The sequence below is a fragment of the Salmo salar genome, unplaced genomic scaffold, assembly GCF_905237065.1.
Source record: "Salmo salar unplaced genomic scaffold, Ssal_v3.1, whole genome shotgun sequence".
NCBI classification, from domain to species: Eukaryota; Metazoa; Chordata; class Actinopteri; order Salmoniformes; family Salmonidae; genus Salmo; species Salmo salar.
The window spans coordinates 80,126-152,214 of NW_025548136.1; the positions used below are offsets into that span (position 1 = coordinate 80,126).

Sequence of the window (72,089 nt, forward strand, 5' to 3'; positions counted from 1 at the left end):
TGGGAGAAGGGGAGAAGAGAGGGGGAGAAGAGGAGAAGAGAGGGGGAGAAGACGAGACGGGGAGAAGAGGAGAAGTAAGGGGGGAGAAGGTGGGAGAATAGGAGTGGGGGAGAAGATGAGAAGAGAGGGGGAGAAGAGAGACTGGGAGGGCAGAGGAGATGGGTAGACGGGTAGTGGAGAGGGGCAGAAGAGGATAAGCGAGGGGGAGAAGACGAGAGGAGGACTAGAGAAGAGGAGAGGAAGGAGGAGGAGAAGAGAGTCGGAAGGACAGGAGAGGGGAGGGGAGAGGGGAGAGTGGCAGAAGGGGAGAAGAGGAGAGGAGAGGGGAGGGGAGGACAGGAGAGGGGAGAAGTGTAGAGGGGGAGGAAAGGAGAGGGGGAGAAGAGGAGAGGGGGAGAAGGTGGGATGAGAGGAGAGGAGGGGGGGAGAAGAGGAGAATAGACGGGGAGAAGAGAGGAGGAGAAGAGTAGAGGAGAGGGGGAGGAGAGGGGGAGAAGAGGAGAGGGGGAGAAGATGGGTGGAGGGAGGAGAAGAGAGGGGAAGAAGAGAGACTGGGAGAAGAGGAGAGGCAGGGGGAGGAGAAGAGGAGAGCGGCAGAAGAGGATAAGAGAGGGGAGAAGAGGAGAAGAGAGGGGGAGAAGACGAGAGAGGGTGAGAAGAGGAGAGGAAGGGGGAGGAGAAGAGAAAAGAGTGAGAGAAGAGGAGAGGAGAAGAGAGGGAGAGAAGGGGGAAAGAAGAGGAGAGAGAGAGGAGAGGAGAGTCGGAAGGACAGGAGAGGGGAGGGGCGAGGGGCAGAAGGGGAGAAGAGGAGAGGAGAGGGGAGGGGAAGAAGAGGGGTGGGAGAAGAGAGGGGGAGAAGAGGAGAGCGGGGGAAGAGAAGAGGAGAGGGGGAGAAGGGGATAAGAGAGGGGGAAGAGAAGAGGAGAAGAGAGGGGGAAGAGAAGAGGAGAAGGGGAGAAGGGGAGAAGAGAGGGGGAGAAGAGGAGAAGAGAGGGGGGAAGAGAAGAGGAGAAGGGGAGAGGAGAGGGTGAGAAAAGGAGAAGAGAGGGGGAGAAGGGGAGAGGGGGAGGGGGAGACGAGAGGAGAGGAGAGGAGAAATGGAGAAGCGGAGGGTGAGAAGAGGAGAGGGGAAGGAGGAGAGGAGAGTCGGAAGGACAGGAGAGGGGAGGGGAGAGGGGCAGAAGGAGAGAAGAGGAGAGGGGGAGAAGAGAAGAGGAGAGGGGAAGAAGAGGGGTGGTAGAAGTGAGGGGAGGGGAGAGGGGGAGAAGAGGAGAGGTTGAGAAGGGGAGAAGAGAGGGGGAGGAGAGGAGAGGGGGAGAAGAGGAAAGGTTGAGAAGGGGAGAAGAGAGGGGGAGGAGAGGAGAGGGGGAGAAGAGGAGAGGTTGAGAAGGTGAGAAGAGAGGGGGAGAAAAGGAGAGGAGAGGGGGTGAAAAGGAGAGGGGAAGAAGAGAGGGGGATGGGTTGGGAAGAAGAGGAGAAGAGAGGGGGAGAAGATGAGAAGACAGGGGGATGAGAAGAGGAGAGGGGAGAAGAGAAGAGGAGAGGGGGAGAAGAGGAGAAGGGGAGGAGAGGGGGAGAAGGGGAGAAGAGAGGGGGAGAAGGGGAGAAGAGAGGGGGAAGAGAAGAGGAGAGGGGGAGAAGGGGAGAAGAGAAGAGGAGAGGGGGAGGGGAAGAAGAGTGTGGGGAGGAGAGGAGAGAAGTGGAAAGGAGGGGAGAATAGGAGGGGGAGAGGAGGAGAGGAGAGGTGGGAAGATAGGGGATGAAGAGGAGAGGAGAGGAGAGAGGGGAGAAGAGAGTGGAGAAGAGAAGAGGGGGAGAAGAGAAGAGAGGAGATGGGGAGGAGAGGGGAGGAAAGTGGAGGAGAGGGGAGAGGAAGGGAGTGGAGAGGAAAGGGGTGAGGAGAGGAGAAGAGAGGGAGAAGAAGATAAGAGAGAGGGGGAGGGGAGGGTAAGAAGAGGAGAAGAGAGGGGAAAGTCACTGAGCTCTTCATTAAGGCCATTTTACTGCCATTGTTTGTCTATGGAGATTGCATGGCTGAGTGCTTGATTTATCCATCTGTCAGGAAGGGGAGTGGCTGAAATAGAATCCACTAATTTGAAGGGGTGTCCACATACTTTTGTATATATAGTGTATGTACACATGGGTGTTGTTGCACCATACCAACGATAAGCCTGTCTTCCCCATCACATCATGAAAGGTCATGTTGATGTTCATTTAACCTCTGTCTCTCTCTTCCTCTGACTCCTCCCTTTCTCCTTTGTTTCTCTCTATCTCTCTGTCTCTTTCTCTCCCTTTCTCCTTTGTTTCTCTCTATCTCTCTGTCTCTTTCTCTCTCTTTTTCCTCTCTCTCTCTTTCTCTCTCTTTCTCCTCTGTCTCTCTCTTTCTCCTCAGATCTCCAGGCTCAAAGCGTCAGTCCACCAGGTAGGTAGAGTATAAATCTACAGTGATTATAGCAGTTCAATATTAGTCAACTTTATTATCCCACATGGAGAAATTCATGTGTCCATACAAACCATTCTAAACCCAATAACATATAGTGTTTTATGGAACTACTAATACTTGTCAACCACAAAGCACTACTGCTGTTAGAATAACAGAATCACTGTCATCATCTGTCCTCACCACTGTGTTTTCCTCTCTGCTGTTTACAGCTGAACTCTCAGTCAGACTGGTGGATGGGACCACTTCCTGTTCTGGGACAGTGGAAGTCTTCCACGAAGGAGAGTGGTTGGGTCTATGTTCTGTGTTGTGGAGCATGAGAGATGTTATGGTTGTGTGTAGAGCGCTGGACTGTGGGAATCCGTGGAGCTGAATCTAGAGGACCTCTGATTGAAGATGGAAGAAGAAGAGTCTATCTATATAGTAGTTGCTATGGAAATGAGTCTTCTATTAGACAGTGTGACATCATAGGAGAACCTGGTGACTGTATTGGTAGATATTATCATCATGTGACCTGTTCAGGTAAGAGACTGGTCATATTGAGAGATTTATTTATACATTATACAATATTACCATGTATCATGTTTTATGTGTTTTTATTTCATTTAAATAGAGGGAGAGATGTCAGATGTATTTAAACATTATATTTGTGTTTGTCATATTGGTTTATGGGAGATGTTCATGGGCAGATCATTGTAGTTCCGATGGTACTGAAGTGAAGCTGCCTGATGGATGTCCAGCTGTTTATTTTCTATAAAGTGAAGTGAACTTATTCCTGTCTCCTGCCTGCATTATTCCCAACCCTATCCTGAGTGACTAAGAACCCATTTCTGCCTCTTACAGTATCAAACATAGCAAACTACAATCTTTTATCCAACATATTTGTGTTTAGTCCTTGACAGTGTCATCAACAAAACTGATTGAATGTTCAACCAAGTCTTTTTCTCCAGAGTCTGTGCGGCTTGTGGATGGAGCTGGTCTCTGCTCTGGGAGAGTGGAGGTGAAGTCCAATCAGTCCTGGGCCTCAGTGTGTGAAGCTGACTTTGACCGGCAGGATGCAGAGGTAGTCTGTGGGGAGCTTGGCTGTGGGGCTCCTGCAGCTCTACAGGGGGGCTCTATGGAGAAGGTGGGGGTCAGACCTGGGATAAAGAGTTCCAGTGTAAAGGCAAAGAGTCCCTTCTCCTGGACTGTGACACCTCAGACAGAGAAAACAACACCTGTCTACCTGGTAATGCTGTTGGACTCACCTGCTCAGGTAAGAAACAGTTTGTCACTCAATCAGCATTGTTTCTCACCTGGAGTGAAGAATATGAGAGACAATATAGGTGTGTTTTAGTGAGAAAATAGTAAGATTACTGTCTCTCTCTTTTCTTTTCTCAGAGCCTGATGATGTGAGGCTGGTGGGAGGAGGCAGTCGCTGTGCTGGTGGAGTGGAGCGGTACGACCAGGGAGAGTGGAGGACTGTGGGAGCTAGAGACTGGGAGGATGTAGCTGCAGTAGTGTGTAGACAGCTGGGTTGTGGCTCCACTGTTTCAGTTCTACCTGGAAACACCACTGGATGGTTTGGAGTTTACTGTTCTGGCTCTGAGTCTGTACTGAGGGAGTGTTCCAGAATTTATAATCTCTATTCTGGATTCACAGTGATCTGCTCAGGTAATAACATGATAAAATAATTATATTCAACTGATTTCCTTCATTCATACAACTTCCTCTGCACCACTCATGATGACTGTTTAGCTTGTCAGTCTGCTTTACTAAATAGATCACTCAGTCAACTAGGAATCAAATGCAACTTAAATATCCCAGAATGCTTTGTATTTGAGTGTTATCTCAGTGAACGTCTCTACTCACTACCACTGTCACATGTCATGTTATTGTCATATCTAAATGAGGAAAGTAGTTGAGGAGCTACGTTTTCTTTTTCTCTCCTCTTGTTCCAGATGTCCTGCTTAAGCCTGATATCAACATATGTTGTCTCAGTGACTGTAGGCCCACTACTCATGTTGCCCTGTGAGGGAGGGTGGCCAGCACTGTTACATGCTGATGTTATTGTCATATCTATAGGAAACTAGTTGAAGAGGTTTTTCTTGTTCTCTTTTATTGTTACAGATCTCCTGGTCCAGCCTGATATCTCCCTGACTGACTCAATGGGAGGGGGTCTCCAGGGGCCACCAGGGGCCCGAGATGTTCAGGGGCTACAGCTTCACCATCACCTGCTCCACTCAGCCACAGTACCCAGGAGGCTCCTTCCTCCTCACGTTCACCGGCTCCAAAATATCCCAGACCCAGCCAGCTGTCAATCACTCTGCTGCCTTCCTCTTCCCTGCTGCAGATGACTCCCACCAAGGGAACTACAGCTGTGTTTATGACAATCATGTTTTCTCTCATGACTTCTCCTCTGAGAGTGAGCTCCTCTCCCTCACCATCACAGGTAACTGAACATGAACCAGACTTATAACTTTGTCATTGACAGATTTCCCACAGATCTATGTGATGATGATCAGTCCCCTCATCAAAGGTGTTTCTGTTTGCAGCCTCTCCTCTGCCAGCCTTCATCATCAGACACGTTGTAGTGGTGCTGATGCTACTGACAGGCATCACCACCTCCTACCTATACTACAAGGTAAAGACATTTACTCAGACGTTACAAGTCATTTAAACTAGAGGGAGAGGGTGAGGGGGAGAGGGAGGGAGGGAGAGAGAATGGAGATACTAGAGAGTAAATGTCTGACTGTTGGTGCTGTGTCTCCCTAGCCCACCAGGAGGCAGAAGAGAGTGAACAGGGTGAGCAGCATGGATCTTTATGTCAATGCCATGGAGATGGTCTCTCTGAGCTCCAGAGCTGAAGCTGGACCGGGAGAGGAGAGAGCAGCCCAGGGGACGGAGTAGGAGTAGAATGAAGCTGACCCTACATGCTGATCTTAGGTCAGTTTTGTGTTTTAAATGGATGGTCAGCAATGGACTGGTGTTTAAAATGTTGTGACAAACCTGAAGTGGTTCTAATTTTAATAACAAGTTCAGAATTAGTTTATCTTTCTAGGACCTTAGAAGAAATCTAAAAGGAGTGACTGCAACCACCATTATTCCTTTTAGTTTGGTTTTTCACCACCAGAGAAACATGGGGTTTTGGGTAACATGGGGTTCTGGGTAACATGGGGTTCTGGGTAACATGGGGTTCTGGGTAACATGGGGTTCTGGGTATTATGGGGTTCTGGGTAACATTGGGTTCTGGGTAACATGGGGTTCTGGGTAACATGGGGTTCTGGTATTATGGGGTTCTGGGTAACATGGGGTTCTGGGTAACATGGGGTTTTGGTAACATGGGGTTTGGATTATTTTAAGAGAGTTGCTTAATTACGTTTGTTTTGTGTTCCAGAATGTATTACTTATTTAGTGTCTCTTAGATTCTTTATCTTATTTAGTGTCTCTTAGATTCTTTATCTTATTTAGTGTCTCTTAGATTCTTTATCTTATTTAGTGTCTCTTAGATTCTTTATCTTATTTAGTGTCTCTTAGATTCTTTATCTTATTTAGTGTCTCTTAGATTCTTTATCTTATTTAGTGTCTCTTAGATTCTTTATCTTATTTAGTGTCTCTTAGATTCTTTATCTTATTTAGTGTCTCTTAGATTCTTTATCTTATTTAGTCTCTTAGATTCTTTATTTTATTTAGTGTCTCTTAGATTCTTTATCTTATTTAGTGTCTCTTAGATTCTTTATCTTATTTAGTGTCTCTTAGATTCTTTATCTTATTTAGTGTCTCTTAGATTCTTTATCTTATTTAGTGTCTCTTAGATTCTTTATCTTATTTAGTGTCTCTTAGATTCTTTATCTTATTTAGTGTCTCTTAGATTCTTTATCTTATTTAGTGTCTCTTAGATTCTTTATCTTATTTAGTGTCTCTTAGATTCTTTATCTTATTTAGTGTCTCTTAGATTCTTTATCTTATTTAGTGTCTCTTAGATTCTTTATCTTATTTAGTGTCTCTTAGATTCTTTATCTTATTTAGTGTCTCTTAGATTCTTTATCTTATTTAGTGTCTCTTAGATTCTTTATCTTATTTAGTGTCTCTTAGATTCTTTATCTTATTTAGTGTCTCTTAGATTCTTTATCTTATTTAGTGTCTCTTAGATTCTTTATCTTGAAGTGTTTCCATTATTAGTCCATGTATTATTATAATCATCTGTTCATTCTTTGTATTTTGAAACATTTTTTTATTAAGGGGTTTGTTGTTGTTGTTTACCCCTGTTATTGATTATGATATATCATTGTTATGATGTTAGTAGTATAGAGATAATGATGTTATTTTCTGATGAAGGTGTTCCTAATGATTTGTCCACTCCGTGTATAGTTGATGTGAGTTCAGATGATGTAGCTGTTATGTTATTTACTCTTTCCAGATAAAGACCTGTTGTTCTCTAAACTGTCATGTAATCACTGAATGCTTTTAATAAACTCACAGGCTGTCAGTCTTGTGTGATTTCCCCTCCAGTTTTTTATTTCCCAGTGGTCAAGGAGTTATTGATCATTAATGATTCCATCAGTGACACCAGACATCAGCTCAGCCCAGAGGTCCAGCTCAGCACCTTGACCCTTAGTGACCTCTCGACAGACAGACAGACAGACAGACAGACAGACAGACAGACAGACAGACAGACAGACAGACGCAGAATTCTGTATCTTCATATCACAATAACAGCTTTCTACTGCATCTGGAGGTGTTCTGAATATCACTACACAGGACAACAACTCCCATTGTTAGAGACATAGACATGAGCATCTTGTCACTATATACAGATCTCTGGAGGTGTTCTGAATATCACTACACAGGACAACAACTCCCATTGTTAGAGACATAGACATGAGCATCTTGTCACTATATACAGATCTCTGGAGGTGTTCTGAATATCACTACACAGGACAACAACTCCCATTGTTAGAGACATAGACATGAGCATCTTGTCACTATATACAGATCTCTGGAGGGTGGATACACTTTTACACCTGCTGCTTTAGGTTAGATACACAGACTGCAAATCAGACATTATCATTATCTCAATCTGAACTATAAATCACATATTATCATTATCTCAATCTGAACTATAAATCAGACCTGATCATTATGTCCATAAAAAATAGAAAATGCACAACAATAAAATGTTGGAGACATTTTTAAATGGTAAAAAAATATTACATTATAAAAGAAGCGACAAAAAAGTTCAGATAAAAGTAGAAACTTTGTGTTAAAAGGATCTCTATAAATAAAAAATAAAGGCAAAATAACAAATGACAACAGTTTGATGCTGATCTAATTGGACACGTAGAAGAGAAGTTCATTACAGAGCAAGGAGAATGACTGGTCTCTGATAGAGAAGTTCAATTCACTACAGACATGGAGAATGACTGGTCTCTGATAGAGAAGTTCAATTCACTACAGACATGGAGAATGACTGGTCTCTGATAGAGGAGTTCAATTCACTACAGACATGGAGAATGACTGGTCTCTGATAGAGAAGTTCAATTCACTACAGACAAGGAGAATGACTGGTCTCTGCTAGAGAAGTTCAATTCACTACAGACATGGAGAATGACTGGTCTCTGATAGAGGAGTTCAATTCACTACAGACATGGAGAATGACTGGTCTCTGATAGAGAAGTTCAATTCACTACAGACATGGAGAATGACTGGTCTCTGATAGAGAAGTTCAATTCACTACAGACATGGAGAATGACTGGTCTCTGATAGAGAAGTTCAGAGACCACACTCTGCTGGTATTGAAGGATGGTATAGGTCTCACACTCTGCTGGTATTGATGGATGGTATAGGTCTCACTCTGCTGGTATTGATGGATGGTATAGGTCTCACTCTGCTGGTATTGATGGATGGTATAGGTCCCACACTCTGCTGGTATTGATGGATGGTATAGGTCTCACACTCTGCTGGTATTGATGGATGGCATAGGTCTCACACTCTGCTGGTATTGATGGATGGCATAGGTCTCACACTCTGCTGGTATTGATGGATGGTATAGGTCTCACTCTGCTGGTATTGATGGATGGTATAGGTCACACTCTGCTGGTATTGATGGATGGTATAGGTCACACTCTGCTGGTATTGATGACTGGTATAGGTCACACTCTGCTGGTATTGATGTATGGTATAGGTCTCACACTCTGCTGGTATTGATGGATGGTATAGGTCTCACTCTGCTGGTATTGATGGATGGTATAGGTCTCACTCTGCTGGTATTGATGGATGGTATAGGTCTCACTCTGCTGGTATTGATGGGTGGTAAAGGTCTCACACTCTGCTGGTATTGATGGCTGGTATAGGTCTCACACTCTGCTGGTATTGATGGATGGTATAGGTCTCACTCTGCTGGTATTGATGGATGGTAAAGGTCTCACACTCTGCTGGTATTGATGGCTGGTATAGGTCTCACACTCTGCTGGTATTGATGGATGGTATAGGTCTCACTCTGCTGGTATTGATGGATGGTAAAGGTCTCACACTCTGCTGGTATTGATGGATGGTATAGGTCTCACTCTGCTGGTATTGATGGATGGTATAGGTCTCACACTCTGCTGGTATTGATGGCTGGTATAGGTCTCACTCTGCTGGTATTGATGGCTGTGTAGGTACTGAAGTCAGAGTTCTGGACTCTCTTCTTCTTCTTCTTTGGTCTCCTCTGTCCCTGACGGATATCCAACGAGGCGTAAAACAGGTCTCCTTCCTCCTGAGAGAGAGAGAGAGAGAGAGAGAGAGAGAGAGAGAGAGAGAGAGAGAGAGAGAGAGAGAGAGAAAGAAGCACAGATGTTTTACAATTAATCTGATTAATATTACTGATATATAGTCGTACATTGTGGTTATTTCTTTAAATTAATCATATCATGATGCTTATTCCTTTAGTTTTTAATGAGTATACTCGCTAATGCTTTGAATAGTACTGGGTTACAAATAACATGGACTACAAAGCAAGATGGCCGCCAGTCAAAAAACTACAAATCTCAATCTGACTATACTTTCTCCTTTCTCTCACTTCCCCTGGTCGTGGTCTCAGTTGCAGCTGCAGAGGAAGAGTTATCACCATTAAAACACAAAAAAAAGAATACATCTGATATTGATTTGTCAATTTAACATGTTCTACATTAGTTTACAAGAGTATTGGAATGAAGGTTTGACTGATTGATTGACCACTGTCTCCTGGTCTGACTCTCAGCTCCACCTCTGCTGCAGAGATCCCATCCTGACTGGCGGAAACAGCACCTACAGGTAGCAGAGGAACAGTGTTAGGATGAACTGACTGGAGGAAACAGCACCTACAGATAGCAGAGGAACAGTGTTAGGATGAACTGACTGGAGGAAACAGCACCTACAGGTAGCAGAGGAACAGTGTTAGGATGAACTGACTGGAGGAAACAGCACCTACAGGTAACAGAGGAACAGTGTTAGGATGAACTGACTGGAGGAAACAGCACCTACAGGTAGCAGAGGAACAGTGTTAGGATGAACTGACTGGAGGAAACAGCACCTACGGGTAACAGAGGAACAGTGTTAGGATGAACTGACTGGAGGAAACAGCACCTACAGATAGCAGAGGAACAGTGTTAGGATGAACTGACTGGAGGAAACAGCACCTACGGGTAACAGAGGAACAGTGTTAGGATGAACTGACTGGAGGAAACAGCACCTACAGGTAGCAGAGGAACAGTGTTAGGATGAACTGACTGGAGGAAACAGCACCTACAGGTAACAGAGGAACAGTGTTAGGATGAACTGACTGGAGGAAACAGCACCTACAGGTAGCAGAGGAACAGTGTTAGGATGAACTGACTGGAGGAAACAGCACCTACAGGTAACAGAGGAACAGTGTTAGGATGAACTGACTGGAGGAAACAGCACCTACAGGTAGCAGAGGAACAGTGTTAGGATGAACTGACTGGAGGAAACAGCACCTACAGGTAGCAGAGGAACAGTGTTAGGATGAACTGACTGGAGGAAACAGCACCTACAGGTAGCAGAGGAACAGTGTTAGGATGAACTGACTGGAGGAAACAGCACCTACAGGTAGCAGAGGAACAGTGTTAGGATGAACTGACTGGAGGAAACAGCACCAACAGGTAGCAGAGGAACAGTGTTAGGATGAATCACAGAACATCATAAACTTCTCTACATGAAAATATAAACGTCATGTCTTTACCACAGTCATCACAATATCACAATAATTAGATAACAAATCTGGTCAACCATAAAACCACATCAAGAAATCATCTATCATCCAGCTATAAGGCCCAGTATAAAAGTTACTCACATAAGAATGCAATCAGAGAAACACACAGCCTGTCCATCTGGTGGTCTGATGGTCTGATGGTGACTGTCAGAGAGTAGCTGGGTCTTTGAGTAACAAGGTCTTTTCTGCGTATTTCTGTGTTCATGACTAGATGTACTTTACCATGAAAGGACATACGAGCAGCGATTGGTTCAATTGAATGGAAAGTTTTCAGCTCGTGGTCCTTTTCTCTGAAACCCATGTTGTGACAGGAAGAGGAGGGTCTAGCATCGAGGTAAACAGGTTTCACACCAACGTGACGTCAATGGAAAATATTCAGCTTTGAGGAGTTCACCTTAGATAGCAACACCTTAAGAGACCTATAGACACTCTATGAAGAAACAAACACACATGTTGATGACGGAGTTGACATTTAAACCTTAAAAAGAGGCTGAAAGTAAAACTCTTGACCTTTATACCTGTAGTCAGGAAGTAGAACTAAAGACCTTTATACCTGTAGTCAGGAAAAATAACTATAGACCTTGAAACCTGTAGTCAGGAAGTAGAACTATAGACCTTTATACCTGTAGTCAGGAAGTAGGTCTAATGTTAGACATAAAGTAGGCCTTTATTCAGGAAGTTGAACTAAAGACCTTTATACCTGCAGTCAGGCAGTAGAACTATAGACCTTTATACCTGTAGTCAGGCAGTAGGCCTAATGTTAGACCTAAAGTAGACCTTTATACCTGTAGTCAGGCAGTAGGCCTCATGTTAGACCTAAAGTAGGCTTATATATAGACCTTAGACCTCGTGTTTGACCTCATGTTTGACCTCGTGTTTGACCTCATGTTTGACCTCATGTTTGACCTCATGTTTGCTTGACTGAACATTGAACATTCAGTTTTAATACTGTTAAAGTTATAAATCAAATCCTGTTCCTGATCTATGAACTATTTGTCACGCCCTGGCCATAGAGAGGGTTTTGTTCTCTATTTTGGTTAGGCCAGGGTGTGACTGGGGTGGGAGTTCTATGTTCCTTTTTCTATGTTTTTGTATTTCTTTGTTTTGGGCCGAGTATGGTTCCTAATCAGAGGCAGCTGTCTATCGTTGTCTCTGATTAGGAATCATACTTAGGCAGCCTTTTCCCACCTGTGCTTTTTGAGGATCTTGTGTTTGTGTAGCTGCTTGTGAGCAGCCTAGAACGTCACACTTCCTTTTCTTCTGTATTGTTTTGGCGAGTGCCATATTTATTAAACATGTGGAACTCGAACCACGCTGCGCCTTGGTCTACTCCTTTAGACGATCGTGACACTATTTCAGGTAACCTGACAGTCAGACAGGTCTCTTTAAACCGGGACACACAGATGACCTTACTGACACCAGTCCAGTGGTTGACCACAACACTCTGATAACATGGAGACTAAACACTAAGTATTAGACCATAACACTCTGATAACATGGAGACTAAACACTAAGTATTAGACCATAACACTCTGATAACATGGAGACTAAACACTAAGTATTAGACCATAACACTCTGATAACATGGAGACTAAACACTAAGTATTAAACCATAACACTTTGATAACATGGAGACTAAACACTAAGTATTAGACCATAACACTCTGATAACATGGAGACTAAACACTAAGTATTAGACCATAACACTCTGATAACATGGAGACTAAACACTAAGTATTAGACCATAACACTCTGATAACATGGAGACTAAACACTAAGTATTAGACCATAACACTCTGATAACATGGAGACTAAACACTAAGTATTAGACCATAACACTCTGATAACATGGAGACTAAACACTAAGTATTAAACCATAACACTCTGATAACATGGAGACTAAACACTAAGTATTAAACCATAACACTCTGATAACATGGAGACTAAACACTAAGTATTGGACCATAACACTCTGATAACATGGAGACTAAACACTAAGTATTAGACCATAACACTCTGATAACATGGAGACTAAACACTAAGTATTAAACCATAACACTCTGATAACTCAGCACTACGTCCTGGATACAGCCCTTAGCCGTGATATATTGGCCATATACCACAACCCCCCAAGGTGCCTTATTGCTGTTCTAAACAGGTTACCAACGTAATTAGAACAGTAAACAAGTTGTTTTGTCTCATATATATACCACAGCTTTCAGCCAATCAGCATTCAGCGCTCTAACTACCCAGTGTTCAACAGTACTTTTCATTAACGAATAGAGATACTGAATCTATTTGATTTTTCATGATAGGTCTTTGTATTTTGAACACGAAACTATGGTGGCGATAATAGTAAACTACAATACCCAAGATGCATTGGAGGATGTGCTATATATCCAGTGTTAAACAGTAGTTTTCATTCCATCTGATGTATGATCTCTGTGTTTATCAATGAACAGTGGACAATCAATTAACATCCACACTCTGGTCAATAAGTGTGAAGGGGAGAGATATATGTGACAAATGAACTTATAATAACAACGTTTGGACTCTCTTCCTCAGGCTGAATGACAGCACCATGGCAACAACAACAGGAAGTCAGTGTGGGTTTCCTGTGTACTGAGTGTGTCCTCTCAGCCAATCAGTGACTAGCTCTTATATGAGTACTGTAATACCAACATCATAATATCAGACTTAACAACATTAGTAGTGGTCAATGTATGTATATATTTACATGTGTTTACATCTGTTTATATATATATATGGGTATATGGGAGTGTTTGTGTCCATATGAATTTATACCATATATAGTCCTATGTGTGTTGTTGTGCTTTACTCAGCTAGTGCTGCTGCTCTGTAGGAGAGGGGTTATGGGGTCCTGGGTTTCAGGTCTGAGGGGAGGACTGAGGGGTTAAGGGGGCCTGGGTTTCAGGTCTGAGGGGTTAAGGGGAGCCTGGGTTTCAGGTCTGAGGGGACGACTGAGGGGTTAAGGGGGTCCTGGGTTTCAGGTCTGAGGGGTTAAGGGGGGCTGGGTTTCAGGTCTGAGGGGTTAAGGGGTCCTCGGTTTCAGGACTGAGGGGTTAAGGGGGCCTGGGTTTCAGGTCTGAGGGGAGGACTGAGGGGTTAAGGGGTCCTGGGTTTCAGGTCTGAGGGGTTAAAGGGGGCCTGGGTTTCAGGTCTGAGGGGTTAAGGGGTCCTGGGTTTCAGGTCTGAGGGGAGGACTGAGGGGTTAAGGGGGCCTGGGTTTCAGACAGCTGCTGGGCCTCGTACTGAGAGAGGGGACAAGAGAGAGAAAGTGACAAACAGAGAGAGTGAGAAAGAGTACAGCAGTTCACATCACTTCAGGTCTGAGGGGTAGTTTTCAGGTCTGTAAAAACCACAATGTTTCCATCTATTTGATACGTGATGTGTCAACTGCTTGGCCAGCCACTGTTGAACTGCACGGGGTGTGTGTGTGTGTGTGTGTGTGTGTGTGTGTGTGTGTGTGTGTGTGTGTGTGTGTGTGTGTGTGTGTGTGTGTGTGTGTGTGTGTGTGTGTGTGTGTGTGCAAAAATACTATGTGACTTGGTTATTATGTAATATATGTAATATTTCTCCAGTATGCATGGTGTAAAGTGGAGTATTAACAGTCTGTATGAGGAACCAGATACCAGATTGATACTTTATGATGTTCCTTTGACCGAAATAACAAATTCATTCAGCGGTATCAACACCTCTAAGACTCAAGTCATGAGGTGTGACTTCCTCATGTTGTGTGGGTCCATCTCAGTCTGGCTGTGTTCCACATCTTTAGTCTAACATTACCCATCAGACCTTGAGATGGACTAGTTCAAGTCAAGAGGTGTGAACTGTTAACATGAGAGGGCAGGGCAGTAGTTGTGATTGTATCCTTTATGGTTGTGTTTACCTGTTATACTAACTGATATCTGGATCAGAGACCCAGTTACTCTGATACTGTTACTGACAGACCCAGCTACTCTGATAATGTTACTGACAGACCCAGCTAGTCTGATACTGTTACTGACAGACCCAGCTAGTCTGATACTGTTACTGACAGACCCAGTTACTCTGATACTGTTACTGACAGACCCAGCTACTCTGATACTGTTACTGACAGACCCAGCTACTCTGATACTGTTACTGACAGACCCAGCTACTCTGATACTGTTGCTGACAGACCCAGCTACTCTGATACTGTTACTGACAGACCCAGTTACTCTGATACTGTTACTGATAGACCCAGCTACTCTGATACTGTTACTGACAGACCCAGCTACTCTGATAATGTTACTGACAGACCCAGTTACTCTGATACTGTTACTGACAGACCCAGCTACTCTGACACTGTTACTGACAGACCCAGCTACTCTGATACTGTTACTGACAGACCCAGTTACTCTGATACTGTTACTGACAGACCCAGCTACTCTGACACTGTTACTGACAGACCCAGCTACTCTGATACTGTTACTGACAGACCCAGCTACTCTGATACTGTTACTGGCATAACAATAATCCCAACCCTTTTCCTGGATATAATGTGGTGTGGAACCCCTCTAACATCTCCTATGATCTACTGATTGAGAACATCACTGAATCTGACCTGGGACTCTACTACTGTGGGACTGTGGAGAACAATGTAGTGGATGATGGAGGTAAAGGAGCTATTAACCTCTATGGGACCGGCGGGACGAATTCGTCCCACCTACGTAACAGCCACTGCCATCCTGTGGCGCGATTTTCAAAATCTTCAAAATCATATTACTTCAATTTCTCAAACATATGACTATTTTACAGCCATTTAAAGATAAGACTCTCGTTAATCTAACCACACTGTCCGATTTCAAAAAGGCTTTACAACGAAAGCAAAACATTAGATTATGTCAGCAGAGTACCAAGCCAGAAATAATCAGACACCCATTTTTCAAGCCAGCATATAATGTCACCAAAACCCAGAAGACAGCTAAATGCAGCACTCACCTTTGATGATCTTCATCAGATGACAACCCTAGGACATTATGTTATACAATACATGCATGTTTTGTTCAATCAAGTTCATATTTATATCAAAAAACAGCTTTTTACATTAGCATGTGACGTTCAGAACTAGCATACCCCCGCAAACTTCCGGGGAATTCGCTAACATTTTACTAAATTACTCACGATAAACGTTCACAAAAAGCATAACAATTATTTTAAGAATTATAGATACAGACCTCCTCTATGCACTCGATATGTCCGATTTTAAAATAGCTTTTTGGTGAAAGCACATTTTGCAATATTCTAAGTACATAACCCAGGCATCACGGGCTCGCTTATTTAGACACCCGGCAAGTTTAGCACTCACCATAATCATATTTACTATTATAAAAATGTCATTACCTTTTGTTGTCTTCGTCAGAATGCACACCCAGGACGTCTACTTCAATAACAAATGTTGGTTTGGTCCAAAATAATCCATCGTTATATCCGAATAGCGGCGTTTTGTTCGATGCGTTCCAGACACTATCCGAAATAGTAAAGAAGTGTCGCGCGCTTGGCGCAATTCCTGACAATAAAATTCAAAGTATTCAATTGCCGTACGTCGAAGCATGTCAACCGCTGTTTAAAATCAATTTTACGTCATTTTTCTCGTAGAAAAGCGATAAAATTCCGACAGGGAATCTCCTTTTCGGCAAACAGAGGAAAAAATCCCAAAGGCGGGGGCGGTCGGGGTCACGCGCATAAGCTAGTGTCTCTTGATGGGCCACTTGAGAAAGGCGATAATGTGTTTCAGCCTGGGGCTGGAATGACGACATTCTCTTTTTTCCCGGGCTCTGAGAGCCTATGGACGACGTGGGAAGTGTCACGTTAGAGCAGAGATCCTTAGTAAATGATAGAGATGGCAAAGAAGTTCCAGAAATGGTCAGACAGGCCACTTCCTGTAAAGGAATCTCTCAGGTTTTGACCTGCCATTTGAGTTCTGTTATACTCACAGACACCATTCAAACAGTTTTAGAAAATTTAGGGTGTTTTCTATCCATATGTAATAAGTATATGCATATTCTAGTTACTGAGTAAGAGTGGTAACCAGATTAAATCGGGTATGTTTTTTATCCAGCCGTGTCAATGCTGCCCCCTAGCCCTAACAGGTTAAACAGAAAGAGTTGTACCACTATGGAAACATCACCACTAGGATTTCACTTGGTAAGAACAGTTATTATTCTGTCTTTATCTTCTGGCTGTATCTTTAGTATTATTAATATTGTATTAGTATTGGTGTGTCTGGTTTCCATGAATTAGAGGAGGTTGAGTTATTCTACCTTTATTTCAACAAGGAACACAGACTGAGACTATTTTACAGCTGGGCTCTGCGTATACATGTTTACACATACAGTTTAGGGACAATGATTAAGAAACTACACAAGACAAACAAAACCATCACAGATGGTACAGCAACATATTGTTACCTTTACACATAGGTTATTCCCCTAACAGCACAAGAGCTTGCATTACCCGAAACAGTTACAAGCAATACAAAAATAAAAATCCTCCAATAAATATTTAAAATGGGCAAGCGGGACAAGAGTCTCAAGTTTAAGTTTAGTCTGCAGGCTATTCCATAGGCAAGGAGCGTAACAGGAAAAGGCAGCCATACCCAACTCTGTGGAAATCACATGGGCCTCAAGTGTAATCCATGCTTGAGACCTGGTTTTAGGAATTATAATTATAATATTGATGAGTGATGATAAATAAGAAGGTAGTTCATTCAGAGGTGCTTTATAGACAAACACGAGAGCATGTTGTTCTGGTCTCACGGACAGCGAAGTCCAACCCACATGTTGATATCAAACACAGTGGTGAGTTCTGTAGCTAGCACCTGTAATAAACCTAAGTGTGCAATGATAAGTAGCATCCAGCGATTTAAGTGTTGATGCCGTAGCATGTAGATAATATCCCCATAATCTGTAACAGACATAAAAGTAGCACACCTGTTTCTATAGAGGAATCCTAGCTTGACTTTTAGCCATTTACCATGTTCGTCAATATGCATTTTAAAAGACAGTTTATCATCCAACCATATCCCTCACTATTTATATGCAGAGACCTGATTAATTTGAGAACCATCTAAGCTTGAAAGTACAAGTGTACTTTAAATCAACTTTTGAACCTATTAAAAATCATAAAATGTGTTTCCTTTGCATTTAAAACAAGTTCCAGCTGTATAAAAGACCCTTGTAGTATCTTAAAATCTGTCTCCAATAGTGATAATGCTTGGTCAGCCGTTGAAGCGATAGAGCACATGACAGTGTCATCAGCATATAAATGAATTTAACCCTTCTTATCTCATCACCGATATTGTTTATGTAGAGAGTGAACAGTAAATGGACCAAGTATAGAACCTTGTGGGACCCCTTTAACCAACTCCAATGGCTCCGACTGGATGCAGTCAACTCTAACAGCCTGACTTCTATCCTTTAGATAGTCATGAAACCAACGACAGGCATCCGATCCCAGTCCTATTGATGACAGCATCCCCAAAAGTATTGCATGGTCTACAGTGTCAAAAGCTTTAGATAAATCTATGAACAAGGCGGCACAGTACTTTCTATTAACCAGGGCATTAGTAATATTATTTACAACACGTACAGTGGCCGTAATAGTACTGTGATTAGGTCTGAAGCAAGATTGATTACTAGAAACAGTATTGTTAACAGTTAAAAAGATTGTAAGAAACACCAAAGAAACTGTATCTTATTTTGAATCAATCACCAGAGGCTGATCTAAGGTCATAAAACACAGCCTCCAGTTCATCTGTAAACATTCAATCAGCAGTAGATCATCTAAGGTCATAAAACACAGCCTCCAGTTCATCTGTAAACATTCAGTCAGCAGTAGATCATCTAAGGTCATAAAACACAGCCTCCAGTTCATCTGTAAACATTCAATCAGCAGTAGATCATCTAAGGTCATAAAACACAGCCTCCAGTTCATCTGTAAACATTCAATCAGCAGTAGATCATCTAAGAGTGTACTTCTGTTTGTGTTTAATGTTTTGTCCAGACACCAGTCCTCCTGAGTCCTCCCCTCCTCCTGTAGACTGTGGGCTGTGTTGGATGTTGCTGTTCAGTCTGTGTCCTGTGTCTGCTCTCCTCTCTCCTCTCCTCCACCTGTGTCTACTCCTTCTGCAGAACAACAGGTAAACTAACTTCATTATTAACAGCAGTATGTGCTGTTTCACTCTTTATAACATGAACTCACTCATTCAGTTTGTTGATGTGATGGATTTTAATTGAATAACTAACTATTAAAGTAAGGAACATCCTATAGCCTAATCTACAGTTATTGACTACATTAGAAATATTCTAAACATGTATTATTTTACTTAGAAAGTCCGTATACACTCACTCTCACTTAAATTGTTTTACTATCAACTCAATCAATCAATCAACCAGTAAAACCTTCTTTCTAATACTCTGGTAAACTAATGTAGACCATGTTAAATTGACAAATCAATATCAGATGTGTTCTTTATTTGGTGTTTTAATGGTGATAACTCTTCCTCTACAGCTGCAACTGAGACGCGGGTTCCTCTGAACAAGACCACGACCAGGGGAAGTGAGAGAAGGGAGAAGGCATAGTCAGATTGAGATTTGTAGTTCTTTGACTGGTGGCCATCTTGATTTGTAGTGCATTTTTATTTAAAAACGAAAGGAATAACCAGTAAAACATAATGATATGATGAATTTCAAGAAATAATCACAATGTACTATTTCAGTAATATTAATCAGATTAATTGTAAAATCTCTGTGTCTCTCTCTCTCTCTCTCTCTCTCTCTCTCTCTCTCTCTCTCTCTCTCTCTCTCTCTCTCAGGAGGAAGGAGACCTGTTTAACGCCTCGTCAGGGACAGAGGAGACCAAAGAAGAAGAAGAAGAGACCTATACCATCCATCAATACCAGCAGAGTGAGACCTATACCATCCATCAATACCAGCAGAGTGAGACCTATACCATCCATCAATACCAGCAGAGTGAGACCTATACCACCCATCAATACCAGCAGAGTGTGAGACCTATACCATCCATCAATACCAGCAGAGTGAGACCTATACCAACCATCAATACCAGCAGAGTGAGACCTATACCATCCATCAATACCAGCAGAGTGTGAGACCTATACCATCCATCAATACCAGCAGAGTGAGACTTATACCATCCATCAATACCAGCAGAGTGAGACCAATACCATCCATCAATACCAGCAGAGTGTGAGACCTATACCATCCATCAATACCAGCAGAGTGAGACCTGTACCATCCATCAATACCAGCAGAGTGTGACCTATACCAACCATCAATACCAGCAGAGTGAGACCTATACCAGCAGAGTGAGACCTATACCATCCATCAATACCAGCAGAGTGAGACCTATACCAGCAGAGTGTGAGACCTATACCATCCATCAATACCAGCAGAGTGAGACCTATACCAGCAGAGTGAGACCTATACCAACCATCAATACCAGCAGAGTGAGACCTATACCAGCAGAGTGTGAGACCTATACCATCCATCAATACCAGCAGAGTGAGACCTATACCATCCATCAATACCAGCAGAGTGAGACCTATACCATCCATCAATACCAGCAGAGTGAGACCTATACCAACCATCAATACCAGCAGAGTGTGAGACCTATACCATCCATCAATACCAGCAGAGTGAGACCTATACCATCCATCAATACCAGCAGAGTGTGAGACCTATACCATCAATAATAACATTTGGACTCTCTTCCTCAGGCTGAATGACAGCACCTTGGCAACAACAACAGGAAGTGTGGTTTTCCTGTGTACAGAGTGTGTCCTCTCAGCCAATCAGTGACTAGCTCTTATATGAGTACTGTAATGCCAACATCATAATATCAGACTTAACAACATTAGTAGTGGTCAATGTATGTATATTGTTCCTAATTTACTTGCCTAGTTAAATAATGGTTATATGAAAAATAAATAAAATTATATGTTTACATATAAATGATGTGGGTATATGGGAGTGTGTCCATATGATTGTATGTCATGTATGTCATGTATATGTGTGTTGTTGTGGTTTACTCAGCTAGTGCTGCTGCTCTGTAGGGGAGGGGTTATGGGGGGCCTGGGTTTCAGGTCTGAGGGGTTAAGGGGGCCTGGGAGAGGTCTGTTTCTGCTCCTCATTCCTGCTGCCTTCTGGGTTGGGAAAACACATGGTGGATCAGGACATGGGGAAACTCATATCAGTTTGTGTTAACTTAACTTTTCATCCAGTGAAGTGATGTGGCAACAGTTTAACCTTTCTAGGGGGTGCGGGACGCTACCGTCCCACCTGGCCAACCTCCAGTGAAATTGCAGAGCACCAAATTCAAAAACAGAAATACTCATTATAAAAATTCATAAATCATACAAGTGTTATACATCTGTTTAAAGATTAACTTCTTGTTAATCCAACCACGGTGTCAGATTTCAAAAAGGCTTTACGGTGAAAGCAAACCATGTGATTATCTGAGAACAGCACCCTGCATACAAATCATTACAAACAGTTAACAGCCTAGTAGAGGAGTTACACAAGTCAAAAATAGTGATAAAATGAATCACTTACCTTTGATGATCTTCATATGGTTGCACTCATAAGTCTCAATAAATACTCAATAAATCTTTGTTTTGTTCGATAAAGTCCCTCTTTATATCTTTATATCCAAAAACCTCTGCTTTGTTCGCACGTTTTGTTCAGTAATCAACAGGCTCAATGGCAGTCACAACAGACAGACGAAAAATCCGAAAAGTAGCAGTAAAGTTCGTAGAAACATGTGAAACGATGTTTATAATCAATCCTCAGGTTGTTTTTAGTCATAATTATCAATAACATTTCAACCGGACAACAGCTTCGTCAATATAAAAGGAAAACAAGAAAGGAGTGCCCTCGGTCTCGCGCATAAAAAACCTCTGGGACACTGCAGTGTCCACTCATTCCAAGTGGTCTTACTCCCTCATTTTTCAGAGTACAAGCCTGAAACAATTTCTAAAGACTGTTGACATCTAGTGGAAGCCATAGGAAGTGCAATTTGAGTCCTAAGTCAATGGATACTGTAATGACATTGAATAGAAAACTACAAACATGAAAAAAATCCATCCATCCCACTTCCTGGATGGATTTTTCTCAAGTTTTCACCTGCCATATCAGTTCTGTTATACTCACAGACATTATTTTAACATATGCATATCCTAGCTTCTGGGCCTGAGTAGCAGGCAGTTTACTTTGGGCACGCTTTTCATCTGGACGTCAAAATACTGCCCCCTACCCTAGTGAGGTTTTAACATGTTGTGTGTTGTGTTGTTGAATTAAAACCAGGAGTTCATAAGGAGAGGAGGGAAGTCCAGAAAAGAAGCAGAGACCAGTCATTCTCCTTGTCTGTAGTGAATTGAACTTCTCTATCAGAGACCAGTCATTCTCCTTGTCTGTAGTGAATTGAACTTCTCTATCAGAGACCAGTCATTCTCCATGTCTGTAGTGAATTGAACTTCTCTATCAGAGACCAGTCATTCTCCATGTCTGTAGTGAATTGAACTTCTCTATCAGAGACCAGTCATTCTCCATGTCTGTAGTGAATTGAACTTCTCTATCAGAGACCAGTCATTCTCCATGTCTGTAGTGAATTGAACTTCTCTATCAGAGACCAGTCATTCTCCATGTCTGTAGTGAATTGAACTCCTCTATCAGAGACCAGTCATTCTCCATGTCTGTAGTGAATTGAACTTCTCTATCAGAGACCAGTCATTCTCCATGTCTGTAGTGAATTGAACTCCTCTATCAGAGACCAGTCATTCTCCTTGTCTGTAATGAATTGAACTTCTCTATCAGAGACCAGTCATTCTCCTTGTCTGTAATGAACTTCTCTTCTACGTGTCCAATTAGATCAGCATCAAACTGTTGCCATTTGTTATTTTGCCTTTCTTTTTTTGTGCATAGACATTTTTTAACACAAAGTTTCTACTTTTATCTGAACTTTTTTGTCGCTTCTTTTACAATGTCATTTTTTTTACCATTTGAAAATGTATCCAACATCTTATTGTTATGCATTTTCTATTTTTTATGGACATAATGATCAGGTCTGAGTTATAGTTCAAAGTGAGATAATGTCTGATTTATAGCCTGTGTGTATCTTTCCTAAAGCAGCAGGTGTAAAAGTGTATCCACCCTCCAGAGATCTGTATATAGTGACAAGATGCTCATGTCTATGTCTCTAACAATGGGAGTTGTTGTCCTGTGTAGTGATATTCAGAACACCTCCAGAGATCTGTATATAGTGACAAGATGCTCATGTCTATGTCTCTAACAATGGGAGTTGTTGTCCTGTGTAGTGATATTCAGAACACCTCCAGTTGCAGTAGAAAGCTGTTATTGTGATATGAAGATACAGAATTCTGACCTTAATTGGCTAGCGTCTGTAAGCTGTTAGTGTCTTAATGACCGTTCCACAGGTGCATGTTCATTGATTGTTTATGGTTCATTGAACAAGCATGGGAAACAGTGTTTAAACCCTTTACAATGAAGATCTGTGAAGTTATTTGGATTTTTATAAATTTTCTCTCTCTCATCTCTCTTCTTCCTCCCTTGTGTCCTTCTCCCAACTAAGTCTGTCACTAAGTCCTCTCTCTCTCTCCCTCCCCCTCCTGAGAAATACTGCTAGGCTATATGACTTCTATAATGTGACACACTTTTAAGCAGACAAGATCAGTGGTTAAACCCACCTAGCTACAGGAAACACTGACATTAGAAAAACTCCACAGGAAACTGCTGACAGAGCAGCAAGGTTTCACATAGTGTGTGTTATAATGTCACCTCTAACTTTCTACTGCTTGAGTTCACCTCTTATAGAATATTGCTTAATGTTACAGCACCTAAATATAAACAGTACCAGCACCCAAAATGAGTACTGATGAGGTCTCATGTTAGAGCAGGAGAAGGGGGGATGTGGTGTAGAAGCTAGAGGTCTGTTACCCAAGTCAACTCAACAGGCCTGATGCTATATGTCAGGGTCAGGCTGGGACAAGAGAGGAAAAGGTTACTGGTTACGATGACATCACTGGTGAGCAGTCAGTGATACAAAAATGAAGAGGAGAGGAGAGGAGAGGAGAGGAGAGGAGAGGAGAGGAGAGGAGAGGAGAGGGGGAGAGGGGAGAGAAAAGGAGAGAGAGAAGAGGAGGATGGGAGAAGGGGAGAGGATACTGTTTGTCTCCCACCGTTCCACTCAGAGGACTCAACCTTCTGTTATCAAGTGGGCGTTTCCACTATATTTAGTATACCAGTCATTTCAGTGAAGGGAACAAGTGCACACTTTAGCATAAAGGAGAGATAATTAGGACAATGCTTCTTTCTAGTCTACAGTCCTGAGTCTGTGACACCAGATTACCACCTAGTGGTCATAAGAGGAACTGTCCTGTCAGTGTGTTTTTACTGCTGGCTGAAAACAACACATGACCTGCATACGTGATATGATTATGTGTGAGTACTAAAACCATATGAATATAGTATATTATAGTATATTTATTATATATGTGGGTCTGATAAGTAAACACTCTTAATGTTTTCTGTTTTATCACTAAGAAGAACATTGGTCAATATGTAACCAAACACATGTGAAACCTCATGATGTGAGTGATAAGAAGTGTTTAAAAAGGTGAGTTCTGAACCCTGTAGACTACTGCACTACTTCTGAAGAAGACCAGAGTCATTTCAGAATGAAGACTGCTATAGTTCTGATGGTGTTGCTGTTCTGTCTGTCTGGGGCCTGGACTCAGGGAGAGAGTGGAGGGGTGACTAGTAGTTCTGTCTGTCTGTCTGTCTGTCTGTCTGTCTGTCTGTCTGTCTGTCTGTCTGTCTGTCTGTCTGTCTGTCTGTCTGTCTGTCTGTCTGTCTGTCTGTCTGTCTGTCTGTCTGTGTGTTGTCTTTTGTCGTCTGTCTGTCTGTCTGGGGAGGGTCAAGGTGCTGAGCTGGACCTCTGGGCTGAGCTGATGTCTGGTGTCACTGATGGAATCATTAATGATCAATAACTCCTTGACCACTGGGAAATAAAAAACTGGAGGGGAAATCACACAAGACTGACAGCCTGTGAGTTTATTAAAAGCATTCAGTTGATTACATGGCAGTTTAGAGAGCAACAACATAACAATAATCTACTTCATAATCAATAATCAATATCATAACATTTATAATCAATAACATCATTATCTATATACTACTAACAACATAACAATAATCTACATCATAATCAATATCATTACTTTCAAAATCAATAATCAATATCATAACATGTATAATCAATAATATAATTAACTCTATACTAATAACAACATCATAAGAATAATCGATATCATAATCAATATCATAACATTCATAATCAATAACATCATGAGAGGTAAACAACAACAAACCCCTTTATTAAAAAATGTTTCAAAATACAAAGAATGACCAGATGATTATAATAATACATGGACTAATAATGGAAACACTTCAAGATAAAGAATCTAAGAGACACTAAATAAGATAAAGAATCTAAGAGACACTAAATAAGATAAAGAATCTAAGAGACACTAAATAAGATAAAGAATCTAAGAGACACTAAATAAGATAAAGAATCTAAGAGACACTAAATAAGATAAAGAATCTAAGAGACACTAAATAAGATAAAGAATCTAAGAGACACTGAATAAGATAAAGAATCTAAGAGACACTAAATAAGATAAAGAATCTAAGAGACACTAAATAAGATAAAGAATCTAAGAGACACTAAATAAGATAAAGAATCTAAGAGACACTGAATAAGATAAAGAATCTAAGAGACACTAAATAAGATAAAGAATCCAAGAGACACTAAATAAGATAAAGAATCTAAGAGACACTAAATAAGATAAAGAATCTAAGAGACACTAAATAAGATAAAGAATCTAAGAGACACTAAATAAGATAAAGAATCTAAGAGACACTAAATAAGATAAAGAATCTGACACTAAATAAGATAAAGAATCTAAGACACTAAATAAGATAAAGAATCTAAGAGACACTAAATAAGATAAAGAATCTAAGAGACACTAAATAAGATAAAGAATCTAAGAGACACTAAATAAGATAAAGAATCTAAGAGACACTAAATAAGATAAAGAATCTAAGAGACACTAAATAAGATAAAGAATCTAAGAGACACTAAATAAGATAAAGAATCTAAGAGACACTAAATAAGATAAAGAATCTAAGAGACACTAAATAAGATAAAGAATCTAAGACACTAAATAAGATAAAGAATCTAAGAGACACTAAATAAGATAAAGAATCTAAGAGACACTAAATAAGATAAAGAATCTAAGAGACACTAAATAAGATGAAGAATCTAAGAGACACTAAATAAGATAAAGAATCTAAGAGACACTAAATAAGATAAAGAATCTAAGAGACACTAAATAAGATAAAGAATCAAAGAGACACTAAATAAGATAAAGAATCTAAGAGACTAAATAAGATAAAGAATCTAATTACTAAATAAGTAATAAATTCTGGAACACAAAACAAACGTATTTGAGCAACCCTCTTAAAATAATCAAAAACCCCACGTTACCATGTTGCAGTCACTCCTTTTAAATTTCTTCCAAGGTTCTAGAAAGATAAACTAATTCTGAACTTGTTATTAAAATTACAACCACTTCAGGTTTGTCACCACATTTTAAACACCAGTCCACTGCTGACCATCCATTTAAAACACAAAACTGACCTAAGATCAGCATGTAGGGTCAGCTTCATTCTACTCCTACTCCGTCCCCTGGGCTGCTCTCTCCTCTCCCGGTCCAGCTTCAGCTCTGGAGCTCAGAGAGACCATCTCCATGGCATTGACATAAAGATCCATGCTGCTCACCCTGTTCACTGTCTTCTGCCTCCTGGTGGGCTAGGGAGACACAGCACCAACAGTCAGACATTTACTGGTGATATCTCTCTCTCTCTCTCTCTCTCTAAAAGATACAAAACTTGATGATCACATAAAATAAAGTGAATGATACAGACCAATTCTCTACCATACGAACAGATACAGACCAATTGTCCACCATACCATCAGATACAGACCAATTATCTACCATAACAACAGATACAGACCACACCAACAGATACAGACCAATTCTCTACCATACCAACAGATACAGACCAATTCTCTACCATACCAATAGATACAGACCAATTCTCTACCACACCATCAGATACAGACCAATTCTCTACCATAACAACAGATACAGACCATACCAATAGATACAGACCAATTCTCTACCATAACAACAGATACAGACCATACCAATAGATACAGACCAATTCTCTACCATAACAACAGATACAGACCATACCAACAGATACAGACCAATTCTCTACCACACCATCAGATACAGACCAATTCTCTACCATACCAACAGATACAGACCAATTCTCTACCATACCAACAGATACAGACCAATTCTCTACCACACCAACAGATACAGACCAATTCTCTACCATAACAACAGATACAGACCAATTATCTACCATAACAACAGATACAGACCACACCAACAGATACAGACCAATTATCTACCATACCAACAGATACAGACCACACCAACAGATACAGACCAATTATCTACCATAACAACAGATACAGACCACACCAACAGATACAGACCAATTCTCTACCACACCAACAGATACAGACCATACCAACAGATACAGACCAATTCTCTACCATACCAACAGATACAGACCAATTCTCTACCATACCAACAGATACAGACCATACCAATAGATACAGACCAATTCTCTACCATAACAACAGATACAGACCATACCAATAGATACAGACCAATTCTCTACCATAACAACAGATACAGACCATACCAATAGATACAGACCAATTATCTACCATACCAACAGATACAGACCAATTCTCTACCACACCATCAGATACAGACCAATTATCTACCATACCAACAGATACAGACCAATTCTCTACCATACCAACAGATACAGACCACACCAACAGATACAGACCAATTCTCTACCATACCATCAGATACAGACCATTTCTCTACCATACCAATAGATACAGACCAATTATCTACCATACCAACAGATACAGACCAATTCTCTACCATACCATCAGATACAGACCATTTCTCTACCATACCAATAGATACAGACCAATTATCTACCATACCAACAGATACAGACCAATTCTCTACCATAACAACAGATACAGACCAATTCTCTACCATACCAAGAGATACAGACCAATTCTCTACCATAACAACAGATACAGACCAATTATCTACCATAACAACAGATACAGACCACACCAACAGATACAGACCAATTCTCTACCATACCAATAGATACAGACCAATTATCTACCATACCAACAGATACAGACCAATTCTCTACCATAACAACAGATACAGACCAATTCTCTACCATACCAATAGATACAGACCAATTCTCTACCATAACAACAGATACAGACCAATTATCTACCATAACAACAGATACAGACCACACCAACAGATACAGACCAATTCTCTACCATACCAATAGATACAGACCAATTATCTACCATACCAACAGATACAGACCAATTCTCTACCATAACAACAGATACAGACCAATTCTCTACCATACCAACAGATACAGACCAATTCTCTACCATACCAACAGATACAGACCAATTCTCTACCATAACAACAGATACAGACCAATTCTCTACCATACCAAGAGATACAGACCAATTCTCTACCATAACAACAGATACAGACCATACCAATAGATACAGACCAATTCTCTACCATACCAACAGATACAGACCAATTCTCTACCATACCAACAGATACAGACCAATTCTCTACCATAACAACAGATACAGACCATACCAATAGATACAGACCAATTCTCTACCACACCATCAGATACAGACCAATTCTCTACCATACCAACAGATACAGACCATACCAACAGATACAGACCAATTCTCTACCATACCAACAGATACAGTCAGTCATTAAACAAAGAAAGTCTAACAAACTAATCTTCCCCAATAAGAATGGAAATATCAGTCTGATCAAAGACAAACATTTACTTCAAATGACTTGTAACGTCTGAGTAAATGTCTTTACCTTGTAGTACAGGTAGGAGGTGGTGATGGCTGTCAGTAGGATCAGCAGCACTACAACGTGTCTGATGATGAAGGCTGTCAGAGGAGAGGCTGCAAACAGAAACACATTTGATGAGGGGACTGATCATCATCAGATAGATCTGTGGGAAATCTGTCAATGACAAAGTTTTAAGTCTGGTTTGTGTTCAGTTACCTGTGATGGTGAGGGAGAGGAGCTCACTCTCAGAGGAGAAGTTATGAGAGAAAACATAATTGTCATAAACACATCTGTAGTTCCCTTGGTGGGAGTCATCTGCAGCAGGGAAGAGGAAGGCAGCAGAGTGATTGACAGCTGGCTGGGTCTGGGTTCTGTTGGAGACGGTGAACGTGAGGAGGAAGGAGCCTCCTGGGTACTGTGGCTGAGTGGAGCAGGTGATGGTGAAGTTGTAGCCCCTGAACATCTCGGGCCCCTGGTGGCCCCTGGAGACCCCTCCCATTGAGTCAGTCAGGGAGATATCAGGCTGGACCAGGAGATCTGTAACAATAAAAGAGAACAAGAAAAACCTCTTCAACTAGTTTCCTATAGATATGACAATAACATCAGCATGTAACAGTGCTAGCCACCCTCCCTCACAGGGCAATATGAGTAGTGGGCCTACAGTCACTGAGACAACATATGTTGATATCAGGCTTAAGCAGGACATCTGGAACAAGAGGAGAGAAAAAGAAAACGTAGCTCCTCAACTACTTTCCTCATTTAGATATGACAATAACATGACATGTGACAGTGGTAGTGAGTAGAGACGTTCACTGAGATAACTCTCAAATACAAAAGCATACTGGGATATTTAAGTTGTATTTGATTCCTACTTCACTGAGTGATCTATTTACTAAAGCAGACTGACAAGCTAAACAGTCATCATGGAAGGTGCAGAGGAAGTTGTATGAATGAAGGAAATCAGTTGAATAATATTATAATATCTTGTTGTTACCTGAGCAGATCACTGTGAGTCCAGGAAGGAGATCATATCCTCTCCAACACTCCCTCAGTGAAGGCTCAGACCCAGAACAGGAAGCTCCAAACCCTCTAGTGGTGTTTCCAGGTAGAACTGAAACAGTGGAGCCACAAGCAAGCTGTCTACACACTACTACAGCTACATCCCCCCAGTAATCATCTCCCACAGTCCTCCACTCTCCCTGGTCGTACTGCTCCACTCCACCAGCACAGCGACTGCCTCCTCCCACCAGCCTCACATCATCAGGCTCTGAGAAAAGAAAAGAGAGATACAGTAATCTTACTATTTTCTCACTAAAACACACCTATATTGTCTCTCATATTCTTCACTCCAGGTGAGAAACAATGTTATTTGAGTGACAAACTACGCAGACGAGACCATTCTGTATACTTCTGGCCCTTCTTTTGACACTGTGTTAGCCTGTTATGGCTAGGGGGCAGTATTTTCACGGCTGGATAAAAAACATACCCGATTTAATCTGGTTACCACTCCTACCCAGTAACTAGAATATGCATATACTTATTACATATGGATAGAAAACACTCCAAAGTTTCTAAAACTGTTTGAATGGTGTCTGTGAGTATAACAGAACTCATTTGGCAGGCAAAAACCTGACAAGGTTTCAGGCAGGAAGTGGCCTGTCTGACAAGGTGTCGTTCTTCTTGTCTCTGTTTATTGAAGAGTGAGGATCTTAGCTGTCCCGTGACACTTCCTACGGCTGCCATAGGGTCTCAGAAGGCGGCAAAAAGCTGAATCGTGGCTTTGCAGGCTCTGGCTGAAAAAAAGTAGCGCGTTTGGGTAGTGGCTGGTTACAGTACTGTGAGACTCAGGCTCGTGCCCGCGTCGACCGAAAGCTTTGTTTACTTTCCTCAGCTTAGCTAAAAGGAGATTCCCGGTTGGAATATTATCGCTTTTTTACGAGAAAAATGGCATAAAAATGGATTTTAAACAGCGGTTGACATGCTTCGAAGTACGGTAATGGAATATTTAGATTTTTTTTTGTCACGAATTGCGCCATGCGCGCGACCCTGATTTACCATTTCAGATAGTGTCTGGGACGCACGAACAAAACGCGGCTATTCGGGTATAACGATGGATTATTTTGGACCAAACCAACATTTGTTATTGAAGTAGCAGTCCTGGGAGTGCATTCTGACGAAGACAACAAAAGGTAATGAAACTTTTATAATAGTAAAGCTGATATTGGTGAGTGCTAAACTTGCCGGGTGTCTAAATAGCTAGCCCGTGATGCCTGGGCTATGTACTTAGAATATTGCAAAATGTGCTTTCACCAAAAAGCTATTTTAAAATCGGACATATCGAGTGCATAGAGGAGGTCTGTATCTATAATTCTTAAAATAATTGTTATGCTTTTTGTGAACGTTTATCGTGAGTAATTTAGTAAAATGTTAGCGAATTCCCCGGAAGTTTGCGGGGGTATGCTAGTTCTGAACGTCACATGCTAATGTAAAAAGCTGGTTTTTGATATAAATATGAACTTGATTGAACAAAACATGCATGTATTGTATAACATAATGTCCTAGGGTTGTCATCTGATGAAGATCATCAAAGGTTAGTGTTGCATTTAGCTGTCTTCTGGGTTTTTGTGACATTATATGCTAGCTTGAAAAATGGGTGTCTGATTATTTCTGGCTTGGTACTCTGCTGACATAATCTAATGTTTTGCTTTCGTTGTAAAGCCTTTTTGAAATCGGACAGTGTGGTTAGATAAAGGAGAGTCTTATCTTTAAAATGCTGTGAAATAGTCATATGTTTGAAAAATTGACGTTTTTGTATTAGGAGTTTGTATTTCGCGCCACGCCCATCATTGGATATTGGAGCAGGTGTTCCGCTAGCGGAACGTCTAGATGTATTAACTAACCTTCAGACGAGCTTCAATGCCATACAACTCTCCTTTCGTGGCCTCCAAATGCTCTGAAACGCAAGTAAAACTAAATGCATGCTCTTCAACCGATCGCTGTCCGAACCTGCCCGCCCGTCCAGCATCACTACTCTGGACGGTTCTGACTTAGAATATGTGGCCAACTACAAATACCTAGGTGTCTGGTTAGACTGTAAACTCTCCTTCCAGACTCATATCAAACATCTCCAATCCAAAATCAAATCTAGAATAGGCTTCCTATTTCGCAACAAAGCATCCTTCACTCATGTTGCCAAACAGACCCTCATAAAATGGACTATCCTGCCAATCCTTGACTTCGGCGATGTCATTTACAAAATAGCCTTCAACACTCTACTCAGCAAATTGGATGCTGTCTATCACAGTGCCATCCGTTTTGTCACCAAAGCCCCATATACTACCCACCACTGTGAGCTGTACGCTCTAGTTGGCTGACCCTCGCTTCACATTCGTCGCCAAACCCACTGGCTCCAGGTCATCTATAAGTATTTTCTAGGTAAAGCTCCGCCTTATCTCAGCTCACTGGTCACCATAGCAGCACCCACCCGTTGCACGCGCTCCAGCAGGTATATTTCACTGGTCACCCCAAAGCCAATTCCTCGTTTGGCCACCTTTCCTTCCAGTTCTCTGCTGCCAATGACTGGAACGAATTGCAAAAATCATTGAAGCTGGAGACCCATATGTCCTTCACTAACTTTAAGCACCAGCTGTCAGAACAGCTCACAGATCAATGCACCTGTACATAGCCCATCTGTAAATAGCCCATACAACTACCTCATCCCCATACTGTTATTTATTTTTTTGCTCCTTTGCACCCCAATATCTCTACTTGCACATTCATCTTCTGCACATCTATCACTCCAGTGTTTAATTACTAAATTGTAATTATTTCGCCACTATGGCCTATTTATTGCCTACCTCCCTTATCTTACCTCATTTTCACACACTGTATATAGACTTTTATTTCTCTATTGTTCTACTGTATTATTGACTGTATGTTTTGTTTATTCCATGTGTAACTCTGTGTTGTTGTATGTGTCAAATTGCTACGCTTTATCTTGGCCAGGTCGCAGTTGCAAATGAGAACTTGTTCTCAACTAGACTACCTGGTTAAATAAAGGTGAAATTAATCAAATAAAATTGACTGTATGTTTGTTTATTCCATGTGTAACTCTGTGTTGTTGTTTATGTTGCACTGCTTTGCTTTATCTTGGCCAGGTCGCAGTTGTAAATGAGAACTTGTTCTCAACTAGCCTACCTGGTTAAATAAAGGTGAATTAAAAAAAAAAAAAAAAATAAAATAAAAAAAATTCTTACCTGAGCAGGTGAGTCCAACAGCATTACCAGGTAGACAGGTGTTGTTTTCTCTGTCTGAGGTGTCACAGTCCAGGAGAAGGGACTCTTTGCCTTTACACTGGGACTCTTTATCCCAGGTCTGACCCTCACCTTCTCCATAGAGCCCCCCCTGTAGAGCTGCAGGAGCCCCACAGCCAAGCTCCCCACAGACTACCTCTGCATCCTGCCGGTCAAAGTCAGCTTCACACACTGAGGCCCAGGACTGATTGGACTTCACCTCCACCCTCCCAGAGCAGAGACCAGCTCCATCCACAAGCCGCACAGACTCTGGAGAAAAAGACTTGGTTGAACATTCAATCAGTTTTGTTGATGACACCGTCAAGGACTAAACACAAATATGTTGGATAAAAGATTGTAGTTTGCTATGTTTGATACTGTAAGAGGTAGAAATGGGTTCTTAGTCACTCAGGATAGGGTTGGGAATAATGCAGGCAGGTGACAGGAATAAGTTCACTTCACTTTATAGAAAATAAACAGCTGGACATCCATCAGGCAGCTTCACTTCAGTACCATCTGAACTACAATGATCTGCCCATGAACATCTCCCATAAACCAATATGACAAACACAAATATAATGTTTAAATACATCTGACATCTCTCCCTCTATTTAAATGAAATAAAAACACATAAAACATGATACATGGTAATATTGTATAATGTATAAATAAATCTCTCAATATGACCAGTCTCTTACCTGAACAGATCACGTGATGATAATATCCACCTTCACATGTGTAGGTTTTGGTGACACACTGTCTTAAAGTAGACTCATGTCCATTACAACTACTCTCTAGTCTGACTCCTCCTCTTCCCTCTTTAACCAGAGGTCTAGATTCAGCTACAGGATTCCCACAGTCCAGCTCTCTACACACAACCTTAGTCTCTCTCATGCTCCACCACCCAGGACATAGACATAACCACTCTCCTTTATAAAATACTTCCACTGTCCCAGAACAGGAAGTGGTCCCATTCACCAGTCTGACTGAGTATTCAGCTGTAAACAGCAGAGAGGAAAACACAGTGGTGAAGACAGATTATGACAGTGATTCTGTTATTCTAACAGCAGTAGTGCTTTGTGGTTGACAAGTATTAGTAGTTCCATAAAACAGTAATTGTTATTGGGGTTTAGAATGGTTTGTATGGACACATGCATTTCTCCATGTGGGATAATAAAGTTGACTAATATTGAACTGCTATAATCACTGTAGAGTTATATTCTACCTACCTGGTGGACTGACGCTTTGAGCCTGGAGATCTGAGGAGAAAGAGAGAGACAGAGGAGAAAGAGAGAGAAAGAGACAGAGAGATAGAGAGAAACAAAGGAGAAATGGAGGAGTCAGAGGAAGAGAGAGACAGAGGTTAAATGAACATCAACATGACCTTTCATGATGTGATGGGGAAGACAGGCTTATCGTTGGTATGGTGCAACAACACCCATGTATACATACACTATATATACAAAAGTATGTGGACACCCCTTCAAATTAGTGGATTCTATTTCAGCCCACCCGTTTCTGACAGGTGTTTAAAATGGAAGCACACAGCCATGCAATCTCCATAGACAACATTGGCAGTAGAATGGCCTTAATGAAGAGTTCAGTGACTTTCAACGTGGCACAGTGATAGGATGCCACATTTCCAAGTCAGATGGTCAAATGTCTGCCCTGCTAGAGCTGCCCAGGTCAACTGTAAATGCTGTTATTGTGAAGAGGAGACGTCTAGGAGCAACATAGAGCATAAAAATCGTCTCACTACCAATTTCCAAACGGCCTCTGGAAGCAACGTCAGCACGTGAACTGTTCGTTGAGAGCTTCATGAAATGGATTTCTATAGCCAAGCAGCCACACACAAGCCTAAGATCACCATGCACAACGCTAAGGGTCATCTGGAGAGATGTAAAGCTCGCCTCCATTGGACTCTGGAGAAAACACGTTCTCTGGAGCGATGAAAACATGTTCTCCGGAGCGATGAAAACACGTTGTCTGGAGCGATGAAAACATCCTCTGGAGCGATGAAAACACGTTCTCTGGAGCGATGAAAACACATTGTCTGGAGCGATGAAAACACGTTCTCTGGAGCGATGAAAACACGTTGTCTGGAGCGATGAAAACACGTTCTCTGGAGCGATGAAAACACGTTCTCTGGAGCGATGAAAACACGTTCTCTGGAACGATGAAAACACGTTCTCTGGAGCGATGAAAACACGGTCTCTGGAGCGATGAAAACACGTTCTCTGGAGCGATGAAAACACATTGTCTGGAGCGATGAAAACACGTTCTCTGGAGCGATGAAAACACGTTCTCTGGAGCGATGAAAACACGTTCTCTGGAGCGATGAAAACACGATCTCTGGAGCGATGAAAACATGTTTTCTGGAGCGATGAAAACATGTTCTCTGGAGCGATGAAAACACGTTCTCTGGAGCGATGAAAACACGTTGTCTGGAGCAATGAAAACATGTTCTCTGGAGCAATGAAAACATGTTTTCTTGAGCGATGAATCATGCTTCACCATCTGGAAGACCAAGGAAAAATCTGGGTTTGGCGAATGCCAGGAGAACGCTACCTGCCACAATGCGTAGAGCCAACTGTAAAGTTTGGTGGAGGAGGAATAATGGTCTAGGGCTTAACCTCTTACATCTAGACGTTCCACTAGCGGAACACCTGCTCCAATATCCAATGATGGGCGTGGCGCGAAATACAAATTCCTCGAAAATCCGAAAACTTCAATTTTTCAAACATATGACTATTTTACACCATTTTAAAGACAAGACTCTCCTTTATCTAACCACACTGTCCGATTTCAAAAAGGCTTTACAGCGAAAGCGAAACATTAGATTATGTCAGCAGAGTACCCAGCCAGAAATAATCAGACAACCATTTTTCAAGCTAGCATATTATGTCACAAAAAACTAAACCACAGCTAAATGCAGCACTAACCTTTGATGATCTTCATCAGATGACACTCCTAGGACATTATGTTATACAATACATGCATGTTTTGTTCAATCAAGTTCATATTTATATCAAAAAACAGCTTTTTACATTAGCATGTGACGTTCAGAACTAGCATTCCCACCGAACACTTCCGGTGAATTTACTAAATTACTCACGATAAACATTCACAAAAAAACATAACAATTATTTGAAGAATTATAGATACAGAACTCCTTTATGCAATCGCGGTGTCCGATTTTAAAATAGCTTTTCGGTGAAAGCACATTTTGCAATATTCTGAGTAGATAGCCCGGCCATCATGGCTGGCTATTTTGACACCCACCAAGTTTGGTACTCACCAAACTCAGATTTACTATAAGAAAAATTGGATTACCTTTGCTGTTCTTCATCAGAATGCACTCCCAGGACTTGTACTTTACACCCAATGTTGTTTTGGTTCCAAATAATCCATAGTTATATCCAAATAGCGGCGTTTTGTTCCTGCGTTCAAGACACTATCCGAAGGGTGACGCGCCGGCGCATATCATGACAAAAGATTTCAAAATATTCCATTACCGTACTTCGAAGCATGTCAAACGCTGTTTAAAATCAATTTTTATGCGATTTTTCTCATAAAAAAGCGATAATATTCCGACCGGGAGACGTCGTTTTCGTTCAAAGACTGAAAATGTAAAATGGACTCTTCACGTGCACGCGCGCTCCCGTTTCATTGTTCTCAGATCGACCACTATCCAAATGCGCTACTGTTTTTCAGCCAGGGACTGCAGAGTCATCATTACCCGTTCTGGCGCCTTCTGAGAGCCTATGGGAGTCTTAGAAAATGTCACGTTACAGCAGAGATCCTCTGTTTTCGATAAAGAGGCTATAGAAGGCCAAGAAATGGTCAGAGAGGGCACTTCCTGTTTAGAATCTTCTCAGGTTTTGGCCTGCCATATGAGTTCTGTTATAATCACAGACACCATTCAAACAGTTTTAGAAACTTTAGGGTGTTTTCTATCCAAATCAAACAATTATATGCATATTTTAGTTTCTGGGCAGGAGTAATAACCAGATTAAATCGGGTACGTTTTTTATCCGGCCGTGAAAATACTGCCCCCTATCCTAAACAGGTTAATGGTTACATGGATGAGAAAATGTATATGCTGGGATCAATGGAGGTTCTATAACTGCCAGGGCCCTGAAAAGGAACTAAGTAAGGGAAAAGGCAATCACATGCTTGCGGTCACTGATAAGGGTGGATAACTGTGGATTAGTTAGGAATTTATGGGCCGAGGTCAGGTCAGAGGTCAGAGGTCAGGTCAGAGGTCAGGTCAGAGGTCAGAGGTCAGGTCAGAGGTCAGAGGTCAGGTCAGATGAAGAGAGAAAAGAACAGCTGTAATTAAAGTCCAGTCTAGCAACAGAGATGTATTGGCTGTCCAGATGTGTAAGGAGGATACTCAGCATATTATAAATATGGGTTGGTGTAAACAGGTCTTTGTCTTATGAAGCTGTGTGACCCAGTGGGTGAATAAACTTGGTTTGATATGACAAACTGTTAAGCGGATCAGATCAGTGGTTAAACCCACCTACCTACAGGAAACACTGACATTAGAAAAACTCCACAGGAAACTCTTGACAGAGCAGAAAAGTTACACATAGTGTGCTATAATATCACCTCTAACTTTCTACTGCTTGAGTTCACCTCTTATAGAATATTAGCTGAATGTTCCAGCACCTAAATATAAACAGTACCAGCACCCAAAATGAGTACTGATGAGGTCTCATGTTAGAGCAGGAGAAGGGGGGATGTGGTGTAGAAGCTAGAGGGGACAGAAGATGAGAGAAGAAGAGATGGGGAGAAGAGGAGAGGGGGAGAAGAGGAGAGGAGTGAGAAGAGGAGAGAAGAAGAGGAGAGGGAGGAGAAGAGGAGAGAAGAAGGGGAGAGGGGGAGAAGAGGAGAGAAGAAGAGAGGGAGGAGAAGAGGAGAGGGGGAGAAGAAGAGAGGGGCAGAAAAAAAGGGGGGAGGGGGCAAAGTTGAGAGGGGGGAGAAAAGGAGATGGGGAGAAGAGGAGAGAAGAAGAGAGGGAGGAGAAGAGGAGAGGGGGAGAAGAAGAGGGGCAGAATTATTTTTTTTTGCTTTGTAATTATTGGGTATTGTGATGTCATTATGGGGTATGGTGATGTCATTATGGGGTATTGTGATGTCATTATGTTGTATTGTGTGTAAATTGATGAGTAAAAAAAAAACGATTTAATACATTTTAGAATAAGGCTGTAACGTAACACAATGTGAAAAAAGTCAAGGGGTCTGAATACTTTCTGAATCCACTATTTCCCATGCAAATAAAGCTCCTTTGATTTGAATTGAGACGAGAAATGAACATCAACATGACCTTTCATGATGTGAAGGGGAAGACAGGCTTATCGTTGGTATGATGCAACAACACCCATGTGTAACACATTCCCCTTCCATGTGAACCTCTCTTTGCAGATGAGTTTACAGTATAACTAATTTAACACATTAGCTGTCGTCTGTTTTTTTTTTCAATCATTCATTTCCATAGGTCAGAGGTCAAGGTGAGCTGGACCAAAAGTGGAAGAGTGCAAATGATTACTGGTTATGATCACTGGTGAGAAGTCAGTTTTGAAAATATATTCTGTGTACGTACATCTCCCTTCCCCTTTATCTCTCCTCCACAAATCTCTCTCTCCCCTCCCCTCTTTCTCCACTACTCTCTTTCTCCACTACTCTCCTCTGCCCTACCCACCCCTCCTCTCTCCTCCATCTTTCTCTGCACATCTCTCTCTCTCTCTCTCTCTCTCTCTCTCTCTCTCTCTCTCTCTCTCTCTCTCTCTCTCTCTCTCTCTCTCTCTCTCTCTCTCTCTCTCTCTCTCTCTCTCTCTCTCTCTCTCTCTCTCTCTCTCTCTCTCTCTCTCTCTCTCTCTCTATCTCTTCCTGACATGTAGCATCAGGCCTGTTGATCTTGACTCAGGTCATAGACCTCTAGCTTCTACAACACCCCTCCCCCTTCTCCTACTACTCTAACAAAATACCAAAATAATATATAATCTCATTCATTTACATAGAGACATATAAAATCAATCATTGACACACTGAATATACAACTTTCAGATGCATGACACCATCACACCTTAACTGATGTTAGTGTCTGTCCCCAGATGGACAGTGCTGGGTTCTAGTTTGAAGTACTTTCTATACTAGATGTTAGGCTATATGACTTCTATGTCATTAGTTCAATAGGTTTTTGATGTGAGATAAACTTCTTAGCAACTTATCTTGGATCAGTGGTTGAACACACTACAGCAAACTGATCTGTTAAAAAAACTCCACAGGAAACTGCTAACAGAGCAGCAACGTTTCACATAGTGTTCTATAATATCACCTCTAACTTTCTACTGCTTGAGTTCACCTCTTATAGAATATTGGCTTAATGTTCCAGCACCTAAATATAAACAGTACCAGCACCCAAAATGAGTACTGATCAGGTCTCATGTTAGAGCAGGAGAAGGGGGGATGTGGTGTAGAAGCTAGAGGGGAAAGAAGATGAGAGAAGAAGAGATGGGGGAGAAGAGGAGAGGAGTGAGAAGAGGAGAGAAGAAGAGGAGAGGGAGGAGAAGAGGAGAGAATAAGGGGAGAGGGGAGAAGAGGAGAGGGGGAGAAGAGGAGAGGAGTGAGAAGAGGAGAGGGGGGATAAGAGGAGAGGGGGATAAGAGGAGAGGGGGATAAGAGGAGAGGACAGAGAAGAGGAGAGGGGGGAGAAGAGGAGAGGGGGAGAAGGGGAGAGGGGGGGAAGATGAGAGGAGTGAGAAGAGGAGAGGGGCAGAAGAGGAAAAAACAGTTTTTGCTTTGTAATTATTGGGTATTGTGATGCCATTATGGGGTATTGTGATGTCAATATGGGGTATTGTGTGTAAATTGATGAGTTAAAAAAAAACAATTTTGTACATTTTAGAATAAGGCTGTAACGTAACAAAATGTGAAAAAAGTCAAGGGGTCTGAATACTTTCTGAATCCACTATTTCCCATGCAAATAAAGCTCCTTTGATTTGAATTGAGACGAGAAATGAACATCAACATGACCTTTCATGATGTGAAGGGGAAGACAGGATTATCGTTGGTATGATGCAACAACACCCATGTGTAACACATTCCCCTTCCATGTGAACCTCTCTTTGCAGATGAGTTTACAGTATAACTAATTTAACACATTAGCTGTCGTCTGTTTTTTTTTTTCAATCATTCATTTCCATAGGTCAGAGGTCAAGGTGAGCTGGACCAAAAGTGGAAGAGTGCAAAATATTACTGGTTATGATCACTGGTGAGAAGTCAGTCTTGAAAATATATTCTGTATACGTACATCTCCCTCCCTATCCCTTCCCTTACTCTTTATCTCTCCTCCACAAATCTCACTCTCCCCTCCCCTCTTTCTCCACTACTCTCTTTCTCTACTACTCTCTCCTCTGCCCTACCCACCCCTCCTCTCTCCTCCATCTTTCTCTGCACATCTCTCTCTCTCTCTGTCTCTCTCTCTCTCTCTCTCTCTCTCTCTCTCTCTCTCTCAGCCCTACCTCTTTTGACATCTCCCTCTCTATCTCCTCCCTCTTTCGCTGCCTATTTCTCTCTATCTAACATAACCTCTCTCTCTCTTGCTCTCTCTTGTTCTTTCTCTCTTGTTCCTGACATATAGTGTTGGACCTGTTGATCTTGACTCAGGTCACAGACCTCTGGCATCGACACTCCCCCCTTCTCCTGCTCTAACATCAGACCAATATTAAATATATACATAAAATATACTCTCATTCATTTACATAGAGACAGATACAGTCAATCATTGACACACTGAATATACAACAGTCAGATGCATGACACCATCACAACTTAACTGACATTAGTGCCTGTCCCCAGATGGACAGTTAGACTACAGTAAAGTACATTTACAGGTGATCACATCATTGTCCTGCTTTGAGACACATTTTTACTGTCTGCTTCCAGTTGTGTCTTCTTTTACTACCCCTACAATTGATAATATATCTTAAAATATTAAAACATATCTCAGTAACTGTCATAAGTGTATATCAGTATAACAGAATCCTACCTGTACCCCAGAATAGGATCATCAATAAAACTGCAGGTACCATATCTGTCTCTAATTGGAGCTCCACAGTCTGCTGTCATAAAGAGGGGACTGAAGAGTGGAACATACTGCTAGGCTATATGACTTCTATGTCATTAGTTCGTTAGGTCTTTGATGTGAGATAAACTTCTTAGCAACTTATCTTGGATCAGTGGTTGAACACACTACAGCAAACTGATCTGTTAAAAAAACTCCACAGGAAACTGCTGACAGAGCAGCAACGTTTCACATAGTGTTCTATAATATCACCTCTAACTTTCTACTGCTTGAGTTCACCTCTTATAGAATATTGGCTTAATGTTCCAGCACCTAAATATAAACAGTACCAGCACCCAAAATGAGTACTGATGAGGTCTCATGTTAGAGCAGGAGAAGGGGGGATGTGGTGTAGAAGCTAGAGGGGACAGAAGATGAGAGAAGAAGAGATGGGGGAGAAGAGAAGAGGAGGGAGAAGAGGAGAGGAGTGAGAAGAGGAGAGAAGAAGAGGAGAGGGAGGAGAAGAGGAGAGAATAAGGGGAGAGGGGGAGAAGAGGAGAGAAGAAGAGGAGAGGGAGGAGAAGAAGAGGAGAGGGGGTGTCATAGGAGAAAGAGGACCAAGGTGCAGCGGGTTGCGTGCTCATCATTATAATTTATTAAGTAAATGTGAACACGGGAAAAACAATAAACAAACGAAGACAGTTTAACAGGCTATACTTACAACAGCAGTGCTAAAGACAACTACCCACAATTAACAACCCCAAACACATACCTATATATAGGACTCTCAATCAGAGGAAAATAGAAACACCTGCCTCCAATTGAGAGTCCACACCCAAACCTAAACATAGAAAAACTAAACTAGACAGAACGTAGAACATACAACCTAGAACATACCCAACACCCAGAACTAACAAATCACACACCCTAAACACAACCAACCACGCTCAAAACAACACATGACCTGCATATATGATATCATCCATGTTTGAGTACTATAAGCATATGAATATAGTATATTATTGTATATTTATTATATATGTGGGTCTGATAAGTAAACACTCTTAATGTTTGCTGTTTTATAACTAAGAAGAACATTGGGAACTATGTAACCAAACACATGTGAAACCTCATGATATGAGTGATAAGAAGTGTTTAAAGGATGTGCCCTCTCTGACAAGATCTTGTTCTTCTTGTCTCTGTTTATTGAAGACTGAGGATCTTTGCTGTAACGTGACACTTCCTACGGCTCCCATAGGCTCTCAGAGCCCGGGAAAAAGCTGAATGATGTCATTCCAGCCCCAGGCTGAAACACATTTGCGCTTTTGGCAAGTGGCCAATAAGAGGATAATGGGCTTAGGCGCGTGCACCAGTCGATCCCGTGCTTTATTTTCTTTCGTCTATTTACCTAAACGCAGATTCCCGGTCGGAATATTATCGCTTTTTTACGAGAAAAATGGCATAAAAATGTATTTTAAACAGCGGTTGACATGCTTCGAAGTACGGTAATGGAATATTTCGATTTTTTTTGTCACGAAATGGGCCATGCTCGTAACCCTTATTTACCATTCGGATAGTGTCTTGAACGCACGAACAAAACACCGCTGTTTGAACATAACTATGGATTATTTGGGACCAAACCAACATTTGTTATTGAAGTAGAAGTCCTGGGAGTGCATTCTGACGAAGAACACCAAAGGTAATCAAACTTTTCTAATAGTAAATCGGAGTTTGGTGAAGGCTAAACTTGCTGGGTGTCTAAATAGCTAGCCCTGTGATGCCGGGCTATCTACTTGGAATATTGCAAAATGTGCTTTCACCAAAAAGCTATTTTAAAATCAGACATATCGAGTGCATAGAGGAGTTCTGTATCTATAATTCTTAAAATAATTGTTATGCTTTTTGTGAACGTTTATCGTGAGTAATTTAGTAAATTGTTAGTACATTTGCCGGAAGTTTGCGGGGGGTATGCTAGTTCTGAATGTCACATGCTAATGTAAAAAGCTGTTTTTTGATATAAATATGAACTTGATTGAACAAAACATGCATGTATTGTATAACATAATGTCCTAGGTGTGTCATCTGATGAAGATCATCAAAGGTTAGTGCTGCATTTAGCTGTCTTCTGGGTTTTTGTGACATTATATGCTAGCTTGAAAAATGGGTGTCTGATTATTTCTGGCTGGGTACTCTGCTGACATAATCTAATGTTTTGCTTTCGTTGTAAAGCCTTTTTGAAATCGGACAGTGTGGTTAGATTAACGAGAGTCTTGTCTTTAAAATGCTGTAAAATAGTCATATGTTTGAGAAATTGAAGTAATAGCATTTCTAAGGTATTTGAATAACGCGCCACAGGATTCCACTGGCTGTTACGTAGGTGGGACGATTTGGTGCCACCTACCCTAGAGAGGTTAACTAAACATAGAAATACAAATAACTAGACTGAACATAGAAATACATAAACATAGAACAGTGCCCAAAACCCGGAATACTAAATCAAACACCCTACAACTAACACAACCAGCCCGAACCACATAAAACAACCCCTGCCACGTCCTGGCCATACTACAATAACAAATAACCCCTATTACTGGTCAGGACATGACAGGGGCCCTGGGTTTCAGGTCTGAGGGGAGGACTGAGGGGTTAAGGGGGGCCTGGGTTTCAGATCTGGGGGGTTAAGGGGGGCCTGGGTTTCAGGTCTGAGGGGAGGACTGAGGGGTTAAGGGGTCCTGGGTTTCAGGTCTGAGGGGAGGACTGAGGGGTTAAGGGGGCCTGGGTTTCAGGTCTGAGGGGAGGACTGAGGGGTTAAGGGGGTCTGGGTTTCAGATCTGGGGGGTTAAGGGGGGCCTGGGTTTCAGGTCTGAGGGGAGGACTGAGGGGTTAAGGGGTCCTGGGTTTCATGTCTGAGGGGAGGACTGAGGGGTTAAGGGGGGCCTGGGTTTCAGGTCTGAGGGGAGGACTGAGGGGTTAAAGGGGGCCTGGGTTTGAGGTCTGAGGGGTTAAGGGGGGCCTGTGTTTCAGACAGTTGCTGGGCCTGGTACTGAGAGAGGGGGGAAGATAGAGAGAGTGACAAACAGAGAGAGTGAGAAAGAGTTTCCATCTATTTGACAGGTGATGTGTCAACTGCTTGGCCAGCCACTGTGGAACTGCACATGTGTGTGTGTGTGTGCGTGTGCGTGTGCGTGTGTGTAGGCGTGTGTGCAAAATACTATGTGACATTGTTATTATGTAACATATGTAATATTTCTACAGTATGCATGGTGTAAAGTGTAGTATTAACAGTCTGTATGAGGGACCAGATACTTGATAGATCCTTTATGATGTTACTTTGACTGAAACAACAAAGTCATTCAGCTGTATCAACACCTCTAAGACTCAAGTCATGAAGTGTGACTTCCTCATGTGGTGTGGGTCCATCTCAGTCTGGCTGTGTTCCACATCTGGAGTCTAACATTACCCATCAGACCTTGATATGGACTAGTTCAAGTCAAGAGGTGTGAACTGTTAACATGAGAGGGCAGGGCAGTAGTTGTGATTGTATCCTTTATGGTTGTTTACCTGTTATACTAACTGATATCTGGATCAGAGACCCAGTTACTCTGATACTGTTACTGACAGACCCAGCTACTCTGATACTGTTACTGACAGACCCAGCTACTCTGATACTGTTACTGACAGACCCAGCTACTCTGATACTGTTACTGACAGACCCAGCTACTCTGATACTGTTACTGACAGACCCAGCTACTCTGACACTGCTCCTCAGATCTGTAACCCAGGCCCCCCTTTACCACTCCCCTACAGAGCAGCAGCACTAGCTGAGTAAACCACAACAACACACATAGGACTATATACAGTGGGGCAAAAAAGTATTTTGTCAGCCACCAATTGTGCAAGTTCTCCCACTTAAAAAGATGAGAGAGGCCTGTAATTTTCATCATAGGTACACGTCAACTATGACAGACAAAATGAGAAAGAAAATCCAGAAAATCACATTGTAGGATTTTTTATGAATTTATTTGCAAATTATGGTGGAAGGTGGCCGAAGTAATCCGCATGCTTCCAGCCCAAACAGTTCAGTTCAGAAGAGTTTGTATATATACTGCTCAAAAAAATAAAGGGAACACTTAAACAACACATCCTAGATCTGAATGAAAGAAATAATCTTATTAAATACTTTTTCCTTTACATAGTTGAATGTGCTGACAACAAAATCACACAAAAATAATCAATGGAAATCCAATTTATCAACCCATGGAGGATTTGGATTTGGAGTCACACTCAAAATTAAAGTGGAAAACCACACTAGAGGCTGATCCAACTTTGATGTAATGTCCTTAAAACAAGTCAAAATGAGGCTCAGTAGTGTGTGTGGCCTCCACGTGCCTGTATGACCTCCCTACAACGCCTGGGCATGCTCCTGATGAGGTGGCAGATGGTCTCCTGAGGGATCTCCTCCCAGACCTGGACTAAAGCATCCGCCAACTCCTGGACAGTCTGTGGTGCAACGTGGCGTTGGTGGATGGAGCGAGATATGATGTCCCAGATGTGCTCAATTGGATTCAGGTCTGGGGAACGGGCGGGCCAGTCCATAGCATCAATGCCTTCCTCTTGCAGGAACTGCTGACACACTCCAGCCACATGAGGTCTAGCATTGTCTTGCATTAGGAGGAACCCAGGGCCAACCGCACCAGCATATGGTCTCACAAGGGGTCTGAGGATCTCATCTCGGTACCTAATGGCAGTCAGGCTACCTCTGGCGAGCACATGGAGGGCTGTGCGCCCCCCCCCAAAGAAATGCCACCCCACACCATGACTGACCCACTGCCAAACCGGTCATGCTGGAGGATGTTGCAGGCAGCAGAATGTTCTCCACGGCGTCTCCAGAATCTGTCACGTCTATCACATGCTCAGTGTGAACCTGCTTCATCTGTGAAGAGCACATGGTGCCAGTGGCGAATTTGCCAATCTTGGTGTTCTCTGGCAAATGCCAAACGTCCTGCACGGTGTTGGGCTGTAAGCACAACCCCCACCTGTGGACGTCGGGCCCTCATACCACCCTCATGGAGTCTGTTTCTGACCGTTTGAGCAGACACATGCAAGTGGCCTGCTGGAGGTCATTTTGCAGGGCTCTGGCAGTGCTTCTCCTGCTCCTCCTTGCACAAAGGCGGAGGTAGCGGTCCTGCTGCTGGGTTGTTGCCCTCGTACGGCCACCTCCACGTCTCCTGATGTACTGCCCTGTCTCCTGGTAGCGCCTCCATGCTCTGGACACTACGCTGACAGACACAGCAAACCTTCTTGCCACAGCTCGCATTGATGTGCCATCCTGGATGAGCTGCACTACCTGAGCCACTTGTGTGGGTTGTAGACTCCGTCTCATGCTACCACTAGAGTGAAAGCATCGCCAGCATTCAAAAGTGACCAAAACATCAGCCAGGAATCATAGGAACTGAGAAGTGGTCTGTGGTCCTCACCTGCAGAACCACTCCTTCATTGGGGGTGTCTTGCTAATTGCCTATAATTTCCACCTGTTGTCTATTCCATTTGCACAACAGCATGTGAAATTTATTGTCAATCAGTGTTGCTTCCTAAGTGGACAGTTTGATTTCACAGAAGTGTGATTGACTTGGAGTTACATTGTGTTGTTTAAGTGTTCCCTTTATTTTTTTGAGCAGTGTATATTATGACTACATTTTTGACATTTTTCTTTCTTTTTGGGGGGGGGGGGGCTGTTCAGACACTCATTTTTTTCTTGACGCAAGCCGAAGTTGTTAGCTTTAGTCTACGCCCATTTGTCAGTGATTGGTCAACAGTAGGGACTTAGCTGGGAGAACATGGAGTTTTTACCAGTTATTAAAAACAAATTGAATAATTTTCACTTCCATTATCTTTCTCTCTCTCTTGAAGTTTAACAATGAGTTTAGAAAAAAAAAATATGAGTTGTTTTTCTATCGTTGATTATTATTATATATTTATTTTTGACATTTATAATTATAACAATTTATGTTTTTAAGCTTTACTGTAGATTTAACCTGCGCTGGATCTATGAGTGTAAAATTATATTTTCGAAACTTCAGGAAATATGGTCATATCTTTGTGAAGTGAACTGATATGTTTTAAATGTTCCTGGAATACATCTTTTTTTGTATAGTTTCATTTCATTTCATTTCCGTAAGCATTTGGAAATGCTTTTGAAATTAGGTGTGGTGAAATGTGAAGACACTGCTTGTATCAAAAACAAATCAAGTGACAGAGCTCCAAGCAAGACAGATCATCCAGACTGACTCAGTCCAACACTATGGCACATTTTGTTTTTTGACCTAGCACTACACAGCTGAATCAAATAATCAACGTTTGATGATTTATTCATTAAATATTTAAATGTGCACTTCTTGCGGTCCCCTGGACCAAGTTTGGTAAATTCTGTTAAGGTCATTCTGTTTGAAATGCTGCCCTACAGTCTCCTCAATGTTAAGGTCATTCTGTTTGAAATGCTGCCCTACAGTCTCCTCAATGTTAAGGTCATTCTGTTTGAAATGCTGCCCTACAGTCTCCTCAATGTTAAGGTCATTCTGTTTGAAATGCTGCCCTACAGTCTCCTCAATGTTAAGGTCATTCTGTTTGAAATGCTACCCTACAGTCTCCTCAATGTTAAGGTCATTCTGTTTGAAATGCTGCCCTACAGTCTCCTCAATGTTAAGGTCATTCTGTTTGAAATGCTGCCCTACAGTCTCCTCAATGTTAAGGTCATTCTGTTTGAAATGCTGCCCTACAGTCTCCTCAATGTTAAGGTCATTCTGTTTGAAATGCTGCCCTACAGTCTCCTCAATGTTAAGGTCATTCTGTTGGAAATGCTGCCCTACAGTCTCCTCAATGTTAAGGTCATTCTGTTTGAAATGCTGCCCTACAGTCTCCTCAATGTTAAGGTCATTCTGTTTGAAATTCTGCCCTACAGTCTCCTCAATGTTAAGGTCATTCTGTTTGAAATGCTGCCCTACAGTCTCCTCAATGTTAAGGTCATTCTGTTTGAAATGCTGCCCTACAGTCTCCTCAATGTTAAGGTCATTCTGTTTGAAATTCTGCCCTGCAGTCTCCTCAATGTTAAGGTCATTCTGTTTGAAATGCTGCCCTACAGTCTCCTCCATGTTAAGGTCATTCTGTTTGAAATGCTGCCCTACAGTCTCCTCAATGTTAAGGTCATTCTGTTTGAAATGCTGCCCTACAGTCTCCTCAATGTTAAGGTCATTCTGTTTGAAATGCTGCCCTACAGTCTCCTCAATGTTAAGGTCATTCTGTTTGAAATGCTGCCCTACAGTCTCCTCAATGTTAAGGTCATTCTGTTTGAAATGCTGCCCCTACAGTCTCCTCAATGTTAAGGTCATTCTGTTTGAAATGCTGCCCTACAGTCTCCTCAATGTTAAGGTCATTCTGTTTGAAATGCTGCCCTACAGTCTCCTCAATGTTAAGGTCATTCTGTTTGAAATGCTGCCCTACAGTCTCCTCAATGTTAAGGTCATTCTGTTTGAAATGCTGCCCTACAGTCTCCTCAATGTTAAGGTCATTCTGTTTGAAATGCTGCCCTACAGTCTCCTCAATGTTAAGGTCATTCTGTTTGAAATGCTGCCCTACAGTCTCCTCAATGTTAAGGTCATTCTGTTTGAAATGCTGCCCTACAGTCTCCTCAATGTTAAGGTCATTCTGTTTGAAATGCTGCCCTACAGTCTCCTCAATGTTAAGGTCATTCTGTTTGAAATGCTGCCCTACAGTCTCCTCAATGTTAAGGTCATTCTGTTTGAAATTCTGCCCTGCAGTCTCCTCAATGTTAAGGTCATTCTGTTTGAAATGCTACCCTACAGTCTCCTCCATGTTAAGGTCATTCTGTTTGAAATGCTGCCCTACAGTCTCCTCAATGTTAAGGTCATTCTGTTTGAAATGCTGCCCTACAGTCTCCTCAATGTTAAGGTCATTCTGTTTGAAATGCTGCCCTACAGTCTCCTCAATGTTAAGGTCATTCTGTTTGAAATGCTGCCCTACAGTCTCCTCAATGTTAAGGTCATTCTGTTTGAAATGCTGCCCTACAGTCTCCTCAATGTTAAGGTCATTCTGTTTGAAATGCTGCCCTACAGTCTCCTCAATGTTAAGGTCATTCTGTTTGAAATGCTACCCTACAGTCTCCTCAATGTTAAGGTCATTCTGTTTGAAATGCTGCCCTACAGTCTCCTCAATGTTAAGGTCATTCTGTTTGAAATGCTGCCCTACAGTCTCCTCAATGTTAAGGTCATTCTGTTTGAAATGCTGCCCTACAGTCTCCTCAATGTTAAGGTCATTCTGTTTGAAATGCTGCCCTACAGTCTCCTCAATGTTAAGGTCATTCTGTTTGAAATGCTGCCCTACAGTCTCCTCAATGTTAAGGTCATTCTGTTTGAAATGCTGCCCTACAGTCTCCTCAATGTTAAGGTCATTCTGTTTGAAATGCTGCCCTACAGTCTCCTCAATGTTAAGATCATTCTGTTTGAAATGCTGCCCTACAGTCTCCTCAATGTTAAGGTCATTCTGTTTGAAATGCTGCCCTACAGTCTCCTCAATGTTAAGGTCATTCTGTTTGAAAAGGCTCCAGCAACCTTTCAGATAGGTTTCTGTTTGAGGGCGTGGCTTATAGGCTAAGAGGGTTGGCTTATATACTAAGAGGGTTGGCTTAGACTAGACAAGGGTGTGACTTATAGGCTAAGAGGGTGTGGCTTATATACTAAGAGGGTTGGCTTAGACTAGACAAGGGTGTGGTTTATAGGCTACGAGGGTGTGGCTTAAGTACTAAGAGGGTTGGCTTAGACTAGACAAGGGTGTGGTTTATAGGCTTAGTAGGATAGGCTTTTATACTAAGAGGGTTGGCTTAGACTAGAGAAGGGTGTGGTTTATAGGCTTAGTAGGAGAGGCTTTTATACTAAGAGGGTTGGCTTAGACTAGACAAGTGTGTGACTTATAGGCTAAGAGGGTGTGGCTTTCATACTATGAGGGTTGGCTTAGACTAGATAAGGGTGTGACTTATAGGCTTAGTAGGAGAGGCTTTTATACTAAGAGGGTTGGCTTAGACTAGACAAGGGTGTGGTTTATAGGCTTAGTAGGAGAGGCTTTTATACTAAGAGGGTTGGCTTAGACTAGACAAGTGTGTGACTTATAGGCTAAGAGGGTGTGGCTTATATACTATGTGGGTGTGGCTTTAGAGGAAGACATCTGCTGAACAGAATCACAGCAGTTTCTATGGTTACAAACACTTTGCCTTCAATAGAGTTACAGGGTGAAATCAGGTTAATTATACCACATTATCAATAGAGTTACAAAGTGAAATCAGGTTAATTATACCACATTATCAATAGAGTTACATAGTGAAATCAGGTTAATTATACCACATTATCAATAGAGTTACATAATGAAATCAGGTTAATTATACCACATTATCAATAGAGTTACATAGTGAAATCAGGTTAATTATACCACATTATCAATAGAGTTACATAGTGAAATCAGGTTAATTATACCACATTATCAATAGAGTTACATAGTGTAATCAGGTTAATTATACCACATTATCAATAGAGTTACATAGTGAAATCAGGTTCATTATACCACGGAACAGTAGAATTTCAGAGTGAACAGCCATTTTATTCCAGAAGATAATCATTACAGGTATATTCACCAAACTCTAATCATACATGAAAAGTAGCTCAATATGTCTGAATGAAGAGTAGCAACATCAGAAAGTGTAGGTACAATCTATCAAAAGTAGAAAATATATTTGGAAAAGTTTTTATTGTTAAAAACCTCTCTGCGTCCCACCCTGCCAACAGCCAGTGAAATAGCAGGGCACCATATTCAAAACAACAAAAATCTCATAATTCAAATTTCTCAGAATATATAACTATTATATCCCATTTTAAAGATAATCTTCTCGTTAATCCAACCACATTGTCCGATTTCAAAAAAGGCTTTACGGCGAAAGCATAACATTAGATTATGTTAGGACAGCGTCTAAACAAGAAACCACACAGCCATTTTCCAAGCAAGGAGAGAAAACCAGAAAACCACAAAAACCAGAAATAAAGCTAAAATGAATCACTAACCTTTGATGATCTTCATCAAATGACACTCCCAGGACTCAATGTTACACAATACATGTATGTTTTGTTCGATAAAATTCATATTTATATCCATAAACCCCATTTTACATTGGCGCGTGATGTTCAGAAATGTTTTGCCTCCCAAAACTTCCGGTGAATGAGCACATCAATTTACAAAAATACTCATCATAAACGTTGATAAAATTTACAACAGTTATTGAAAGAATTACAGATTCACTTCTCCTTAATGCAACCGCTGTGTCAGATTTCAAAATAGCTTTACGGCGAAAGCACATTGTTCAATATTCTGAGCACAGAGGTCAGCCATCAAAGCAAGCTATACAGTTTCCCGTCAAGTTCTGGAGTCAACTAAACTCAGAAATAGTATTATAAATCTTCACTTACCTTTGCTGATCTTCGTCGGAATGCACTCCCTGGACTCCCACTTCCACAAGAAATGTTTGTTTTGTTTGATAAACTCCATATTTATGTCCAAATACCTCCTTTTGTTCACACGTTCAGATCACTAATCCAAAGGCATAATGAGTGAGTGCAAAACCAGAGACGAAAAGTCAAAATGTTCCATTACCATTCGTAGAAACAGGTCAAACTATGTTTACAATCAATCCTTAGGGTCTTTTTAACATAAATCTTAGATAATATTCCAACCGGACAATAGCGTATTCATTACAGAGGAAAAAGAAGGAACGGCGCGCCTGTGTGCCCGCACAGTAAACAACTCGTTGGTCTCAGGCTTGAGACAGCTCTTATTCTCTCCCCAGTAACAGTAGAAGCATGAAACAAGGTTCTAAAGACTGTTGACATCTAGTGGAAGCCTTAGGAAGTGCAAAATGACCCCACAGACACTGTAGTTTGGAAAGGCAATTAGTTGAAAAACTACAAATCACTTCCTGGTTGGATTATTTCTCAGGTTTTTGCCTGCTATATGAGTTCTGTTATACTCACAGACAATATTCAAACAGTTTTAGAAACTTCAGAGTGTTTTCTATAATATGCATATCCTACCTTCTGGGCCCGAGTAGCAGGCAGTTTAATATGGGCACGTCATTCATCTGAATTTCCGAATACTGCCCCGTCACTAAAAAGTTAACAGATGAAAGCCTTGTGGTGAGACTTCCATAGATGTTGGCATTTTTACGATCAATATCTGCCTTTTCCCCAGGTCAGATTACCACAGTAGCAGAGTCTCAGGTCAGAGAACCACAGTAGTACAGTCCCAGGTCAGAGAGCCACAGTAGTACAGTCCCAGGTCAGATTACCACAGTAGTACAGTCCCAGGTCAGATTACCACAGTAGTACAGTCCCAGGTCAGATTACCACAGTATTAGAGTCCCAGGTCAGAGAAGCACAGTATTAGAGTCCCAGGTCAGTTTACCACAGTAGTACAGTCCCAGGTCAGATTAACACAGTAGTAGAGTCACAGGTCAGATTACCACAGTAGTACAGTCCCAGGTGAGATTACCACAGTAGTAGAGTCTCAGGTCAGATTACCACAGTAGTACAGTCCCAGGTCAGTTTACCACAGTAGTAGAGTCCCAGGTCAGTTTAGCACAGTAGTAGAGTCTCAGGTCAGATTACCACAGTAGTACAGTCCCAGGTCAGATTACAACAGTAGTACAGTCCCAGGTCAGATTACAACAGTAGTACAGTCCCAGGTCAGATTCAACTATGTTCTATTATTCAGTTGATTGATGTTTACAGTCAGTAGATCATAGGACTGTCTAGAAGCGTTCCAAAGCGATGGAAAAGCATTTGGTTTCTAACTGGCATAATAAGAGGAGAATGGTATTTGTGAGAACAGTTCCTATACCACATAATGTATATTCCAGTAGTTATGTTACAGTCACAGTAGAGAGTGATGTTGTCTCCTGGTCTGACTCTCAACTCCACCTCTGCTGCAGAGATCCCATCCTGACTGGAGGAAACAGCACCTACAGGTAGCAGAGGAACAGTGTTAGGATGAACTGACTGGAGGAAACAGCACCTACAGGTAGCAGAGGAACAGTGTTAGGATGAACTGACTGGAGGAAACAGCACCTACAGGTAGCAGAGGAACAGTGTTAGGATGAACTGACTGGAGGAAACAGCACCTACAGGTAGCAGAGGAACAGTGTTAGGATGAACTGACTGGAGGAAACAGCACCTACAGGTAGCAGAGGAACAGTGTTAGGTATAACTGACTGGAGGAAACAGCACCTACAGAAACAGCAACTACAGAGAGCTATGGCATGCCATCATCAAATCAAATTTTATTGGTCACATACACATGGTTAGCAGGTGTTAATGCAAGTGTAGCGAAATGCTTGTGCTTCTAGTTCCAACCATGCAGTAATATCTGACAAGTAATCTAACAATTTCACAACAACTACCTTATACACAGAAGTGTAAAGGGATGAATAAGAATATGTACATATAAATATATGGATGAGCGATGGCCGAACGGCATAGGCAAGATGCAGTAGATGGTATAGAGTACAGTATATACATATGAGATGAGTAATGTAGGGTATGTAAACATTTTATAAAGTGGCATCCTCCATAGACAAAGATGGCATGCAAAGTAACAGCACGTACACACTACAGTCTAAGTAAAAAGGGTACTTTGGCTGTCCCCATAGGAGAACCCTTAGAATAACCCTTTTTGGTTGCAAGTAGAACCCTTTTGGTTCCAGGTAGAGCCCTTTTGGTTCCAGGTAGAGCCCTTTTGGGTTCAAGATCGAACCATTTCCAGAGGGAACCCAAAAGGGTAGGTTAATAAATATAGGGAACTATAAAACCACATCAAACGATGAGCTATCGTGCAGCTATGAGGCCTAATAAAACTAATTATAAAGGCTACTTACACCGAGAGTGATGAGAGAAACACACAGCCTGTCCATCTGGTGGTCTGATGGTCTGATGGTGACTGTCAGAGAGTAGCTGGGTCTTTGAGTAACAAGGTCTTTGCTGCGTATTTCCGTGTTCATGACTTGATACACTTTACCATGAAAGGACATACGAGCAGCGATTGGTTCGATCGAGTGGAAAGTTTTCAGCTTTGATACACTTTTTGTGTGACATGAAGGGAAGGGTTTAGCATCGAAGTAAACAAGTTTCACACCAACATGATGTCACTGGAAAATATTCAGCTTCTTTGATGTGGTCGTTGTAGATAGCAACACCTAAATAGCAGCACCTGGTCAAAGTCAACCTACTGCAAAATCATTAAACACAACATGAAGAACCAACCTAATGTTGATGCCACTTTAATCCTTGAAAGAAAAGACTCGAGACAGAGGCCTATCTTGAGAAAAAGGCCTAAGGTTGGCCTCTATAGCTGTAGCCTGCTGGTATTCATGTTTGATTTATCAAACGATGAACATCCAGTAATCATAACATTTAAGACCTGATCTGCATGAACTATTTCAGGCATGAAATAGTACTATTTATCCATCAAACATCTAGGCCTCATCCTGACTTGAAAACCATGGGCGTGCTCGACTGGATGTTACTATGGAATACTGAAGTATAATTACAAGCATTTTATAATTGTCAAAGGCTTTTTCAAGAACTCTGCAATCCGCCCTGGCATGCTATCAATTAACTTCTGGGCCACACCCTGACTGATGGCAAGCCCATTCTTGCATAAACAATGCTTGGAGTTTGTCAGAATTTGTGGGTTTCTGTTTGTCCACCTGCCTCTTGAGGTTTGACCACAAGTTCTCAATGGGATTAAGGTCTGGGGAGTTTCCTGGCCATGGACCCAAAATATTGATGTTTTGTTCCCTGAGTCACTTAGTTATCACTTTTGCCTTATGGCAAGGTGCTCCATCATGCTGGAAAAGGCATTGTTTGTCACAAAACTGTTCCTGGATGGTTGGGAGAAGTTGCTCTCGGGGGATGTGTTTGTACCATTCTTTTTTCATGGCTGTGTTCTTAGGCAAAATTGTGAGTGAGCCCACTCCCATGGCTGAGAAGCAACCCCACACAAGAATGGTCTCAGGATGCTTTACTGTTGGCATGACACAGGACTGATGGTAGCGCTCACCTTGTCTTCTCCGGACAAGCTTTTTTCCGGATGCCCCAAACAATCGGAAAGGGGATTCATCAGAGAAAATGACATTTTACATTTACATTTATGTCATTTAGCAGACGCTCTTATCCAGAGCGACTTACAAATTGGTGCATTCACCGTATGATATCCAGTGGAACAACCACTTTACAATAGTACAACTATATATTTTTTGGGGGGGTGGGGGGTTAGAAGGATTACTTTATCCTATCCCAGGTATTCCTTAAAGAGGTGGGGTTTCAGGTGTCTCCGGAAGGTGGTGATTGATTCCGCTGTCCTCGCATCGTGAGGGAGCTTGTTCCACCATTGGGGTGCCAGAGCAGCGAACAGTTTTGACTGGGCTGAGTGGGAACTGTGCTTCCGCAGAGGTAGGGAGGCGAGCAGGCCAGAGGTGGATGAACGCTGTGCCCTTCTTTGGGTGTAGGGACTGATCAGAGCCTGAAGGTACGGAGGTGCCGTTCCCCTCACAGCTCCGTAGGCAAGCACCATGGTCTTGTAGCAGATGCAAGCTTCAACTGGAAGCCAGTGGAGTGTGCAGAGGAGCGGGGTGACGTGCGAGAACTTGGGAAGGTTGAACACCAGATGGGCTGCGGCATTCTGGATGAGTTGTAGGGGTTTAACGGCACAGGCAGGGAGCCCCGCCAACAGCGAGTTGCAGTAATCCAGACGGGAGATTGACAAGTTCCTGGATTAGGACCTGCGACCCTTCCTGTGTAAGGCAGGGTCGTACTCTGCGAATGATGTAGAGCATGAACCTACAGGATCGGGTCACCGCCTTGATGTTAGCGGAGAATGACAGGGTGTTGTCCAGGGTCACGCCAAGGCTCTTAGCACTCTGGGAGGAGGACACAATGGAGTTGTCAACCGTGATGGCGAGATCATGGAACGGGCAGTCCTTCCCCGGGAGGAAGAGCAGCTCTGTCTTGCCGAGGTTCAGCTTGAGGTGGTGATCCGTCATCCACACTGATATGTCTGCCAGACATGCAGAGATGCGATTCGCCGCCTGGTTATCAGAAAGGGGAAAGGAGAAGATTAATTGTGTGTCGTCTGCGTAGCAATGATAGGAGAGACCATGTGAGGATATGACAGAGCCAAGTGACTTGGTGTATAGCGAGAATAGGAGAGGGCCTAGAACTGAGCCCTGGGGGACACCAGTGGTGAGAGCACATGGTGCGGAGATGGATTCTCGCCACGCCACCTGGTAGGAGCGACCTGTCAGGTAGGACGCAATCCAAGAGTGAGCCGCGCCGGAGATGCCCAACTCGGAGAGGGTGGAGAGGAGGATCTGATGGGTCACAGTATCAAAGGCAGCAGATAGGTCGAGAAGGATGAGAGCAGAGGAGAGAGAGTTAACTTTACCCCAGTCCTCAGCAGTCCAATCCCTGTACCTTTTGCAGAATATCAGTCTGTCCCTGATGTTTTCCTGGAGAGAAGTGGCTTCTTTGCTGCCCTTCTTGACACCAGGCCATCCTCCAAAAGTCTTCGCCTCACTGTGCATGCAAGATGCACTCACACCTGCCTGCTGCCATTCCTGAGCAAGCTCTGTACTGGTGGTGCCCCAATCCCGCAGCTGAATCAACTTTAGGAGACGGTCCTGGCGCTTGCTGGACTTTCTTGGGCGTCCTGAAGCCTTCGTCACAACAATTGAACCGCTCTCCTTGAAGTTCCTGATGATCCGATAAATGGTTGATTTAGGTGCAATCTTATTGGCAGCAATATCCTTGCCTGTGAAGCCCTTTTTGTGCAAAGCAATGATGACAGCAGGTGTTTCCTTGCAGGTAACCATGATTGACAGAGGAAGAACAATGATTCCAAGCACCACCCTCCTTTTGAAGCTTCCGGTCTGTTATTCGAACTCAATCAGCATGACAGAGTGATCTCCAGCCTTGTCCTCATCAACACTCACACCTGTGTTAATGAGATAATCACTGACATGATGTCAGCTGGTCTTTTTGTGGCAGGGCTGAAATGCAGTGGAAATGTTTTGGGGGGATTCAGTTCATTTGCATGGCAAAGATGGACTTTGCAATTATTTGCAATTCATCTGAGCACTCTACATAACATTCTGGAGTATATGCAAATTGCCATCATACAAACTGAGGCAGCAGACTTTGTGAAAAATAATATTTGTGTCATTCTCAACTTTTTGCCACGACTCTATATGGAGTCTTTATGAACTTGACAAAAACCATGTGATCAAAGGTCATGCAGATGTTGATGAAGTCGCTGCAGATGCTTCTCACCAACTGTACCATGCAACCATCACCTGCATTGTGGGAGGGACTATTTGTCAACCAATCATTGGGGTGTTTTTATTTGACCTACTGGAACGTGGTGAAAGACGTGACTGAAACAGGAACCTCCTTGTCATGATTGTAAAGCTACAGGGGATATAAATGTAGTGATATTTGAGACCTCTCTCTAACCAATTAATTATACAAACGTTATGTTTTCAGTTTGTCAGTGAGTGATATGGGAGTATAGTAAAGTTTATTTACACATTTATAAAGAAAAACTTTTAGAAACACCAGCAGTTATGTTGAAACAGCCAGAAACTACAACCAGAAACTACAATAACCATAATGCTCTATAGAGGATGTGACAGGAAACAGAAAAACGTTTAGAAACACCAGCAGCTATGTTGACACTGTCATGTTGATCTGAGTCTTTATGTTGTAAAACCACTACATTCTCCACCTTTCTACTGTGGCAGATGAACCTCCCTCGACTTCTCTGCACACTTTCATCTACAGTTGGCAGCCAGACTTGAAGGCAGCCAGAAACTACACCATGAAACTACAATAACCATGATGCTCTGGAGTGGATGTGACGGTACATCCAAGCCAGATGTATTTTAACAGCTAAACCTATTGTAGTTCTTTGTCTTTGTGGATGAATTTCTGTATCTAACAATCTCTTTTTATTCAGGAACAGTGGGGAAACAAATAGGACCGAGACAGAGTGAGAAATTCACTCAGTGTGAACATGTGTAAGCTCATTGTCATGAGTTTAGCAACACCATGGCAACTGCAACAGGAAGTCAGTGTGGGTTTCCTGTGTACTATGTGAGTGTGGGTGCATATGATGATTGCATATGCATGCCGAGTCCTTTTTGTGTTGCTGTGGTTTACTCAGCTAGTGCTGCTGCTCTGTAGGGGAGGGGTTAAGGGGGCCTGGGTTTCAGGTCTGAGGAGCAGTGTCAGAGTAGCTGGGTCTGTCAGTAACAGTATCAGAGTAGCTGGGTCTGTCAGTAACAGTATCAGAGTAGCTGGGTCTGTCAGTAACAGTATCAGAGTAGCTGGGTCTGTCAGTAACAGTATCAGAGTAACTGGGTCTGTCAGTAACAGTATCAGAGTAGCTGGGTCTGTCAGTAACATTATCAGAGTAGCTGGGTCTGTCAGTAACTGTATCAGAGTAGCTGGGTCTGTCAGTAACAGTATCAGAGTAGCTGGGTCTGTCAGTAACAGTATCAGAGTAGCTGGGTCTGTCAGTAACAGTATCAGAGTAGCTGGGTCTGTCAGTAACAGTATCAGAGTAGCTGGGTCTGTCAGTAACAGTGTCAGAGTAGCTGGGTCAGTCAGCAACAGTATCAGAGTAGCTGGGTCTGTCGGTAACAGTATCAGAGTAGCTGGGTCTGTCAGCAACAGTATCAGAGTAACTGGGTCTGTCAGTAACAGTATCAGAGTAGCTGGGTCTGTCAGTAACAGTACCAGAGTAGCTTGGTCTGTCAGTAACAGTATCAGAGTAGCTGGGTCTGTCAGTAACAGTATCAGACTAGCTGGGTCTGTCAGTGACAGTATCAGAGTAGCTGGGTCTGTCAGTAACAGTATCAGAGTAGCTGGGTCTGTCAGTAACAGTATCAGAGTAGCTGGGTCTGTCAGTAACAGTATCAGAGTAGCTTGGTCTGTCAGTAACAGTATCAGAGTAGCTGGGTCTGTCAGTAACAGTATCAGAGTAGCTGGGTCTGTCAGTAACATTATCAGACTAGCTGGGTCTGTCAGTAACATTATCAGAGTAGCTGGGTCTGTCAGTGACAGTATCAGAGTAGCTGGGTCTGTCAGTAACATTATCAGAGTAGCAACAACACAAAAAGGAGTATGCATGATATACAATCAAATGGACACAACCCCATATACCCACAAATATACACTGCTCAAAAAAATAAACGGAACACTCAAACAACACATCCTAGATCTGAATGAAAGAAATAATCTTATTAAATACTTTTTTCTTTACATAGTTGAATGTGCTGACAACAAAATCACACAAAAATAATCAATGGAAATCCAATTTATCAACCCATGGAGGTCTGGATTTCGAGTCACACTCGATATTAAAATGGAAAACCACACTACAGGCTGATCCAACTTTGATGTAATGTCCTTAAAACAAGTCAAAATGAGGCTCAGTAGTGTGTGTGGCCTCCATGTGCCTGTATGACCTCCCTACAATGCCTGGGCATGCTCCTGATGAGGTGGCAGATGGTCTCCTGAGGGATCTCCTCCCAGACCTGGACTAAAGCATCCGCCAACTCCTGGACAGTCTGTGGTGCAACGTGACGTTGGTGGATGGAGCGAGACATGATGTCCCAGATGTGCTCAATTGGATTCAGGTCTGGGGAACGGGCAGGCCAGTCCATAGCATCAATGCCTTCCTCTTGCAGGAACTGATGACACACTCCAGCCACATGAGGTCTAGCATTGTCTTGCATTAGGAAGAACCCAGGGCCAACTGCACCAGCATATGGTCTCACAAGGGGTCTGAGGATCTCATCTCGGTACCTAATGGCAGTCAGGCTACCTCTGGCGAGCACATGGAGCGGCCCCCCAAAGAAATGCCACCCCACACCGACTGACCCACTGCCAAACCGGTCATGCTGGAGGATGTTGCAGGCAGCAGAACGTTCTCCACGGCGTCTCCAGACTCTGTCACGCCTGTCACGTGCTCAGTGTCAACCTGCTTTCATTTGTGAAGAGCACAGGGCGCCAGTGGCGAATTTGCCAATCTTGGTGTTCTCTGGCAAATGCCAAACGTCCTGCACGGTGTTGGGCTGTAAGCACAACCCCCACCTGTGGACATCGGGCCCTCATACCACCCTCATGGAGTCTGTTTCTGACCGTTTGAGCAGACACATGCACATTTGTGGCCTGCTGGATGTCATTTTGCAGGGCTCTGGCAGTGCTCCTCCTGCTCCTCCTTGCACAAAGGCAGAGGTAGCAGTCCTGCTGCTTGGTTGTTGCCCTCCTACGGCCTCCTCCACGTCTCCTGATGTACTGGCCTGTCTCCTGGTAGCGCCTCCATGCTCTGGACACTACACTGACAGACACAGCAAACCTTCTTGCCACAGCTCGAATTGATGTGCCATCCTGGATGAGCTGCACTACCTGAGCCACTTGTGTGGGTTGTAGACTCCGTCTCATGCTACCACTAGAGTGAAAGCACCGCCAGCATTCAAAAGTGACCAAAACATCAGCCAGGAAGCATAGGAACTGAGAAGTGGTCTGTGGTCTCCACCTGCAGAACCACTCCTTTATTGGGGGTGTCTTGTTTATTGCCTTTAATTTCCACCTGTTGTCTATTCCATTTGCACAACAGCATATGAAATTTATTGTCAATCAGTGTTGCTTCCTAAGTGGACAGTTTGATTTCACAGAAGTGTGATTGACTTGGAGTTACATTGTGTTGTTTAAGTGTTCCCTTTATTTTTTGAGCAGTATATATATATAAACACATGTAAACATGTACATACATTGACCACTACTATTGTTGATAAGTAGGATATTGGCATTACAGTACTCTTATAAGAGCTAGTCATGATTGTCTGAGAAAACACACTCAGTACACATGAAACACACACGGACTTCCTGTTGGTGTTGCCATGGTGCTGCTATTCTCCTGATGATGAACTCACGTTTTACACTGAGTGCATTTCTCCCTTTTTCTATGTCCTATTTGTTGTCCTACTAATCCTGAATAAAAAGAGATTGTTAGATATAGAAATCATCCACAAAGACAAAGACCTACAATTGGCTTGGCTGTACCATCATATCCTCTCCAGAGGATCATGGTTATTGTAGTTTCTGGCTGCCTTCATATCAAGGTGTCCAAGAATAGTGAGGCCAAGATGTTTGGTGGATAAATACTACATTTTGGGATGTAGTATTATGATTATGTTGAGATTTAAATGTTATGATTACTGGATGTTCATAATTTTGTAAATTAAACATTAATACTTGCAGGCTACAGCTACAGAGGCCTACCTTAGGTTTCTGTCTCATGATAGGTCTCTGTCAGAAGTGTCTTCTCTTTCAAGGGTCAACAGTTACATCAACATTAGTATTTGGTTCTTCATGTTGTGTTTGATGATGTTGCAGCAGGTTGACTTGACCAGGTGCTGCTATTTAGTTGTTGCTATCTACAACAACCACATAAAAGAAGCTGAATATTTTCCAAACCTGTTTACCTCGATGCTAGACAATCCCCTTCATGTCACACAACATGGGTTTCAGGGAAAAGGACCACAAGCTGAAAACTTTCCACTTGATCGAACCAATCGCTACTCGTATGTCCTTTCATGGTGAAGTACATCTACTCATGAACACGGAAATTCACAGCAAAGACCTTGTTACTCAAAGACCCAGCTACTCTCTGACAGTCACCATCAGACCATCAGACCACCAGATGGACAGGCTGTGTGTTTCTCTCATCACTCTCTTGTGTAAGTAGCCTTTAGAATTTGTTTTACTGGTCCTTATAGCTTCATGATAGCTCATCGTTCCAATCAAATCAAAATGTATTCGTCATGTAGGTGGAGGGTCTCAGAGACCCTCCCCATTATGTATTAAGGGGACTTTAAGATTCATATGTTTTTCTGCAGGCCTTATAATAGATACTGTTGCTATGTGTCTAAATTCTGCCACTATATGTTGAACAAGCATCTATATTGGTCTTTGTGGTTAAGCCCTGGCTGTTGTGAGAGTGAGCTGCAGGCTGGGTCTGAGTCAGACTGAAACTAGATAAAGAGAAGTAACCACTGTCTGGTTTTGACATATTGATCTTGTGTGACAGTGGACAATGCTAATGAATTCAGAGAAGCTACTGTACTAGGTTACTTTATAAGGTAACCTCAGCTTATTGATACACACATACATTGACGTAGGTGATCAGACCACCAGGTAGTGATCACATGTATATAATCAGCTGTGTCTTTAGGTGGGGTGCAGAACTTACTCTGAAACATACATGCTGTGTTTCCATTGTCAGCTTCTGTCTGCAATTGCATTAATAAATGTTTGGTTAATTGACTTAATGGTGATATTGTAAGACTGCTGATTTCACCAATAAGCCAATGATTGACAAGGCACAAGGAACCTACCCCAACAGTCACATGCACCAAATACAACAGTGAAATGTTTACTTACATAACCAACAATTCAGTTTTAAGGATCTGAAGACCCATGCCAAATCTTTTCAGTCACCTGAGGGGAAATTAGCTTTGTCGTGCCCTCTTCACGACTGTCTTGGTGTGTTTGGACCATGATAGTTTGTTGTTGATGTGGACACCAAGGAACTTGAAGCTCTCAACCTGCTCCACAACGGCCGTGTCAATAATAATGGGGGCGTGCTTGGTCCTCCTTTTCCTGTAGTCCACAATCATCTCCTTTGTCTTGATCACTTTGAGGGAGAGGTTGTTATCCTGGCACCACACAGCCAGGTCTCTGACCTCTTCCCTATAGGCTGTCTAATCATTGTCGGTGATCAGGCCTACCATTGTTGTGTCATCGGCAAACTTAATGATGGTGTTGGAGTTGTGCCTGGCCATGCAGTCATGAGTGAACAGGGAGTACAGGAGGGGACTGAGCACACACCCCTGAGGGGCCCCCGTGTTGAGGATCAGTGTGGCGGATGTGTATATACCCTTACCACCTGGGGTCGGCCCATCAGGAAATCCAGGATCCAGTTGCAGAGGGAGGTGTTTAGTCCCAGGGTCCTTAGCTTACTGATGAGCTTCGAGGCCATTATCAAATCAAATCAAATGTATTTATATAGCCCTTCGTACATCAGCTGATATCTCAAAGTGCTGTACAGAAACCCAGCCTAAAACCCCAAACAGCAAGCAATGCATGTGAAAGAAGCACGGGGTTGAATGCAAATTCGAATGGGTCTAGGGTTTCTGGGATAATGGTGTTGATGTGAGCCATGACCAGCCTTTCAAAACAGTTGATGGCAACAGACGTGAGTGCTATGGGTCGATAATAATTTAGGCAGGTTATCTTAGTGTTCTTGGGCACAGGGACTATTGTGGTCTGCTTGAAACATGTTGGTATTACAGTCTCAGTCAGGGACAGGTTGAACATGTCAATGAAGACACTTGCCAGTTGGTTAGCGCATGCTCGGAGTTCCTGATGATCAGCCTGGCCCAAAGTCCTTGTGAATGTTGACCTGTTTAAAGGTCTTACTCACATCGGCTATGGAGAGCGTGAACACACAGTCGTCCGGAACAGCTGATGCTCTCATGCATGTTTCGGTGTTGCTTGCCTCGAAGCGAGCATAGAAGTAATTTAGCTCGTCTGGTAGGCTTCTGTCACTGGGCAGCTCGCAGCTGTGCTTCCTTTTGTAGTCTGTAATAGTTTGCAAGTCCTGCCACATCCGACGAGCATCGGAGCTGGTGTAGTACGATTCAATCTTAGCCCTGTATTGACGCTTTGGCTGTTTGATGGTTCGTCGGCGGGCATAGCGTCAGGGTTAGAGTCCCACCTTGAAAGTGTCAGCTCTACCCTTCAGCTCAGTGCGGATGTTGCCTGTAATCCATGGCTTCTGGTTGGGGTATGTACGTACAGTCAATGTGGGGACGACGCCATCGATGCACTTATTGATGAAGGCATTGACTGATGTGATGTACTCCTCAATGCCATCGTAAGAATCCCGGAACATATTCCAGTCTGTGCTCGCAAAACAGTCCTGTAGCTTAGCATCTGCTTCATCTGACCTCTTTTTTTATTGACCGAGTCACTCGTGCTTCCTGCTTTAGTTTTTGCTTGTAAGCAGGGATCAGGAGGATAGAATTATGGTCATATTTGCCAAGGGGAGGGCGAGGGAGAGATTTGTTCGCAACTCTGTGTGTGGAGTAAACGTGGTCTAGAGTTTTTTTTCACCTCTGGTTGCAGAAATTAGGTCAAACGGATTTAAGTTTCCCTGCATTAAAGTACCCGGCCACTAGGAGCGTCGCCTCTGGATGAGCGTTTTTCTGTTTGCTCATGGCCGTATACAGCTCATTGAGTGCGGTCTTAGTGCCAGTGTCGGTTTATGGTGGTAAATTGACAGCCACAAAAAAATACATGTTTGATCGGGTTCAAGTCCGGGCTCTCCTTGGGCAACTCAAGGACATTCAGAGACTTGTCTCGAGGCCACTCCTCCGTTGTCTTGGCTGTGTGGCTAGGCTCATTGTCCTGTTGAAATGTGAACCTTTGCCCCAGCCTGAGGTCCTGAGCACTCTGGAGCAGGTTTTCATCAAGGACCTCTCTGTACTTTGCTCTGTTCATCTGTCCCTCGATCCTGACTAGTCTCCCAGTCCCTGCCGCTAAAAAACATCCCCACAGCATGATGCTGCCACCACCATGCTTCACTGTAGGGATGTGCCAGGTTTCCTCCAGACGTGACACTTGGCATTCAGGCGAAAGAGTTCAATCTTGGTTTCATCAGATAAGAGTATCTTGTTTCTCATGGGCTGAGAGTCCTTTTGGTGCCTTTTGGCAAACTCCAAGTGGGCAGTCATGTGCCTTTTACTGAGGAGGGGCTTCCGTCTGGCCACTGTACCAATCAGGCCTGATTGGTGGAGTGCTGCAGAGATCGTTGTCCTTTTGGAAGGTTCTCCCATCTCCACAGAGGAACTCTGGAGTCCTATCACATTGACCATCAGGTTCTTGGTGACCTCCCTAACCATGATTTTCACGGAATGTTCTACACAGACTTTGTAAGCTGTCAGTTAGATTTATATTAGTCTGTTTATTGGTAAACTGTTGTGCTAGTTTTTCTAAAGTAAAATGTGACACTATTCCTCTGCTACCTGTAGGTGATGTTTCCTCCAGTCAGTTCATCCTAACACTGTTCCTCTGCTACTTGTAGGTGATGTTTCCTCCAGTCAGTTCATCCTAACACTGTTCCTCTGCTACATGTAGGTGCTGTTTTCTCCAGTCAGTTCATCCTAACACTGTTCCTCTGTAGTCCAGTCAGTTCATCCTAACACTGTTCCTCTGCTACCTGTAGGTGCTGTTTCCTCCAGTCAGGATGGGATCTCTACAGCAAAGGTGGACCTGAGAGTCAGACCAGGAGACAACATCACTCTCTACTGTGACTGTAACATAACTACTGGAGTATACATTATGTGGAATGTCACGTGTGCTCCCTCTCCGGCCCTTAGGTCACCAGGCTGCTCGTTAAGGCACACACCTGTCACCATCGTTACGCGCATTAGTGCATTATGACATTCACCTGGACTCCGTCACCTCCTTGATTACCTGACCTATATATGTCACTCCCATTGGTTCCTTCCCCTGGCGTCATGGTCTCTGTTTCTGTGTCATGTCTGTGCGTTGTTCGTTTTTCTTGTTTTGTATTATGTTTAGTTTATTGATTAAATGATTCACTCCCTGAACTTGCTTCCCGACTCCCAGAGCATTCGTTACATGGTATTGGAACTCTTCTCACAAATACCAAACTCCTCTTATTATTCCAGTTACAAACCAAATGCTTTTCCCTCACTTCAATCCAGTCTGGAACCTTTCTCATCAGTCCTATGATCAATTGATTGAGAACATAGCTGAATCTGATCTGGAATTATACTACTCTGGAAATTGGACCTGGGACTGTACTACTGTGGTAAACTGACCTGTGACTCTACTACTGTGGTAATCTGACCTGGGACTCAACTACTGTGGTAATCTGACCTGGGACTCTAATACTGTGGTAATCTGACCTGAGACTCTAATACTGTGGAAATCTGACCTGGGACTCAACTACTGTGGTAATCTGACCTGGGACTCAACTACTGTGGTAATATGACCTGGGACTTTACTACTGTGGTAATCTGACCTGGGACTCAACTACTCTGGTAATCTGACCTGGGACTCAACTACTGTGGTAATCTGACCTGGGATTCTAATACTGTGGTAATCTGACCTGGGACTCAACTACTGTGGTAATCTGACCTGGGACTTTACTACTGTGGTAATCTGACCTGGGACTCTAATACTGTGGAAATCTGACCTGGGACTCTAATACTGTGGTAATCTGACCTGGGACTCTAATACTGTGGTAATCTGACCTGGGACTCTAATACTGTGGTAATCTGACCTGGGACTGTACTATTGTGATAATCTGATGTGAGACTCTACTAATATGATAATCTGACCTAGGACTACTACTGTGGTAATCTGACCTGGGAAAAAGGCAAATATTAACCTCTCTAGGGTCGGCGGGACGAAATCGTCCCACCTACTCAACAGCCAGTTGAATCCCGTGGCGCGTTATTGAAATACCTTAGAAATGCTATTACTTCAATTTCTCAAACATATGACTATTTTACACCATTTTAAAGACAAGACTCTCGTTAATCTAACCACACTGTCCGATTTCAAAAAGGCTTTACAACGAAAGCAAAACATTAGATTATGTCAGCAGAGTACCCAGCCAGAAATAATCAGACACCCATTTTTCAAGCTAGCATATAATGTCACATAAACCCAAACCACAGCTAAATGCAGCACTAACCTTTGATGATCTTCATCAGATGACAACCCTAGGACATTATGTTATACAATACATGCATGTTTTGTTCAATCAAGTTCATATTTATATCAAAAACCAGCTTTTTACATTAGCATGTGACGTTCAGAACTAGCATACCCCCCGCAAACTTCCGGTGAATTTACTAAATTACTCACGATAAACGTTCACAAAAAACATAACAATTATTTTAAGAATTATAGATACAGAACTCCTCTATGCACTCGCTATGTCCGATTTTAAAATAGCTTTTCGGTGAAAGCACATTTTGCAATATTCTGAGTAGATAGTCCGGCATCACAGGGCTAGCTATTTAAACACCCAGCAAGTTTAGCCCTGACCAAAGTCAGATTTACTATAAGAAAAATGTTATTACCTTTGCTGTCTTCGTCAGAATGCACTCCCAGGACTTCTACTTCAATAACAAATTGTTGGTTTGGTTCAAAATAATCCATAGTTATGTTCAAATATCCTCTGTTTTGTTCGTGCGTTCAAGACACTATCCGAATGGTAAAGAAGGGTGACGAGCACGACGCATTTCGTGACAAAAAAATTCTAAATATTCCATTACCGTACTTCGAAGCATGTCAACCGCTGTTTAAAATCAATTTTTATGCCATTTTTCTCGTAAAAAAGCGATAATATTCCAACCGGGAATCTGTGTTTAGGTTCAAAGACAATAGAAAATAAAAGCATGGGATCCCCTCGTGCATGCGCCTCCGCCCATTGTCCTCTGATAGAGCACTTGCCAAAAGCGCTAATGTTTTTCAGCTTGGGGCTGGAATTACATCATTCAGCTTTTTCCCGCCTTCTGAGAGCCTATGGGAGCCGTAGGAAGTGTCCCGTTACAGCAAAGATCCTCAGTCTTCAATAAACAGAGACAAGAAGCTCAAGGAATGGTCAGAGAGGGCGCTTCCTGTAAGGAATCTTCTCAGGTTTTTGCCTGCCATATGAGTTCTGTTATACTCACAGACACCATTCAAACAGTTTTAGAAACTTTAGGGTGTTTTCTATCCAAAGCCAATAATTATATGCATATTCTAGTTTCTGGGCAGTAGTAATAACCAGATTAAATCGGGTACGTTTTTTATCCGGCCGTGTAAATACTGCCCCCTACCCCCAAAAGGTTAATCATAAACATTCCGACGACTATTGAAGTGTCACCACAATGCTTCATTTGGTAACATTTAACTTATTTTAAATAGATTGTTCCTGCACGTTCTGATATTGCTGCTCTTCATTTTTTATTTATTTAACTAGGCGAGTCAGTTAAGAACAAATTCTTATTTTCAATGACAGCCTAGGAGCAGTGGGTTAATTGCCTTGTTCAGGGGCAGAACGACAGATTTATACTATGTAAGCTGAGGGATATGAACTTGGAACCTTTCGGTTACTAGCCCAATGCTCTAACCACTACACTACGCTGCCGCCCCAATTCATTCAGATTAATTGAGCTACTTTTTAAGTATGATTAGTATTTGGTGAATTTACAGCACCTGTAGTCATTGCTGCAAACAAATGGCTGTTAATTCTGAAATTCAACTGTTTTCTGATATAATTAACCTGATTTCACTATGTAACTCTATTGATAATGTGGTATAATTAACCTGATTTCACTATGTAACTCTATTGATAATGTGGTATAATTAACCTGATTTCACTATGTAACTCTATTGATAATGTGGTATAATTAACCTGATTTCACTACTTAACACTACTTAAATACCATGACATTGTACTCAGAGACTTTAAGGGGAGACAAAGAAATGATGAAGTGAATCTAATTAAACTGAATCAATATTTATTCAGCTACATCAACACATATCAATACACTTACAAATGGAATACAATGAACTTTCACAACTACAATTACAAACTAAAGCTACAACAAGAGTTATTTAATCATTATTCTCTGAGCTTAACAACATTTTCTAAATCATTATTGTTATTATTATTAAAAGGCTAAAGACAAACGTTTAAAAATAAATCACTTCTATGAAAAGGTAAAATCCGTCCAAAATTAAGTAACTCTTAAAAATATTGTCCTCCCAGCTATAATGGTATATGTCTCACTCTGCTGGTATTGATGGATGGTATAGGTCTCACACTCTGCTGGTATTGATGGATGGTATAGGTCTCACACTCTGCTGGTATTGATGGATGGTATAGGTCTCACTCTGCTGGTATTGATGGCTGGTATAGGTCTCACACTCTGCTGGTATTGATGGATGGTATAGGTCTCACTCTGCTGGTATTGATGGATGGTACAGGTCTCACTCTGCTGGTATTGATGGATGGTATAGGTCTCACACTCTGCTGGTATTGATGGATGGTATAGGTCTCACACTCTGCTGGTATTGATGGCTGGTATAGGTCTCACTCTGCTGGTATTGATGGATGGTATAGGTCTCACTCTGCTGGTATTGATGGCTGGTAAAGGTCTCACTCTGCTGGTATTGATGGATGGTATAGGTCTCACTCTGCTGGTATTGATGGATGGTATAGGTCTCACTCTGCTGGTATTGATGGCTGGTATAGGTCTCACTCTGCTGGTATTGATGGATGGTATAGGTCTCACACTGCTGGTATTGATGGATGGTATATGTCTCCACTCTGCTGGTATTGATGGATGGTATAGGTCTCACACTGCTGGTATTGATGGATGGTATAGGTCTCACACTGCTGGTATTGATGGATGGTATAGGTCTCACACTCTGCTGGTATTGATGGATGGTATAGGTCTCACACTCTGCTGGTATTGATGGATGGTATAGGTCTCACACTCTGCTGGTATTGATGGATGGTATAGGTCTAGGTCACACTCTTCTGGTATTGATGGATGGTATAGGTCTCACACTCTGCTGGTATTGATGGATGGTATAGGTCTCACACTCTTCTGGTATTGATGGATGGTATAGGTCTCACACTCTGCTGGTATTGATAGATGCTTATGTACTGAAGTATGAGATAGAGATATTGTATTAATAATCTGTTAATAGCATTAATGATATATCATGCATTATGATTATACATTATATATTGTTGCTTTTTACCTTCTGTTGTTAATGATTATATCTGTCTTTGAAAATGCTCTTTGAATAAGGCAGGGTTACCAAACACATGGACTACAAATTAAGATGGCTTCCCAAAATAAAACTACAACACCCACTTTGACAGTAGTCTGCTCTCCGCTGTCACTTCCCCTGGTGGTGGTCCTGTTCAGAGGAACCTGAGTCTCAGTTGGAGCTGCAGAGGAAGAGTTATCACCATTAAAACACCAAGTTTGAGTTTAAACTAGGATAGTTCAGTTAAAGTTGGTAGATGTTTAAATAATCTGGTCAAAATGCTTTAAAAAAAATGAAGGTTAAAAATGTAGGTAATTGTTTAAATAATAGGTAAGATTGATTAGGAGTACCCGGACTTATAACACGAATGAGTGAAAAAGTCAATCCTGATTGAGAGAGTGAGTTTACCTGTTGTTCTGCAGAATGAGTAAACACAGGCAGAGAAGAGGAGAGAGGAGAGGAGAGCAGACACAGGACACAGACTGAACAGCAACATCCAACACAGCCCACAGTCTACAGGAGGAGGGGAGGAGGAGGAGGGCTTAGGAGGACTGGTGTCTGGACAAAACAGAACTACACTCTTAGAAACAATCAAGGCCGTGTCAATAATCTGTTGTTAGTCATGACTCTTGGTTGTTTAAACATGAATTTGAGGAGATATTTTATGAGTTAAGATTAGTCTCAGAGGGTTTGTTCAAAATAAGATACATTTACTTTAGCGTTCCTTCCAACTCAACCTCCTCTCATTCAAGGAAACCAGACACACCAATACTGATACAATATTAATAATACCAAAGATACAGCCAGAAGATAAAGACAGAATAATAACTGTTCTTACCAAGTGAAATCCTAGTGGTGATGTTTCCATTGTGGTACAACTCTTTCTGTTTAATTCCTACTTTACCTCCATCATCCACTAGCTTGTTCTCCATAGTCCCACAGTAGTAGACTCCCAGGTCAGATTCAGTGATGTTCTCAATCAGTAGATCATAGGAGTTGTTAGAGGGGTTCCACACCACATTATATCCAGGGAGAGAGATGTAACTTAAAAACGTAGTTGAAATAACTAGAGGAGGCTGGTAGTTGTGAGAACAGTTCCTATACCACATAATGTATACTCCAGTAGTTATGATACAGTCACAGTAGAGAGTGATGTTGTCTCCTGGTCTGACTCTCAGCTCCACCTCTGCTGCAGAGATCCCATCCTGACTGGAGGAAACAGCACCTACAGGTAGCAGAGGAACAGTGTTAGGATGAACTGACTGGAGGAAACAGCACCTACAGGTAGCAGAGGAACAGTGTTAGGATGAACTGACTGGAGGAAACAGCACCTACAGGTAGCAGAGGAACAGTGTTAGGATGAAATGACTGGAGGAAACAGCACCTACAGGTAGCAGAGGAACAGTGTAAGGATGAACTGACTGGAGGAAACAGCACCTACAGGTAGCAGAGGAACAGTGTTTGGATGAATCACAGAATGTCACTTTGACATCATAAACTTCTCCACATGAAAATATAAACGTCATGTCTTTACCACAGTCATCACAATATCACAATAATAAGATAACAAATCTGCTCAACCATAAAACCACATCAAGAAATCAGCTATCATCCAGCTATAAGGCCCAGTATAAAAGTTACTCACATAAGAATGCAATCAGAGAGACAAACAGCCTGTCCATCTGGTGGTCTGATGGTCTGATGGTGACTGTCAGAGAGTAGCTGGGTCTTTGAGTAACAAGGTCTTTGCTGTGTATTTCCGTGTTCATGACTTGATGTACTTTACCATGAAAGGACATACGAGCAGCGATTGGTTCAATCGAGTGGAAAGTTTTCAGCTCGTGGTCCTTT

General features: G+C 42.3%; 2 protein-coding genes and 2 long non-coding RNA genes across 4 annotated transcripts in view; 2 read left to right on the forward strand and 2 right to left on the reverse strand.

The window, feature by feature from the left end:
- Positions 1 to 2,380: 2,380 nt before the first annotated feature.
- Positions 2,381 to 4,583, forward strand: LOC123732698 (uncharacterized). The gene is made up of 5 exons (XR_006763354.1): positions 2,381 to 2,422; positions 2,653 to 2,962; positions 3,391 to 3,695; positions 3,821 to 4,093; positions 4,550 to 4,583. It is a non-coding gene; the product is annotated as an uncharacterized lncRNA (long non-coding RNA).
- Positions 4,584 to 18,387: 13,804 nt separating this feature from the next.
- LOC123732694 (uncharacterized) lies at positions 18,388 to 19,641 on the forward strand. The gene is made up of 3 exons (XR_006763352.1): positions 18,388 to 18,852; positions 19,224 to 19,271; positions 19,528 to 19,641. It is a non-coding gene; the product is annotated as an uncharacterized lncRNA (long non-coding RNA).
- Positions 19,642 to 26,272: 6,631 nt separating this feature from the next.
- On the reverse strand, positions 26,273 to 34,454 carry LOC123732695 (deleted in malignant brain tumors 1 protein-like). Its single transcript, XM_045711950.1, has 7 exons — positions 34,358 to 34,454; positions 33,827 to 34,126; positions 33,093 to 33,398; positions 29,831 to 30,103; positions 29,053 to 29,373; positions 28,861 to 28,949; positions 26,273 to 26,621 (listed from the first exon to the last, which is right to left on the reverse strand). The coding sequence occupies exons 2-7, from the start codon at positions 34,020 to 34,022 to the stop codon at positions 26,487 to 26,489; spliced, it is 1,320 nt and encodes a 439-aa protein (XP_045567906.1). The 5' UTR covers positions 34,023 to 34,126; positions 34,358 to 34,454; the 3' UTR covers positions 26,273 to 26,486.
- A 35,580-nt stretch (positions 34,455 to 70,034) lies between these two features.
- Positions 70,035 to 72,089, reverse strand: part of LOC106593445 (uncharacterized) — a 2,069-nt gene continuing 14 nt past the window's right edge. Inside the window, exons 1-5 of the mRNA XM_045711953.1 lie at positions 71,884 to 72,089; positions 71,077 to 71,463; positions 70,647 to 70,796; positions 70,343 to 70,419; positions 70,035 to 70,128 (exon numbers count right to left, since the gene is read on the reverse strand). The exon at positions 71,884 to 72,089 is cut by the window's right edge and continues 14 nt beyond it. Of these exons, the coding sequence (XP_045567909.1) occupies positions 70,060 to 70,128; positions 70,343 to 70,419; positions 70,647 to 70,796; positions 71,077 to 71,463; positions 71,884 to 72,089 (889 nt within the window). The 3' untranslated portion in view covers positions 70,035 to 70,059. The remainder of the gene's footprint in view (positions 70,129 to 70,342; positions 70,420 to 70,646; positions 70,797 to 71,076; positions 71,464 to 71,883) is intronic.

Coding starts and splice junctions, on each gene's coding strand:
- LOC123732695 (XM_045711950.1), bottom strand. CDS start 34,022: ATGAGAGAGACTAAGGTTGTGTGTAGAGAGCTGGACTGTGGGAATCCT. Junction 29,374..29,830: donor ACTCACAGTGATCTGCTCAG/GTAACAACAAGA, acceptor TTATTGTTACAG/ATCTCCTGGTCCAGCCTGAT. Junction 26,622..28,860: donor CCTCCTACCTGTACTACAAG/GTAAAGACATTT, acceptor GTGTCTCCCTAG/CCCACCAGGAGGCAGAAGAC.